The sequence below is a fragment of the Euleptes europaea genome, chromosome 19 (genome assembly GCF_029931775.1).
Source record: "Euleptes europaea isolate rEulEur1 chromosome 19, rEulEur1.hap1, whole genome shotgun sequence".
Classification (NCBI taxonomy): Eukaryota; Metazoa; Chordata; class Lepidosauria; order Squamata; family Sphaerodactylidae; genus Euleptes; species Euleptes europaea.
In genome coordinates this window covers 15691496-15749598 of record NC_079330.1, presented here as the reverse complement: position 1 = coordinate 15749598, position 58103 = coordinate 15691496, and the positions used below count along the sequence as shown (strand labels likewise).

Below are 58103 nucleotides of genomic sequence, written 5' to 3'. Positions count from 1 at the left end.
TCATTGGCGATGGGGTTCTGAATGTTTGTTCAAGAAGGGCGAGAGGAACAGCCTCAAGAAACACAAACAGACCCACTCTATTTCATATTTTATTTGTATGGTGGTTAAAAAGATAAGGGAAAGGTTTCTTTCGTCGCGAAAGCCACTGCCCCGCAAAACATTTCTATCCTTCCTTTCCTTTATTTGGCAAGGCTAGTCTGCTAAATCCCATAAATCCTATCCTGATCTATGCTGGGTGACCCAGTCGGAAGCCTTTCACTGGCTCCTGCTTTTACGCAGCTCATTGGAGCTCCGGGCGTTTTCGCAAAGTGATGGCAGCCCAGTTATTAAAGGAGATTGAGAGTGCGGATGATAAGGCACCTTCAGAAATGAGGACCCTGGTGATTAAATGGATAGAGAAGCTTTTCCCCAAAGTTCGGTCGGTCGGAACAGAGATCTTGCAACAGTGGATGGAAGAAAAACCGGAGGAGCTTCTGATTCTTGTGAGTGCGTCCCTTCTGCTATTTCATAGCCCAAAACAGGGCACACTACTTGGTCTCCCGTTCTTGTACCACGGATCACAGCACGGGATCCCTGTCATCCTAAGTCTCGGATGAAGGATCTCCTCCACCTGTGTGCAGTATTAATTTACTGTGCAGTCACCACTCATCCACTAATTTAAAATCCAGGAGTGTGTTTGTTCTTGTTAAAGATATACTAGAGAAATGTTTAAAGTCCCGTAATAGATGATCGATGGTTCAAAAGATACCTCAGCAGCTGCAGGGTGTCAAACTGCACACTATCTTTGCGTTCATGCACATGTGTTTGTACGCTCAGTGTTATAGGCAAGATGCAGCCTGCATCCCCACTCTGTGGTTTTAGCATCTAGAGACTCTGGGGGAGGATTTGTACCCTGAAGAATTGCAACTCTAGCAACTCACTTGTAACATTTTAACGAGCCCTCCCCATCCCCCGGACTGCAAGGATACTGATTCACCAGGGAGATACCAGAAAATAGGGTTTCTTCCTGATTAGTAGGGACTTGCTGACCAGGAATTCAACTTCCTCCTTTGCTGAGTCAAGTGGCATATCTACTAGGATTACCCAGCTCTCCTCTCTCCCCCATTAGTTACTACGATGAGCTAGAAATTAGGTTGCGTAAGAGAAGTTGATAACTCCTGGGCTACACACACACAAAAGGTCACTGTGACAAACCTTCAGCACAGTTTAAGCCAACATTCTTTTCCGGAAACCACCTCATCTCTTGGGAAATGTCCAGCATATGCCAAGCTCCAGCTGCCTCAGCCCACATGGTACTACAGTCATGTCTATCTGGATCCACAAGTGACATAACTTCTTGTGTGTCCCATAAGTGATATGCATGGTTTGAAGAGAGTGGACAGGGAGAAGTTTTTCTCCCTCTCCCATAATACTAGAACATGGGGTCATCTGCTGAAGCTGGAGGGTGAGAGATTCAAAACAGATAAAAGGAAGTATTTTTTTCACACAACGCCTAGTTAAATGGTGGGACACCCTGCCCCAAAATGTGGTGATGGCTGCCAACTTGGAAGGCTTTAAGAGGGGAGTGGACATGTTCATGTAGGAAAGGGGTATTCATGGCTACTAGTTAAAATGGATACTAGTCATGATGCATACCTATTCTCTCCAGGATCAGAGAAGCATGCCTATTATCTTAGGTGCTGTGGAGCACAGGCAGGACTGTGCTGCTGCAGTCGTCTTGTTTGGGGGCTTCTTAGAGGCCCCTGGTTGGCCACTGTGTGAACAGACTGCTGGACTTGATGGGCCTGGGTCTGATCCAGCAGGGCTTTTCTTATGTTCTTATGATGACATCATCATGTTGGCTCCTCTGCTGCCATTAAGTCCCTCTCCCTCAGCCAGCTGACTGGGGGCAAGGGATCCCCCGCTAGCATGGCATTGTGTACTCTGAGGTCCGATTCACACATTAAAATGTCCCTGTGTCCCCCATGTGGACTTTCAACAGAGGTATTCTTGGAGTACCCTTAATTCCCAGGAGCACATGCGTTTAATTTGGATCGGGACTACAGCACACAAGGAGACAGGGTATCAGGACCCGCCCCCCGCATTGTTTTCCCTGCTATTTTCCAATTGGGGAAACTTACATGTACTCATGGCTACTTGTAAGTTTCACCAGTGGGGCAAACAGCAGCTCCTCAGGGCCCATTTGATGTTGGGAATACAATGGGGGGAGTTTACGCCCCTTCTTCCGACACACCATAGTCCCAATCTAAATTGGGGCTCTGTGCACCTGGGAATTTAGTTTCCTTTTTTAAAAATTTAATGGGTATGAGTTAGGCTTGGTTCAGATAGAAATGGCTTCAGAATGCAGCCTTGTACATTCTACAAAATATTTTTTCAGCCAATCAGATTTCTTCTCTTGGACCTTCATGCCTTAGTCCAGGGGTGTCAAAACATATGGCCCTTGAGAGTTGTTGTTCATGTTGTTCTTGTTCTTGTCTTCGTCGTCTTCTTCTTCTTCTCCGGCCCGCGAGCCTGCCAATACAGCCAGCCGGCAGCCACCCAACCCCAGTCCCAATCTGGGCTGGTGAGGCATGGCCCAACTAGGGTTGCTAGGTCCCTCTTCGCCACCGGCGGGAGATTTTTGGGGCGGAGCCTGAGGAGGGCAGGGTTTGGGGAAGGGACTTCAATGCCATAGAGTTCTATTGCCAAAGGTGATCTGATATCTATCAGCTGGAGATCAGTTAAATTAGCAGGAGATCTCCTGCTACTACCTGGCAGTTGGCAACCCTAGGCCCAGCCCAACCAAGTGACATTTATGCCATATCCGGCCCTCGTAACAAATTATTTAGAGACCCCTACCTTAGTCAGTTGTACCAATCAGACATGCTTGGGTTCATTTTAATGAGATGTTATTCAAGCAGATTTCTCTTCTCACTTCTAGGACAGAAGCGGACTGGAGAGGGCAGTCAAGGCCTTAAAACAGAGCCATGGCAAGACAATGTGATGCGTTAAACTCTAGGGAGCAGAATTTTTTTCGTAGGCAGACCCCAAATCACTGCTGCCTCACTACCAGGATTCTCCTTGTAAACGGGGGGCCACAACCATCTCTGTGGTAAGCCACAGAGCCAAGTTGGCCAGGTTCTCCTGAGCATTCCTGAGTTGTATTATTTTTAAAACTGCCATCTATACAGTACCCTAGAAAAGGCTATGTAGCCTTTTTTTAGTCACGGTTTTGCTATTTTCAAACAGTGAAATATTGTAAGCGTCTGAGCAATGCTCTATAATCTTATCCATTCCAACTGAGCATAGGGTTGTTGTTTTTTTCTCCCTTAGGAAGTAAGTTCTAAAAACTTCTGAGAATGACTTATTCTTAACTTTTGTTAATATAAGAAAGTATCCCTTAGCCCAGAAGGTTTTTTTGTAAAGTGGTTAAGGAACTGTCATTATCACAGAAAACAGACCGAGATCCCTGCCCAGTAAACACAGCTCCTGGGCTAAAATAAGAGGCCTGACCAAACCACAAGCTCACTTTCTATGCTGGCGACTTTATGGGATGGGGCAAAACTAAACTGCAGGCTGGTTTGCCAAAATAAACACCAGCGTCTCTATTTCTGGTCGCCAAAAGGGGAGCAATTAAACCACAAGAACCAGGGAGACAAAATCAGGCCCAAAGGAGGCTTTAGGAAAAGTATGTTCTCTCACACTCGTTTGGCTGTACAGGCCTGAGAAAATCCTAACTGTGAACCAGGAGGCCTGGATGGACCGGGACTGAGGATATGTATTATAGCAATGACTTTTTAATATCAAAATATTCTGTAAAATTAGAGCTGCCAACTCTAGCTTGGGAAATTCCTGGAGATTTGGGGGCAGGGTTTGGGGATGTGATGCCATAGAGTCTACCTTCTGAAGCTATAATTTCCTCCAGGGAGACGGATCGTTGTGGTCTAGAGATCAGTTGTAATTCCAGGGGAACTCCAGGCCCCGCTTGGAGGCTGTATGTGTGTGTTAAGTGCCGTCAAGTCGCTTCCAACACGTGGCGACCCTATGAATCAAAGTCCTCCAAAACATCCTGTTTTCGACAGCCTTGGCTCAGATTTTGCAAATTGAGTGCTGCGGCTTCCTTTGCATAGAGTCCATCCATCTCTTGTTGGGTCTTCCTCTTTTCCTGCTGCCCTCAACTTTTCCTAGCATGACTGTCTTTTCCAGTGACTCTTGTCGTCTCATGACGTGACCAAAATACGATAGCCTCAGTTTAGTCATTTTAGCTTCTAGGGTCAGGTCAGGCTTGATTTGATCTATAACCCACTGATTTGTTTTTTCGGCAGTCCACGGAATCCGTAACACTCTCCTCCAACACCACATTTCAAAGGAATCTATTTTCTTCGTATCAGCTTTCTTCACTGTCCAGCTTTCACACCCATACATAGTAACAGGGAATACGATGGCATGAATTAATCTAGTCTTGGTGGCCAGTGACACATTCTTACACTTCAAAATCTTTTCTAGCTCCTTCATGGCTGCCCTTCCCAGTCTCAATCTCCTTCTGATTTCTTGGCTGCAGTCTCCCTTTTGGTTGATGGTGGAGCCAAGGAATAGAAAGTCTTGAACAATTTCAATTTCCTCATTGTCAACCTTAAAGTTGTGTAATTCTCCTGTAGTCATTACTTTTGTACTTGGAGGCTAGCAAGCCGAAAATGAAAATGTCGCAGATTAGGGTTGCCAACCTCCAGGTACTAGCTGGAGATCTCCTGCTGTTACAACTGATCTCCAGTCATAGAGATTAGTTCACCTGGAGAAAATGGCTGCTTTAGCCACTGGACTCTACGGCACTGAAGTCCCTCCCCAAACCCCGCCCTCCTCAGGCTCCACCCAAAAAACCTCCTGCCAGTGGTGAAAAATGACCTGGAAACCCTATGCCAAATCAAACTCTTTTGTGGCCTTAAATTAAAAATATTTTTTTCTACGTCTTGTTGCGTGTGGTAGGAGGTATGGGGAAAGAAAGGCAGGTTTCCTTCTGTTCCAGATTTGCAGCCCTTTTGTCCTGTTCCAAACAAAGGGGACTCGATTCACTTGTATGGGATGAAGGAAAGTGGCTGCAACTGCCAAGCAGAAGAACTGGAAGAAGAGGGCACAGTTTTCCCCATGTCTCAGGCCAGGGCCGTTCCAAGTATGTGGGGTGAGGAGAAATCACATTTCTCTGCGATTTTTCCCAACCCACCCGGAGTTTTCTGCCCTGAAGCAGCCTCCTGGATGGTCATCCCTCATATTATCGCTCACCAGCCAATCTGTTTTGGATATTATGAACAACGCAACAGTATCAGTGTACACACTGAACTGTGGTTTCCCCTTGGAGTCACAAAATGAGTTATAAATTAAATACGAAACATCCGTAAGGAAACAAATGTCTTCAAGGGCCATGTTTGCTGCTGGTCACTTTCTGTCATTTTACTTTGCTTGCCAAAGGGTTCTGTGAAACATAGAAGCTTGCAGGTTCAGTGAAAAGTGTCATTATGTTTTTCTTTGTTTTTTGGGACCAATAGGGCCACCACAGTCTACTAAAGTAAAAGTGTTGATGGAAAACAAGTGAGTTTGTTCTTTGGGGCTGCTCCTGTCCTTTTCAGACTCACGTGAGCAGGGAGACCAAGGCATGATGGAGATTCTTAGACAGTGAACGTCAGCTCTAACAAGGCCAAGCAATATATTTTAGGCTTAACCCTTGTAGCCGTACAGCTGTGGCCAGCTAAACTTTCCCTTTTTGGATGCTGACACAACCGCACTGTGGATATTTTAAGTCTCCGCTGCTTTAAATAACTTTGCCCAATTAGCAAGTCTGATTTGTACAGTGGACATTTCCAACAGCTGGCAGTGAAGTGAGCATTTGGGGGAGGCCTTCCCCTTTGAGGATCCATTGGGTCCAGTTCTCCAGCACCTACAGACCAAGGGTGTTTTCATGCATGAGGTTTAAAATGGCTCTTTTTCACATGAACACATGAACATATGAAGTTGCCTTCTACTGAATCAGACCCTTGGTCCATCCAAGTCAGTATTGTCTTCTCAGACCAGCAGCAACTCTCCAGGGTCTCAGGTAGAGGTCTTTCACATCACCTACTTGCCTAAGTCCCTTTAACTGGACATGCCGGGGATTGAACCAGGGACCTTCTGCATGCCAAGCAGATGCTCTACCACTGAGACATGGCCCTTCTCCATCAGTGTGTGATGCAACGGCAAAGCCCACCTTCACCAGATTGCTCATCTGCATTACAAACACACTTCCCCTTTCTGTTCCCATCTATCTGCCTTGAAAACATGACAAAATTCAGTCACGTGCATTGACTTCTTTTTCCTAAATTGAAAAGCCCAAGATGCATCATTCAGCCTTTCCTCAGAGGGTTTGGAAGTCAAGTTTGAAGGATCTTTAGGCACCACTGGCTTTTTCCAAATCAGCTGGAAGTTTTCAAAGCAGTTCCCCGGCAGTTCTGATGTCAGTCAGAATTTGTGCATGCTCAAGGATACCTTGCTCGCAATGGGGCTGGATCAAAAGGGTGTGCATTATATGTTATTTATAACAAGCCAGGGAAGCAGGCTACAATTTCCGAACTCTTGCTCTGTCATTAAAGTCCACGGGCAGCCAGATCATAGGCATCGCTGGCTGGAACAGAGGAGAGAATGTGCTTAATTAGAGGCTTGGGTTTTCACTCCTGTTCTGTTTTGGTGGTCAGGCAACCAGCAGGTGATACTCTACAATGTCTAGCAAAGTTGCCTTGTGAGAAAGTATTTGGCTGGTTCTTGATGTCTTTAAGGAGTTTGCAGGGTAACTGGTAGCCAGCGTGGTGTAGTGGTTAAGAGCAGTGGTTTAGAGCGGTGGACTCTGATCTGGAGAACTGGGTTTGATTCCCCACTCCTCCACATGAAGCCAGCTGGGTGACTTTGGTGAAGTTACAACTCTGTTAGAGCTCTCTCAGCCCCACCCTACCTCACAGGGTGTCTGTTGTGGGGAGGAAAAGGGAAGGTGATTGTAAGCCGGTTTGAGTCTCCCTTAACTGGTAGAGAAAGTTGGCATATAAAACCAACTCCTCCTTCTCCTTCTCCTCCTCCTCCTCCTCCTTCTCCTTCTTCTTCCAAGATTGGATCCATGTGACTTTGGGGCCATCAGCTTCTTACCCATCATCACGTCTATACCTCCTGTTTCCAGAGATGGCCATGAGCTTAGTGTGAGCCCTCGCCCTGGGATGATCCCATAAACTGAATTCAGCCGACAGCAGTCAAACGAAAGCAGATTTATTGAGACAAATCAACAGGTGAAAGAGGCTTACTCAGAGTGAAGGATACTAGTGAAAACCAAACTAACAGTACACAGTTTAAGTAGAGAAACAATGTCAGGGTAATTCCAGTCACCATGGCAATTTTCCTCCCTGGAGCACCTACCAGGATAGTTCAGAGGACTAGATTGGCACTTTTTTTTCTGCCGTCAAGTCACATCTGACTTACGGTGACCCCTGATGGGGTTTTCAAGGCAAGAGGTGTTCAGCGGTGGTTTGCCATTGCCTGCCTCTGTGTCATGACCCTGGTATTCCTTGGAGGTCTCCCATCCAAATACTTGCCGAGGTGACCCTGCTTAGCTTCTGAGACCAGGCTAGCCTGGGCTATCAAGGTCAGGATACATCTGTACTAGGTATCCTACAAATCCACAGGCCCAATTGCAGCGTCCTATTCCACAGTGACTTGGCATTTATCCTCCCTGCCCAATCATTCTTCATTTCTTTTCCATTTCAGAGCCCAACGGGGTTTGCAGGTGCATCATCTGCTATTGCACTGTAGGCTACCGGTCTTCTATTGCGGCCCAGCTTGTGAATGAGATCTTGCCTCAAGTGACTGTTCAGAGGTCAGCTGCTTCTTTAGATGTCTACAACGTCCAAGGAAGGCTGGTGAAGTGGGCCACAGAAAAGAGGCAGATGGCCAACCATCAGGAGACCCCTACGCAGGTGGTCCATTCCTACAGCCCCGTCTGGTCAAAGCTCTTGGAACCGGAGTTCAGGGCAGAGATCTGAGGATTATATATTGGCGAGTGCCATTCCAAGCCAGAAAGCGAGGTTTTCGATGTGTGTGTGTTAAGTTCCGTCAAGTCGCTTCCGACTCATGGCGACCCTATGAATGAAAGTCCTCCAAAATGTCCTATCTTTGACAGCCTTGCTCAGATCTTGCAAACTGAAGGCTGTGGCTTCCTTTATTGAGTCCATCCATCTCTTGTTGGGTCTTCCTCTTTTCCTGCTGCCCTCCACTTTTCCTAGCATGACTGTCTTTTCCAGTGACTCTTGTCGTCTCATGGCGTGACCAAAATATGATAGCCTCAGTTTAGTCATTTTAGCTTCTTGGGTCAGTTCAGGCTTGATTTGATCTATAACCCACTGATTTGTTTTTTCGGCAGTCCACGGAATCCGTAACACTCTCCTCCAACACCACATTTCAAAGGAATCTATTTTCTTCCTATCAGTTTTCTTCACTGTCCAGCTTTCACACCCATACATAGTAATAGGGAATACGATGGCATGAATTAATCTAGTCTTGGTGGCCAATGACACATCCTTACACTTCAAAATATTTTCTAGCTCCTTCATGGCTACCCTTCCCAGAGGTTTTCGATAACACGTCACATACTATCCTCCTGGTTTGAAAATAACTCTTGAAGGCTCCTCAGTCTTTGCAAAAGTGGTTCACAAAACACTCTTAGTTTCACACAGCTCGAAAACAAATATTCGAAGAGAGTCACAGTCCCTCTCTTTAGATGGCTTCCACCAAACCTGTCTGTGGAGCTCACTGTTTGCTTGGTGGCTGCGAAGTGTTCTCGACTGCCCTTCTGGAAACCTTTAGGAAGCATTTCTAAGTAAACAGGCTGCTGGGTGCTCTCCGAGAGGTGAAAATCACATGCTGTCATCGATACTGGGAATCTCTTCTCAAAGCACTTTTGTTTCATGGGGGAAAGCCTGGCTTTTTTTCCCTGTTCTTATAATAAGCGGGTTTTCATGTTAGAGAAACAGGAACCTGCAGTTAAGATGCCAGTCTCGTTTTGCAGCCTGGCCGATTATTTTTCACGCAGCAAGGCTGTGGTCGAGGGCAGGAAGCCAGAGAAGGACACAAAATATGTCTTCCTTTGAGGTGTGAATGACAAGACGTCAGTCTGAAGGCCTTTCTCTGAAAAGCCCTTTCCTGGAGAGGCAATGCAGTCTTCTCTTAGGAGCTAGCTAAGTAAAACAAACAGCCATAGTGGACCTCGTCATCTAATGCTTAGCCATTTGCCAGACCCTTGGTGCACAAGATCAAAAAGGAATCTGACTCGTCTCCTCTTAGCAGACCAAGACAGAAACCTCACGGCTTCAATAGCTTCCTTCCTAGCTTCATCCCTTACCGAGAGAAGCATCAAGCTCACCCGGTTTAATAGAACTTAAATAAAATTGTAATCGATAAATATTATTTTTAATGAACAATGGAAGATTTTAACCTATTTTCGCTGACATTTTGGCGTGTTATATCATGTTATGATGCCAATAAAGGTATTGTATTGTATTGTATTGTAAAACAAACGGGACGGGCCATCCCACATGAACGCATGAAACTGCCTTCTACTCAGTCAGACCATTGGTCTATCGAAGTCAGCAGGGCCAGATTTAGGTTTCATGAGGCCCTAAGCTATTGAAGGTAATGGGGCCCTTTATATGTCCAGCTGTCCTTTGTCAACAACAAATTGTCGCTGTTTTTTTGTGTTGAATATATAATTTATGGACCTAATAGGAATCTAAAGCCATTTGCACACTGTTGCTGTATGTAGGTTTTATTTTATTTGTTTTTTATCTTATATTTTGGAAATGTACATCCAGTTGTTTTTTTCCTTTAAAAATTTTTTTTTGGGGGGGGGCAAGAGAGTGGGGCCTTAAACTATAGCTTGTTTAGCTTATACGTAAATCCGGCACTGGAAGTCAGTGGGGGTTACCGCACTTGTATTCCCAGCGATGTATTAAGAGTTTGAAAATGTTATAAAAAATACTGTTCACACTTTGTTTGGCCCCTTTAGCTGTGAGGACGTCTTCCAACCATTTATAAGCCGTGGTATCCAAAAATCCTTTTAAAGCAATGTTTTTTATAACATTTTCAAACTGTTAATACATCACTGGGAATACAAAATGCGGTAACCCCCAGTATTGTCTACTCTGGTTGGTGGCAGCTCTCCAGAGCCCCGGGCTGATTGGAAACACACCGGGCCTGTCTGAGTGCCACTTGCTCAGCGTCCTGCTGGTGCCAAGCGGCCTTCTGCGAGGCACCGATGGGGCCGCCCTGCACAGAATCCTCTTTGTCTGAGCTCGGCCTTTCTTTGCTCAAGCAAAGGGCCTTTTGGAAGTACAAGAGAAGTCTGTTTGAGGACACCAGGGGCTGTCCCACTGAGGGGCTGGTCTTTGCATTTTAAACCTGCAACTGCCTCACTGGATCAATCATACCAAATAACCGATCTGAGGACACAGCCTCACTATCTAGCAGAGGAAATTCCCTAAGAAACTCAAACTGGGTCAAGTTCTCCTTGTTCTGATGCCATCGGAATGCAAACTGCAGCTGCTAACCTATCCAGCGCAAGCACCTTGGTTTGGGGCCACGTGGCAGCAGGGGGGGCACTTTCCCAAATGCCAGCAATGCCACACATGGGCAGCGCTGAATGAAACGCTCCGAGGAGCTGCCAAGGCTGGAAAAACTGAATGGGCATCTTGTCCTACGAGGACTTTGCTGAGCTGGCAGCTTCAAAATCCACTCACTTATTCTTTTTCCCGGAGAGGAATGTGGCCCAGGCCGGAACGAAGCCGGGATCTCTCTTCAGTCAGAGGATAACCAGCAGCATGAAAAGCAGGAGCACGCTGAATATTGCAAAGGAGATGGGGCCTATCCTGAGGTGGTCCTCTTTCAGCAACTGGAACCACGCTTCCTCTCTCTGCCTTTTCCCACTTCTGGCACCCCAGGTCTTCTTAAAACTAGAAAGAGAAAGGAAAGGCTGAGCCCGGCTTTGAAGAAGAAGAAGAGTTGGTTTTTATATACCGACTTTCTCTACCACTTAAGGTAGAGACTTCAGTGCCACAGAGTCCAATTGCCAAGGCGGCCATTTTCTCCAGGTGAACTGATCTCTATCGGCTGGAGATCAGTTGTAATAGCAGGAGATCTCCAGCTAGTCCCTGGTGGTTGGCAACCCTAGAACAGGGGCGTTCGGTGCACACGCGTGTCCCTCTTTGCACCTGTGACGTGCAGCAGGGCATGTTCACACCTCTGATTGTGTGCCATCAAAATGCATCTCCGCTCGACCACATTTAAAGCTCCCATAACCCACACTATTTGGAAGAAGATTGCATAAACACACCGGATTAAACTGTTGATGAGACATTTGGGTAGACTTTAATTCGTCAGGTCAATTTTCCTGCGGGGAGACACTATCAATTAACTGGTCGTAAATGGTGTGATGAGGATCTTTGGTGTGAAGGCTTCTCGAGTGATTTGCACCCCAAATGACTGTTTTTCAGGTCTCGCTCTGCAGAAACCAGTGGGTTCTCTCCCTTGCTCCTCCATCATCACTTTCTCCCAGAACAAAGTGAATGTGGTTGTGGTATTAACATTGAACTGCCAACTGAAAGGTGGTATTTACAGGGAGACTTTTTTTGGATGCTCATAGTCAGCAGAAAAAAAAGGATAACTTGCAAGCAATTCAAGTGGGTATAACAGCTTCCTGAGCTGGAGACACTGAGCAGATCCCAGATTCCCTTTGGTGTCTAGAACTGCACATTTCAATTCAAGACCGTGTGTCAGGTTTCACCATAGAACACCAGAGGGTTTTGTGGCACCCGTACTCCTGGCTCCCACATTAAATAGCCATGATCCCTCGCCCGAAAAGTATCCAGCTGTCCTCGACCAGGGCCAGAGCCTTCTCAGTTCTGGCCCCAGCCTGGTGGAACGCTATGCCCAGTGAGGTACGGGCCCTGCAGGATTTGAAAGAGTTACGCAGGGCCTGTAACATTGAGCTGTTCCGCCAGGCATATGGTTGAGGGCTGCGACCGTTTCCATCTGGCTGGTCTCCCCTCCTTCCCCTCCTACTCACCTGTGCTGTGCTTCCTGCTATTGTATTGTTTTGTTTGTTGTTATGCTATTACTTGTTAGTAAGTTATTATTGCTGCTAAATTGAAGTCGCCTAGTTTTATTGCTGTTGATAATTTTATTTTAATGAGAGCCAGCGTGGTATAGTGGCTAAGAGCGGTGTTGTGGGGAGGGGAAGGGAAGATGATTGTAAGCCGGTTTGATTCTTCCTTAAGTGGTAGAGAAAGTTGGCATATTAAAACCAACTCTTCTTCTTCTTATGGCTGTTATGTTTTAAATGGTTGTAATCTGCTCTGAGATGGACCTAGTCTGGAAGAGCGGCCTAAAAATCAAATAAATAAATAAAAATTAACTAGCCTGGTTTTGATTTGTTTTGGTTGTGCAAAATAGATACGATGTTCGCCCAAATCATACCTATGTCCTCCCCAGGTGGTCCCCTGCATCTGTCACTCAAAAGTAACTGAGGATCCATTTCGTTATCACCCATGTGCAAGCTACCGGCCATTGCAAAATCTTGTGACAGTGAGTTTCTTGCTGAGCCCCTTCTCGCTAGCTCCCCTCTCCTTTGAAATTATGCCCTGCTTTCCACCAAGATCCAAACTCTTGAGACCGGGTGCCCTAGTAGGGTTGTTGAGTGGCCCAGACAAAAATGTCCTTTGTCAGAAGCTTAAAGGGTGGAAATGAGCAGCTTTTCATAATATTAACTAACATAAACTGGTAAATAACATCCTTTGTTTTTGCCATCAAGTTGATGATGTAAACTAAGTCCATCCTCCGAAGCGGCCATTTTCTCCAGGTGAACCAATCTCTTTTGCCTAGAGATCAGTTGCAATAGTGGGAGCTCTTCAGCCATCACCTGGAGGTTGGCAACCGTGTGTGTGTGGGGGTGATCAGGATTGAGGCAGAGGCTTTGTGGGGAAGGTGGCTGTGCAGTTGTTCGCAGATCCTCTCTGTGCTTCCCCCTCCTCCTGAGTAGCAGTGAAGTCCCGTCTTTGCTCGAACACACACACACAGTTGAATCCAAAAGCCAAAGTCATGCAGTACATTTTTATTATAGACCCAACCAAAATAGCACAAAACAGTGCACAAGCTTTCAAGTTCTCCAGAACTCTTCATCAGACTGGTTATTAAGGGGGGATGCGCGAATGCCTCAGGGGCAGAGCCTTAAAGCCTCATTCAACTAAGCTGGAAATCTCATGTCCAAACGCATGTTGCTGATAAGTGGGCTTCGTGGTTCTCCAGAAAAGTGCCCACAAACGTCCCACAGTGGTCAACAAGAGGGCTTTATGTGGACATAAGCTTAGTGTCAGTGGTGCATGGCCATTAGGGTTGCCAACCTCCAGGTACTAGCTGGAGATCTCCTGCTATTACAACTGATCTCCAGCCGATAGAGATCAGTTCCCCTGGAGAAAATGGCCGCTTTCGCAATTGGACTCTATGGCATTGAAGTTCCTCCCCTCCCCAAACCCCACCCTCCTCAGGCTCCGTCCCAAAAGCCTCTCGCTGGTGGCAGAGGGGGACCTGGGATCTTCATACCAATCATAATAATAAGTCCTAATTTGAATAAAATGCCTCAAACACAAGGTGCTGTTCTTTAATTCAAAGCACAAACCATAGCCACAGGCCTATACTCTAAAAAGAGCTAATAGAAAAGGGGAAACCACAAAAGGAGATAACTTTTAGGGATTTTGGTAAACAAGCTCACCTGGTGCAGCCTCCAGAAATGGATGCCCTAGATAGTGTTGGTGCCAGGCACTAGTATCCCGCCCCTAAATGTCCCATTGATTTGGGGAGCAACTGTTGCTCAGTGGAAGAGCCTCTGCTTGGCATCTAGAAGTTCCCAAGTTCAACCCCCCAACATTTCCAGGTAAAAAAAACAACTCAGGTAGTAGTGATGTGAAAGACCTCTGCCTGAGACCCTGGGGCTGCTGCCAGTCTGAGTAGACAGAAATCATTTTGCTGGACCAAGGGTCTGATTCAGCATAAGTCAACTTCATGTGTTCATGGGTAAATGGATCAGATCTCAAATTTCAAAAACCTTTATTGGCATAGTACAATCTGCAAATCTCACATTTCCATTCCTTCTCGCCTGCCCACCCCCTGCCATGTCCCTCTCCCCCAGTGCTGGAATTTAGATCATCATTTCCTGCGGGTTGGATCCCGCCTCTCTTTGCTCATGCCCCACGTTTGCAGAATATAAAGAAAGAACACCTCTATGCTCAATGAATGTGTGTGTAAAGTGCCGTCAAGTCGCAGCCAGCTTATGGTGACCCCTTTATGGGGTTTTCAAGGCAAGAGACTAACAGAGGTGGTTTGCTAGTGACTTCCTCTGTATAGCAGCCCTGGACTTCCTTGGTGGTCTCCCATCCAAATACTAACCAGGGCTGACCCTGCTTAACTTCTGAGATCTGAGAGATCAGGCTAGCCTGGGCGATCCAGGTCAGGGCATGCTCAATGAATACAATCTACTTAAATCAGCATAGGAAACCAACAAGAAATTAACACAATGTAACTGACAAATTCACATTCAAGACAAAAACAATGTATTGCAGGTTAGAAAGACTGCAAGAATGCAATGTGCAATGTAACAGTTTGAATATACACCGTATTACACTCCGTATCATCAAGCACTGGGATGAAATTTACATGACAAGTCTCTCTAAATATATTCGTAGCTGCCTGTGGGCGATACAAATCTTGCAGACGGTCTTCTAGAATTTGTACCGTTTTGTAGTTCACTTCTTCAGTGTGTTGATCCTGAGTGTAATACAGTATATATTCAGACTGTTATATAGCACATTGCATTCTTGCAGTCTTTCTAACCTGCAACACATTTTGTCTTGAATGTGAATTTGTCAGTTACATTGTGTTAATATCTTGTTGGCTTCCTGGGCTGATTTAAGTGGATTGTACCACGTATGCAGAAGGCATTCCGTCATTAACTTCACCATGTGCTCAGGACTGGGGCATTGCCATCCAGGAAGGAGATAACTCAGACTTGGCAGCTTTTCCCTGCCATTGGCCCTCAATTATGTTGTTCAGGAGGTAGCCATCTTTTATTCCATGGCTGGGGGAGCTTCGATTCAAGGATCATGTGCGGAAGTAGATTTCCTGTTCACACAAGTGCAGTGCTCGATTTGGTTTCACTAAGCTTAGCCCGTCTGATCGACAACCTACGCGGCTCCCTCTTGACCTGTGACTCGATCCGAAAGACATTATTAATCTTGCTCGGCAGCAGCAAAGAAACAGAACACAGGGAAAAAATCCAGTTCGGCTGTGCTGGTAAAATTCAGCCATTCCCGCACAAAATTAATTCTTGCGCACTTCACCCACTGATCACATTTTTATTCCGTCCTTCCTCGGAAGATCTCAGGGTAGGGTTCCCTCTGTGTTATCCTCACAACAACCCTGTGAGGTGGGTTAGGCTGAGAGAGATAATGATTGGCCTAAGGTCACCTAGAGAGATTTATGGCTGAGTAAGGATTTGAACTCAGGTCACTACACACACATATATATATATATAGTGCCCTAAATGACCTCAGGCCAGTCATTGTATGTATATTTAAAATCTATTTCCCCCTGGAGTGTTGTTTGAGAAGGAAAGCTTTAAAAGCATGAATATCTGGAAACTCAAACTCAGGAACCCCCCAAAGGCCGGTCACCGTCAGGGGTAATCCCAGGCCCCCTTCATAAGAACATAAGAAAGGCTATGCTGGATCAGACCCAGGCCCATCAAGTCCAGCAGCTTGTTCACACAGTGGCCAACCAGGTGCCTCTGGGAAGCCCACAAACAAGATGACTGCAGCAGCATCCTGCCTGTGTCCCACAGCACCTAATATATTCAGCATGCTCCTCTTTTTCTGGAGAGAATAGGTATGCATCATGACTAGTATCCATTTTAACTAGTAGCCATGAATAGCCCTCTCCTCCGTGAACATGTCCACTCCCCTTTTAAAGCCTTCCAAGTTGGCAGCCATCACCACATCCTGGGGCAGGGAGTTTCACAATTTAATTATGTATTGTTTGAAGAAATGCTTCCTTTTATCAGTAATGAATGTCTTCATGAATGTCTAGCTCTCTATTCCTTCACTTGTTTATTGAAGAAATATACCTTCTACTGTCCTGGCCAATGAGTGCAAAGATGCATTATGTAATATTAATTTTGATGGCATTAAGACGTATACTTTAGGACAAATACCTTCAAACGTAACAGGATACTTGTTTTTAGGCGCTGAACCTAAGACCCTCAGAAGAACCCTTGCTGGACCAGACCAACGGTCCAGCTAGTCCAGCATCTTGTTTCCCACAGTGGCCAACCAGATGACCCGGAAGAAAGAGGCCAAAGAGGCCAAAATGTCCTACTGTTGCTTCCCCTCCCCCTCACAACTGGCATTTTATCTGTTTTGCATTTACTCCACTACCCATGTACCCATGGGACCCTCCGTTCCCAAGATTTCTGGCTGTGGGCCACCTGTAAAGGCTTATTTTTTAACATATTTCATGACTTTTAAATCCATTTCTGAAACCTGGCTTCCGTGTCCTAGGGAGTCTCCCAAACAGGTGTAATCTCAATTGGCGGCTTCCTGCAACTTTTGAATGGCCTTTACTTCCTGTAGAACGGGCTCCTCTTGGAATCCTGGTTAATGCCTGAGCTAACATGACCCACATCTAATGCGAAAGGAAACCAGATCCTCTTGCCAAATATTTGTTCCTTGCATTCGTAGAACAGTCTTTCTCAGCAGGTTGCCCTGCCACACCCTGCCTGGGATTAGTCCACGTAGACCGCAGAACCCATCTGTGCAATGGTTAACACGCCAGGCCAGAGGAGAAGTTAATCAGCTCCAGAATTCTACGGATGTTCTCTTAATGAGTTCGAGTTCCGTCACGTCGGTTACCGTTTATCCTTTTCCCCCCCCGAACACAGCCGTTTCTTTCTCCGCTGTTCCTCATGTTTAAAAAGATATCACCCGTATTAAAGATATCACCCGTATTCTTTTCCTGATTGGTTGGAAAACATGGCTGGGCTACTTCCGGTCCCAGGAGATGCCAACATGTTCCCCCAGAGGTGTGTCTACATGCAGCAAATGTGATTTAGGCACAGGTAGAATGACCTCCTGTGGGTTTGCCACGACGTGATACAACTGCCCACCACACAGGGTAGACTAAGGGCTTAAGAAAAGGCTCAGGGCAATAAGGCAATGGGGTGAGAAGATCCCCTGCCTGAGGTCGATCTGGGTCTTGGCCTTTGTTACCCCACTGTGGCGTTTGCCCAGGATGGAAACGTGTCCAGGTGGAACATGGCACGGCCCCAGCTGTTAATGGCCAGAGTTGCGCAAAGGACTCCAATAATGTTCATCACAATTCCAGTTTTTGCCTGGGGGGAAGAGAAAACAAGCAGCATGACAACTCTGTGGGTACCTGCTGGAGCCCAAGCTACTGAGAAAACCTTCGCAGGAAGGGAAGAAGAAGAGTTGGTTTTTACATGCCAACTTTCTCTACCACTTAAGAAAGAATCAAACCGGCTTACAATCACCTTCCCTTCCCCTCCCCACAACAGACACCCTGTGAGGTAGGGTGGGGCTGAGAGAACTGCGACTAGCTCAAGGTCACCCAGCTGGCTTCATGTGGAGGAGTGGGGAAACCAACCCAGTTAACCAGATTAGCCTCCGCCGCTCATGTGGAGGAGTGGGGAATCAAACCCGGTTCTCCAGATCAGTCCACTGCTCCAAACCATAGCTCTTAACCACCACACCACTCTGGCTGGGAGAATCAGCATGTCAGAACGCAACACCCGGGGAAAGAACACAGCTCAACATTGTTGAGCAAAACCTCCCTTCTGCTCTCTTCCTTATCTGAGAAGCTTCATGTCAGTTCATGTGTGATCTCTCGGCTGCTGCTCCTGCAGAACTGCAGCATCAGAACATGCCAAGAAGTCTCTCCTCCAGGATGGCTCCAATTCAAAAACCAAACCCTTCCCGTACAAAAATAAAGAAAATTCCAAATTCAGGTTTCCTTGTTTTTAAAAAAATGCTTGCAAATACTCTTTTTGGAAACTGCTATCTTGTGCAAATCACTGGATTGCAGCAGTAGAGACAATTCATTTTTTACAAGCATTACTTGTTGTTGTTGGTTTTTTTACAAGTATTGCTCACTGTCCTGGGAATGACCCTTTCAGCCAGTGCCCAGGATAAGAGGAAGGACTTTGCAAAAGCAAACCACTGGCTTACCATGTCTGAGACGCGGAGGTGGCCATATGAGAAGACAATGGCATTTGGAGGAGTGGCCACAGGAAGCATGAAGGCAAAGGAAGAACTGAGCGTGCAAGGGACCATGATGTAGAGGGGGTTGACTTCAATTGACTGGGACTGAAAGAGAGAGAAAGGAATTAAAACCCGAAACTATCACATAGATTACAACATTCCTCGCATTCTCCCTAGGCCAGCACAATCCAATGTGTGTTGAGAGTTCTGTGCTGGAAACTTACTTCCAAAGAATGCGTGGGCCAGATCCGGATCAGGACCACAGCACGCAGGGAGGAGGAGTTTATACCTCCACCACCACCACCCCATGCGGCTCTCATGCCCTGAAATGGGCCCACTGGAGTACGTGTAGCCCATCAATACACAGTTTCCCCAAGAGGGCAAATAGCATCTCCCTGGGGCTGTTTCAGGTCAAGAAAACAGCCCAGTAGGACTCCAGCTGGACTAATCTTTGTTGCGGTTGTAAACCATGAGCCTGTGCCTGAGACGAAAAAGAAAACAGAGGAGGAACTCAGGACAGCTTTCTCCAACAAAGTCTACAAAACAACTGAAAATTGACGATTTTATTTCCTCTAAGGACAAATTGACCATGGGGTTTTTAATGCAAGAGATGGGCAGAGTTGGTTTGCCATGACTGCCTGCCTCTGCACAGCAACCCTGGACTTCCTTAGCGGCAGGGCCGGATTTAGGTTTGATGAGGCCCTAAGCTATTGAAGGTAACAGGGCCCTTTATCTGTCCAGCTGTCCTTTGTCAACAACAAATTGTTGCTGTTTTTTGTGTTGAATATATGCTATATGGTAATTTATGGACCTAATAGGTATCTAAAGCCATTTACACATAACAAAATATGTATTTTATCAAATTGTTGAACTGAAATACAATTAAGAAGAAGTATATTAATAGTTAAATAATTATTAAGCTCTAACTTAAAATGATTTTTTATTCATAACAAACTTAATAATGCAAACACATTGGCATTTGGCAAAAACAAAAGTTCCTTTAGAAACACAATTTACAAAGACTCATAATGTAGGCACCCTATATATAGAAATGAGCAAACCAGTGATATTTTAGGAAGCAGGCTAGCAGGCGGGGCCCATGACTTACATCATGGGAGCCTACATTTTCCTTTAAATTTTTTGGGGGGGCCCAAGAGAGTGGGGCCCTAAGCTATAGCTTGTTTAGCTTATACGTAAATCTGGCACTGCTTGGCGGTCTCCCATCCGAGTGTTAACCGCGGCTGATCCTGCTTAGCTTCCGAGCTCTGATAAGATGGGCCTAAGCTAGTTGTTGTGAGGATAAAATTCAAGAGGAGGGATTCACAAAAGTCACTGTCAGAAGTTTGGTGGAAAGGTGGGTTAAATGGCTGGAGCAGCTGGGCTGTTCATATTCTCGTAGTTGCCATAGTAGAAACTTAGAAAGATCCTCCAGGTCTCCCAAAGAACTAGTCTCAGTAGGCTCTAACAGCAGCCTGTCCTTCCCTCCTGGTTCTTCTTCCCATAATCCCCCACAAGGCAGATAGCTTCCAAATTAACTGTATAATCCTTTCGTATAAGACTGTGCTTGTTGCCCCAACCGTGAGGTGCCGTGGGACCCCCAATGAAGAAGAAAAGTTGGTTTTTATATACCGACTTTCTCTACCACTTAAGGAAGAATCAAACTGGCTTACAATCACCTTCCCTTCCCCACAACAGACACCCTGTGGGGTAGGTGGGGCTGAGAGAGCTCGAAGAGAGCTGTGACTAGACCAAGGTCACCCAGCTGGCTTCATAGGAGGGGGAAACCAACCCGGTTCACCAGATTAGCCTCCGCCGCTCGTGTGGAGGAATGGGGAATCAAACTCGGTTCTCCATATTAGAGTCCACCGCTCCAAAGCACTGATCTTAACCACTACACCATGCTGGCACTGCCAACCAACACCTCCCCCAATTTTCATTGTAAAAACAGGGTTTTGTTCGTTTGTTTGCTTACCAAAGATGCAAAAACAGGCAAGAAGAGGGTTGCTGTGGCCACGTTGCTGGTGCATTCGGTGAAAACAGCAATGACGAGAGACAGAATGATGGAAATGGACCAGGGAGGGATTGTGTGCAGCGGGGTCATCTGGGCGCCCAGCCATTTGGACAGCCCTGAAGCCTGCAGAAAAAGAAAGAAAGTGAGATACCCCACCACTGGAGGCAATACTGGCCCTCTGAAGTCACCACCGCCATGTCAGAAACTGGTGAACAGACTGGTGATTTGGCCTGTCCCTCCGTGATCGGAGGTACTCAGTCCACCTTTATCTCAACAGTGTTCTCCCACCTTTCCTACATTGTTCTATCTTCTTCCATTTTATCCTCATTAGATGCCACCCTGTACTACATTACCCACACCATCAGCACAAGGGACAATCTTGATTCTTCTCCTGAACCTTTCTCTACCACTTGAGGGAGACTCAAACTGGCTTCCAATCCCCTTCCCTTCCCCACAACAGACACCCTGTGAGGTAGGTGAGGCTGAGGGAGCTCTAAGAGAGCTGTGACTAGCCCAAGGTCACCCAGATGGCTTCATGTGTAGGAGCAGGGAAACGAATCCAGTTCACCAGATTAGCCTTCGCCACTCATGTGGAGGAGTGGGGAATCAAACCCGGTTCTCCAGATTAGAGTCCAAAGGGGGAGGGATGCTATCTCCTGCTGTGCTTGCAGGCATCTGGATGGACAAGGGTTTCAGACTCAGGTGTCCATCCCTAGCATCCCATAAACAGACACGCTCAGGCAGGTGATCCTAAGCAATGCTAATTTATTTGGAGCAAAAAGACAGATTGAAAGAAGCTGACTGACTCTCACGCAGGAGAGGTTACTACTGGGGTCTATGCAGGTAGGTTACAGTATAAAAGCATTCTAGGCAAGAAAGTGAAACAAAGTGAAACCACAGTGCAGTAACTACAAGATAACGGTTCCCAGAGAATCGCAGTCATAACATCTGTGATAAACAGTACACAGGATTTGCAGCATAGGAACAAAACCTTAACTAGCAGCCAGAACCTGGCCTTGACAGGAAGCCAGCCTTTGGCCTGCAATTGCCAAACTCCTACTCCAAAGGTAGCAAAGACCTGACAACGGGATACTGAGCCGGATGGACCTTGGCCTGGTCCATCAGGGTTCTGCTTAATGGGTAATTGACAGAGGTTAGCGTTTCCTGCATTTCCTAGGCTTTTTCTAGACCAATACCTCTCTCCCTTTAACCTATTAACTATACACGTACGTGCCTGTAGGTTTTAAAGATTCCTTTTTAACTTTGTACACTGGGCACCCTATTTGGGAACAACCACAGGTAGTAAGTGCTCCGTTATAAGGGCTACTACTCATCATTCAGTATTCTTTTTGTTGGCTGGGCGGGTGAGGCCTGAATGAAGGCGATTGCCCAGGGAGATAATATTGACAAAAGAAAAACTACCACTTGGGATAGCCAAGTTTGCCAAGCTCAAAGGGCACAATCCAGCAGCAAGAAATACTCATCGCAGTTTCACGCAGCTCCCATTCATTCCAGGGGTGCTTGCACGGCAGAGCGATTTCCTTTCCTTCTTTGCTCCTATGACCCATAGGTCCTGAGGAGTTATTTCTTAAGAGGAAAATATGACGGAGAGATATTTGGCCACGGCCAATGTTATATTTGGATCTAACTCTGTGTGTTAAGTGCCGTCAAGTCGCTTCTGATTCATGGTGACCCTATGAATCAATGGCCTCCAAAATGTCCTATCTTTGACAGCCTTGCTCAGATCTTGCAAATTGAGCGCTGTGGCTTCCTTTATTGAGTCCATCCATCTCTTGCTGGGTCTTCCTCTTTTCCTGCTGCCCTCCACTTTTCCTAGCATGACTGCCTTTTCCAGTGACTCTGGTCTTCTCATGTTACCAAACTACGATAGCCTCAGTTTAGTCATTTTAGCTTCTATGGTCAGTTCAGGCTTGATTTGATCTATAACCCACTGATTTGTTTTTTTTGACAGTCCAAGGTTTTGGATCTCTATCCATCAGCAAAAAGGGGACTATTTTGTCTCTTGTTATGGGGGCAGGAATTCTCGCCAATACGGGGGTAATCCATTTATTTCGGTGATGTTTAAAGAGGGGGCATTTCCATCATCTTGTGAGATAATGGGTCAGTTTTCGTTGAAACTGCATGGGCAAAGCCTGTCAGAACAAGGTAGATTTCTATATCTTCCTTTTTAATACTGCTGAGGGCGCAGCATTTAAAAGGGAGGGTGAGCGATTTGCTGGATAGCACCCTGCCCACGTTGGATCGGGAAGTTCACTGGCAATTCCCGAGGCGACTGCAAGACACACATCCTGGCTCCCTTCTCCCCACCAGCAAGCATTCTCCGGCCTGATCTGAAGCACACCGGGCCTGTCTGTGTGCTGCTTGCTCAGCGTCCCACTGGTGCCAAGCAGCCTTTTGCGACAGGGCCGCCCTGCACAGAATCCTCTTTGTCTGAGCTCAGCCTTTCTTTGCTCAAGCAAAAGGCCTTTTGGAAGCACAAGAGGTGTCTGTTTGAGGACGCCAGGAGCTCTCCCAGCTGAATGGCTGGTCTTTGCATTTTAAACCCACAGTTTAAAAGCCTCCCTAGATCCATCGCACCAAATAACCAATCTGAGGGCACAGCCACACTATCCGGTAGAGGAGATTTCCTACCAAGCTCAAACTGGGTCAAGTTCTCCTTGTCCCGATGCCACCGGGATGCAAACTGCAGCTGCTTACGTATGGAGAACAAGCACCTCGGTTTGGTGCCAAGTGGCAGCGATGGGGGCACTTCTCCCAAAGCCAGCAATGCCATGCATGGGCAGCACTGAATGAATCGCTCCAAGGAGCTGCCAGGGCTGGAAAAGCTGAACGGGCATCTTGCCCTACAAGGACTTTGCTGGGCTCCCTCGATCGTCCACCATTTCCCTAACAAGGAACAGGCGACAGCTCTGATGTTTCGGTTTAGGTTGAGCATGGGGATTTGGCCTCACATTTGAAGAGCTCTTATGTGCCCTTCCAGGTTTCCAGAGAAGGTGGGTGGGGTCAAATCCAGTCCAGACATGAACCAGAAGAAGGTTGGTTTTTATATGCCGACTTTCTCTACCACAAAGAATCAAACTGGCTTACAATCACCTTCCCTTCCCCCCCCCCCCACACAGCAGACACCCTGTGAGGTAGGTGGGGCTGAGAGAGATCTAAGAGAGCTATGACTAGCCCAAGGTCACCCAGCTGGCTTCATGTGGAGGAGTGGGGAAACCAACCCGGTTCACCAGATCAGAGTCCACCGCTCCAAACCACTACACCACGCTGGCTCTCAAAGCCAGGATGCTAGAATGCTTGGTTCCAAAGCAAATCTGGCCTTTCTCAAGATTACCAAAAGTTGCTATTTCTTAACCATCATCCAAGTCCAAGAGAAAGGGTTGCCTCACAAAGACGTACCTCACTTCCGTGGGCCAGGGCAAAGCCTCCCCCCAGCAGAATCACGATGCTCCAGGGCATCTTGTTCTGGACCGTCTTCCAGTCCAGCAATGGGGGTGGGAGAAATGGTTCCTTCAGAGCTGTGGAGAGAAGTCAGAGATTACAAGACGGGTCTGCGGCAAGACGAGGGTAATAGTGGAAGATCCGAGAGCAGGTTTTATATTTTCGTAAGAAGTGCATAAGGAAGGTTTGAAAGAGAGAGAGCACAAAATGGTTAACCAGGAGCTGGAGTAGAAGATCTTGCAGGTAGCCGTGCTGATTCGCAGCACAATGCAAAACCCCAAATCTCTGTCCTAGCTTTTATTACGACCAACCAAAATGACCCCCCAAAAAGCGTGCAAACTTTCAGATTCTCCCACAACGGGCTGCCCTAGAATGAAATGAGAACAGGGACGGAACCCAAGATGTGGGATGTACACAGGCATTATCATGGACTGTCCCCAGGCAGGTACCCATTCTAGTCTTTGGGCTACCTAGAACAACTCTGGGGTGAAATTTGGGCTGGGACCTCAAATGGTCCAAAGCCCAGCCCTTTGAGAACTGCTTCCCTTCTGATAGTCCTCAGTTTAACCCCTGAGTGCTCCGTCTGCTGAGAACAGAAATGGATGAATCCCTATGAAGACTAGCCTGGAATGCTCAGAGCCTACTGTAACTGATTGGGGAAATCTCCACCCCATTACCTTCCTTTGCCTCTTCTAGATCAGAGTTTCTTTGGCAGCCGAAACCACATCTGGGCTTGGTGGAAGGAACGATAAACAGCAGCAGGGCAACAAAGATGGCCACTGTGGCATCCGTCACATACCTGGAAAGGGTTGGGGGATTTTTTGACAAAACAAAAGGAAAGAGGAATTAGCAAATTATGCTTTGTCCTCCCACAGCGCTCCACAGCCAGAAGAGTAATGGGCCAGTTCAAGTGGAAGGGCCAAGTGCGTTGAGCTGTGCTTTTTCTTTTGATTGACCATTTTGGTTTTCTGTAGCCCTGGGACAAAACGGTCTCTGTGTGAGAGGGGAGTCTTGCTCTCATGCGCACACATGAACACATGAAGCAGCCTTATACTGAATCAGACCCTTGGCCCATCAAAGTCAGTATTGTCTACTCAGACCGGCAGCGGCTCTCCAGGGTCACAGGCAGGGGGGGTCTTTCACATCACCTTCTTGCCTAGTCCCTTTAACTGGAGATGCTGGGGATTGAACCTGGGACCTTCTGCATGCCAAGCAGATGCTCTACCACTGAGCCATAGCCCCTCCCACTGCATGAGAGGAGATATCCTACATTTACACGCTGCATCTCTCTTTGGGTCCATCTGTAAGGCCATGGCTAATACATAAATAAATACACAGCAAAGCAGTGGACCAAGAAAATCTGCCTAATGTACATTGCTTCCATGTGGAGGATTTGCTGTGCTTTGGCATCCAAACAAGCAGGATTGGGAGGGGGGGCTAAGCATCCACACGACGTCATCCCCTAATCATCCGCTTTCCAGGTTTCCCCCTGCTCTGTTCCGGTCTTTCCTAAACCTGCTCTGATATGCTCTTTTTGGAAGAAGAAGAAGAGTTGGTTTTTATATGCCGACTTTCTCTACCACTTAAGGGAAACTCAAACCGGCTTACAATCCCCTTCCCCTCCCCACAGCAGACACCCTGTGAGGTAGGTGGGGCTGAGAGAGCTCTAAGAGAGCTGTGACTACCCCAAGGTTACCCAGCTGGCTTTGTGTGTAGGAGTGGGAAAACAAATCCAGTTCACCAGATTAGCCTCCACATCTCATGTGGAGGAGTGGGGAATCAAACCCGGTTCTCCACATCAGACTCCACCGCTCCAAACCACTGCTCTTAGGCACTACACCACGCTGGCTCTTGAAAGATTGTGGCCAAAACATGTTTGCATGCAGTGTGGCCAGTCAGGTGTGCATTTACTGAAGGTCCCAGCCACCTCAGCACCATTTCTCTTGCTTCACACACACCCGCAGCCACCCTTCTCCCCCCACAGACACAACTGGAGGTTTTTTCAGGCTACAGTGATATTGCCATGAGAGATATGTGATTCAGGGAGAATGGGCAGCTTGCGGGGGGGAGGCCAGAAGAGTGCCCAGAAAACTACCATGTGGCCAACCCACTGCTGCTATTCACAGCAGTCAGGAGACTTACCTGGAGAATCGTCACCCTGCAGAAGCGGCCTTTTATCTATGCTTAGATTTGGTTCTCCCTTTGAATCATTCAGATTTCTGGTTGGTTCCAGATTTCTGCAATCCAAAGCCTATTGCACTGTTTATTGGATGTCCCAGCCTGTTGATTGTATTAAATTACACTATGTAATCCGCCTTGAGTCCCAGTCAGAAAGACGGACTAGAATCATAGAATTGGAAGGGACCACCAGGGTTATCTAGTCCAACCCCCTGCCCAATGCAGGAAATTAACAACTACCTCCCCCCCACATCCCCAGTGACCCCAACCCTCCCTCCACTATGCAGGATCCCACAATCAAATAACATACATAAATAAGTTATCCCTGTGTTCTGTCCACTGAGAGAAATTATGTTTCAAGTTATGCCACGTATAAAATACCTGGGCCTGCTTACAAGGAGCTCATGATGACATACAACCATCTTGCGAGTTTCAAGTTGCCCCAGCTTGAATGGGGATTGGAACTCACCCCCTTCTGACTTGCTAACCACTGCACCATACCATCTAGCCATTCCAGCTGCTGGGGTCAGAGTCGGTCACTGCTGACTCATGCTGTGCTTCTGGTCAGCTGCTCTTCCCCAGCTGTTCTGCGGATTGCACCAGGCTTGTGGCAAGCAATTTGCTGGCAGTAGTCACCAGGAACGCAAAGCCACTAAATTTGGGTGACCCTTCCGTGCACCCCCAGAAGCAATCCAGGCAGGGATCAGCAACGTCCCAACATGGGCCTGGCGGTCGCCTGACTCAGGCAGGAGAAGCAGTCGCGAAATCCACTCACTCTTTGTCTTTATTGAAGGCGACGGTGGCCCAGCCTGGGATGAAGCCGGGATCTCTTGTAAACCAAAGGACGACCAGTAGTGTGAAAAGCAGGAGCAGGCTGATCTCTGCAAAGGAGATGGGGCCTAGCTTGTTATATTCCGCCTTCAACACATTGAGGGCAGCCTTCTCTTTCTCGGTCCTTTGGGTTCCACAGCCCCAAGTCTTCCTAAAACTGGAAAAAGAGGAAACAAAACTACTGGTCGGTGGCTGGCTGCTGTGAAGGTGACCAGCCAGAGGACTCAGGAACTAAAACACTGAGCCACGGAGGTTAGAGAAGGTCTTTGGAGGGCAGAGGATGAGCTTGATAGGGGAGCTGTATGCAAACAACCCCCAAGGACCTGTGGATTTTCACGCCACAGGATCCAGCTGGTCTGGTTGACCTAACTAAGAGGTAAAGCCAGAGTCATTATATAGCTGAAAGCAAGAGCAGGAGATCCCTGCCAGAAAAGGATGCCTCTCTAATGCATAGTAGGGCCTGAGCAGCAGCCAGGAGAAGAAGAAGAGCTGGATGAGAGGGCAAGGCAAGAAATGCTGGCTGGGGGGAAAACTGCCAATGTTACAGCACAGCAGCAAGGACTGGAGAAGACTAAAGCATTGGCCATGTGAGATTTAGCGCTAGCAGAATCTCAGCTGCAGAGCAAAGCAAATCGAGGGGGGTCTTCTGCAGTGGGGTCTCTCACCTGTCCTATTGCTATAGCCACCCAGGAGAAGTTTTATCCTCCAGATCCAGCATTACTAAGTCCAAGAAAATGCTAATTTTGAAAGCTGTCTTGCAATATGGGTATCTCTGAAGGCCAAATCACATGAACACATGAAGCTGCCTTATACTGTATCAGACCCTTGGTCCACCAAAGTCAGTATCGCCTACTCCAACTGGCAGCAGCTCTGCATTGTCTCAGGGAGAGGTCTTTTCCCACTAACTCCTACCTGTTTCAATTTCAATACCTTTATTGGCATACCATCAAGCAGCTGATCAAATAAAACCAACCCTCTAAACATCATTTAACCTCTGCCTCTTAACAATTTCATCAAAAAATTTAGCCGCAGATTCAATAGTCTCAGAATCTCGGGAGGATAACAACAATTTGATCTTACTATCATCAGCTTGATCTACATGATTTGAGAGAAAGGGATCTAAAAGGACTGCACAAATTTCACAATAAAATGGACAATACAAGAGCATATGGTCAATACTTTCAATCTCCCCAAGGGCACATTTACACACCCTGGCAGAGTATGGAATCCTACCTGTTTCTTTTCACAGGACATGCCAGGGATCGAACCTGGAACCTTCTGCGTGCCAAGCAGATGTTTTACCACTGAGCTGCAACCCCTCCCCCAAGTCTGTTTCAGATCAACAACCCACTGCATGAGACCCTTATCGTTTCCCAAATACAGCAAAACGTACAGATGGATCAAAAATGCTCCTACATCTAAGACCACTATCTGCTAGACTTTGCACCATCAATGGCTGCTCAGTCAATTACCCTTATCTTCTGATAAATTTGTATAATGGAAAATCAGAAGGACTCGAGGACTTTGTATGTCCAAAATTCCAGGCTTAGGCTTGGCTTTGTGTTAGAAATAGTATCGGCAAAGTCAGAATTTACGAAATGTGTTTTTCTTTCATTTGACGGCAGAATCTTACTTGAATCCCATGAAGGAAAACTGGAGCCAAAACCAAGCCAATATCAACATCAGGAGCATGTTGGGGAAAGCAAATCCAAACCAGGAGGCAAAGTTCAAGATGTCACCGTTATCAGGGAACAATCTGGTAATAAGAAGAACAAAGAAAGGTTTATGTGGTAAGCTGGTCAGCGAGGTCATTTCAGGATCTCATAAGGGAAAGGTCAAAGGTGGGGGTCTTACTGGTTCATCTGGCCTTTCAGCACCAGATTTGGCCCCGTCCCGGTCAGAGTAGCTGTCCCACCGATGCTCGCGGCGTAGCACACACAGAGCGTCATCCCTTTGTTGATCAGTTTCTTTGCTCGTTCATCTTCCTCTCTGGTGTGGTCAGGAAGGTACCCATTGCCTATGACTGAGAAACAAAACACTGCTGCAAAATCTTTTATCTGTACATAAAAGAAGAGAACAAGATCTGCATTTGCGGGGTTACGAGAGAGCCGTTTACAGTTCAGTCCTATTGCAGAGTTGCTCCAGTGGGCTTAGGCTGGAGGATAGGATAGGATTGCTCTGTGACCCCAACATGCTGCTTTCAGTGGCAGCCAACTGGTGTCAAACGAGATGCTGCCGCTATTCTGAAGACATTTAAAAATGGAGTGAGCAGCGCGTCACCCTTGTTTCCCCTCCGTGCCTTTTCAAATGCTGAAACTGCAGGAGTAGGGTATGGCCATTTTGGTCCTCGATAATGCACCGGGAGGGGACAAAAGCATCCTCTATTATTCTATGAAGGGTGTCAAAATCCTGCCAAAATGTCCCAAAGAAACTTTCATCGATGAAAGGAGGGAAGCAGCTTCATAAAAATAATCTGCTTTTCTCTGAACTTCACTGTCTGTTCAGAAGCAAATCTAGTTTAATTTAACAGGACTTGCTCCTCTCAAAAGGCACAGAAGGCATCTCAACACCCTTTGAACACATGAAGCTGCCTGCTACTGAATCAGACCCTTGGTCCATCAAAGTCAGTATTGTCTACTCAGACCAGCAGCGGCTCTCCAGGGTCTCAGGCGGGGGTCTTTCACATCACCTACCTGCCTAGTCCCTTTAACTGGAGATCCCGGGGATTGAGCTGGGGACCTTCTGCATGCCAAGCAGATGCTCTACAAACTGAGGCACAGCCTCTCCCCTTTCTTCTCTAAGGGAGAACCCAAGGGTTTAAATTGGACTCAACTGCGTTGCGGCAGTCAGATTGTATTTGTACAATTTTTCGTCTCATTCTTCTCTGGCTCTCCTTGGTCTAGCCTCAAGTTGACTACAGTTTTCCCCATGAGCATCCTTTGAGTGAATCCTCAACAAATTTTGAAATTGTCTTCTTTTTGGTGTGGGGAACGAGCTCATCCATCCTCAGGGGAGGGGGCTTCATTTACCTTGCATGGGCGACACTGCCACAGTGGTTTTATTTTCCTGTTCACCGCTTGGGTTGACGTGTCCAAGAGCGGACTCTGAGAACGTTGCATCCTGCTCAGAGCTGTTCATCTGGTCTAGGACCGCCTGGACGATGGGAACCATCATGGCGGTGGTGGCCGTGTTGCTGATCCACATTGACAGGAAGGCTGTGACCCCCATGAAGCCCAACATTAAGCTGCAAGGAGGACACACGGAGGCTATGAGAAAGCTAGTGGTGGTAGGGAAATGCCATTCAGTCGCAGCTGACTTAAGGCTAGCCCAAAGGATTTTCAAGGTGAGGAATGAGCAGAGGTGGTATGGCATTGCCTGCCTCTGGGTAGCAACCCTGGACTTCGTTGGTAGTCTCCTATCCAAGTGCCAACCAGGGCCAACCCTGCTTAGCTTCCAACAAGATCAGGCTTGGCTGGGCCATCTAGGTCAGAGCATGAGAAAGCAGGTAGACCAAAATATTCACTTGGTCATCCATGCTAAATGAGATGTGTCTCTCCAAAGGAACATGCATGATTTGTTGTTGGTTTTTTAAAAATCTTCTTATAGATCATAAATACCTAATTTAACAGGCTAGAGACTTTTGTGGACTTTGCAGAGGTGGCCTTTAGGTTTCCCTCCCCCACTGGACTGGGGAAGAAAAAGCTAGCTGGATGGGAGAGAGATGGTTGTGTGCAATGGATTTCCTGCAGGATGTTCAGGGGCTCGGGTGGAAAAGGACACAGAGGCTGATTCCTGGGACACACATGGTGGCAGAGCTGACTAGGAGCTAGGGTTGCCAGCTTCCAGGTGGGGCCTGGAGTTCTCCTGATATTTCCACCGATCTCCAGACTACAGAAATCAGCTCCCCTGGAGAAAATGACAGCTTCTGAGAACAGACTCGAAGGTATACCAAAAATTCTAGGTGAAACCCCTCCCCAAATTCCCCTGTCCCTAGGCACCACCCCCAAACCTCCAGGAATTTCCCAGGCCATAGTTGGGAACCGTACTCTATCCCCTCATCTCCAGGAATTTTCCAACCCAGAGGTGGCAACCCTACTATGAGCCAAGAGTTGCCAACAGGTCCTGAGGCCCAGGAGTGACTTTTATGCTTTTATGTGAAGCGTTAACAGAGGAAAGTATTTCTCAGAGTGTGTAAGAAATTCACTTTGTAGCATGCAACTGACCTTTTCCACACAGATTATTAGTCCCAGGTTCGACACTATTGGGAAGCAGGTTCCCCCCCGCCACTTCCTTATAGCACTGTGATGCATTTGTGCACCTCCCAGGCATTCCCTGTCTTTTCTTGGATCTTGTCCAAACCTGCTTTGCTGCGACGTTTTGGGAAAGATCACAGTAAAATCTTGAGGGCTGCCACGTAGGCGAGAAAGTCCAGATTGTCTTGGTCCCATCCACATGGCAGCCATTTTCCCTTCCTTGCTGAGCACTGCAGTCATCCCCCTTGGAAGGCTTTAAGAGGGGAGTGGACATGTTCATTGAGGAGAGGGGTTTTCATGGCTTCTAGTCAAAATGGATACTAGTCGTGATGCATGCCTATTCTCTCCAGGATCAGACGAGCATGCCTATTAGATTAGGTGCTGTGGAACACAGGCAGGATGGTGCTGCCGCAGTCGTCTTGCTTGTGGGCTTCCTAGAGGCGCCTGGTTGGCCACTGTGTGAACAGACTGCTGGACTTGATGGACCTTGGTCTGATCTAGCATGACCTTTCTTATGTTCTTATGAAGGGATTTAAAAAAAAATTGGTAGCAGAATGATATATATATAAAAAATGGCATATCCTATGTCAATTACCAGTAAAAAAAAATCCACGAAAAAGCCCCACCCTGGTGAGGGGAACAGAATGGCCACCATAGGCGGCCGTCCTGCACTGGCAGCCACAGCTTCCAAATGAAAGTGTCACTACGTGGAACAGCCCTCTCTCCCACTCTGAGTGACCACAACCAGCCCCTTCACCTCTAAGACACGACAGACGGGTCTGTCTGGGCCAGCAGACTTGGGTCTTTGACTGGCGGGATCCTGGCCCAACTGAAGGGGGGGGAGAGTCTCTTACAGAGCAGGCTTCACACCAACGGTCAGCAACACCCTCAACGCAATCCGTTTGTGAAGGTTCCAGTGTTCCACGGCCACGGCCATGATCAGGCCCCCAACAAAAAGCATGTTTGTGTCCTTCAGGTACTGCATACACACCTGTGGAGGGAGGAAGGTCAGGTTAGCATCTGAGGGGCTTTGTACTGCTTAGGGTTGGGAGCCTGAGGAGGGTAGGGTTTGGGGGAGGAGAGGGACCTCAGCAGGCTATAATTAGGGTTGCCAGGTCCCTCTTCACCACGGACGGGAGATTTTAGGGGTGGAGCCTGAGGAGGGCAGGGTTTGGGGAGGGGAGGGACTTCAATGCCATAGAGTCCAATGGCCAAAGCAGCCATTTTCTCCAGGTGGACTGATCTCTATCGACTGGAGATCAGTTGTAATAGCAGGACATCTCCAGCTAGTACCTGGAGGTTAGGGAGAAATCCAGCACCAGCTCTAAATAAACAATTGTGAATTACAAATAAACAGTAAGCAGTGGTTAGCACCACAATTAAACAGACCAGGTAAGTTTTCAACCATCAGACAATTTTATAAGAATGAAACCAAAACCAGCAATATTTAGCATCAATAAGTAAAGTAAAAATAAAAATAAAGTCCAGTGCCCGGTTGCTCCACTGGAGGCCCCAACAAGACTTTATTTTTATTTTTACTTTACTTATTGATGCTAAATATTGCTGGTTTTGGTTTCATTCTTATAAAATTGTCTGCTGGTTGAAAACTTAACCTCCGTCTGTTTAATTGTGGTGCTAACCACTGCTTATTGTTTATTTGTAATTCACAATTGTTTATTTAGAGCTGGTGCTGGATTTCTCCAACTAGTGTTATTCCAGCACACGTGTCAATTTATTCAGTACCTGGAGGTTGGCAACCCTAGCTATAATGGCATCGAACCTACATTCCAAAGCAGCCATTTTCTCCAGAGGAACTGATCTTTTTGGGCTGGAGATCAGTTGCAATTCCAGGATATGTCCCACCTGGAAGTTGGCAGGTCTAGCTACTGCTAAGCGGTTTGGGATTGTGGGGCCATTCCTCTCTGCTTCTCATTTGAATTCAGGATTCCCTCCCATCGCTGAGCCCTGTGATGCAGAGTAGTAAGCTGCAATACTGCAGTCCAAGCTCTGCTCACAACCTGAGTTCAATCCCGACGGAAGTTGGTTTCAGGTAGCCGGCTCAAGGTCGACTCATCCTTCCAAGGTCGGTAAAATGAGCACCCAGCTTGCTGGGGGTAAAGGGAAGACGACAGGGGAAGGCACTGGCAAACCACCCCGTAAACAAAGTCTGCCTAGTAAACGTTGAGATGTGACGTCACCCCATGGGTCAGGAATGACCCAGTGCTTTGAACAGGGGACCTTTACCTTTTACCCATCGCTGACCCCATCAATTGTCCCTTCCTCCCCACTCTCAGACAACTTCCCAGGCATACTTCTGGATGCTGTTTGCGTGGCCTAAATGGGACTGTTGTTTTCATTGGATACAAAAGGAGAAGGTAAAAATGCGACGGGGATTCTGGAGCCTGGCCCCGCTCCAGAGTATCTCCTGCTGCCCTTGTTCCTCACCTTTTTGGATTCCAGGATGCCGAACAGCGGAAACAAGACAGCAGGCAGCAGTGCCGTGACTGCCAAAGGCATCGCCTCTGTGCACCAATAGGCGGCCATGATAATGATTATGTAGCCGCACCGGGCCTCCTGCCAGACAAAAGAGAGACAGACAGGCATTTAGTCAGTGTGGTGTAACAGCTTGAGTACTGGGCCAGGATCTTGTAGAACCAGGTTCAAATCCCTCCCCATACTGCTTCAAACTTTGCTTGGTGACCTTTTTGCTGGTCACACACTCTCAGCCTAACCCACCTCACAGGGTTGCTGTGAGAATAAAATGAGGACAAAAATGTACTAGATCTGACTTTTTTTTAAAAAAGAGGCACAAACATCTGCAGAACTTGCAATTGTTTTTAAATCGGCGAATAAGGGTCTCAAGTCCACTTCGCCAGTGGCAGAGGTCAAAAACATGGTCTTCCATCCCTGGACAAACTTGAGGGTGATAAACTATTGCTCCACCTTTCCATTATATGTCCTGCGCTCAAATGTCCCTATTTACCAGGGACAATATCCTAGTTACAAAGAACCAGTTCCTAGTTCTTTGTCCTTTTCTTGCCTTGTTAAAGATACGAGGCTACCCTCCCTCCCATTCTCCCCCTGCACCACAGCTGCCATCACCATGGGTCCAAATTCTGTTGCTGGATTAGGTGGCGCTGAAATTATTCTGCAACTAAGTGCAAACAGATCCAATGTCTGGGGTTCCAAAGACGTTTAAACGGGAAAGTGTTACGGTCAGCTTGCCAGCACACTTTCTTCAGCAGCCAGTACAGGATAACAAAGCAAATGCATACAAAAAGCAGAGGGGAGAGAGAGAGAGAGGTCTCAGTAACATGCAACTGGGAAGTGGATGAGAACAGAGGAGAGTGCATGGCCTGGTCCTAAATATGAGGACAGGGGTGCTCAGTGCACCAGAGTGTCCCTCTTTGTGCCTGTGAAGTGCTGCAGGGGAGGGGCTGTGGCTCAGTGGTAGAACCTCTGCTTCGCATGCAGAAGGTCTCAGGTTCAATCCCCGGCATCTCCAGTTAAAGGGACTAGGCGAGTAGGTGATGGGAAAGACCCCTGCCTGAGACCCTGGAGAGCCGCTGCCGGTCAGAGTAGACAATACTGACTTGGATGGACCAAGGGTCTGATTCAGTAGAAGGCAGCTTCATGTGTTCAAGTCATACCTCTGATTGTGTGCAATCAGAATGCGTCTCTGCTCGACCACAATTAAAGCTCCCATAACCCGGACTTTTTGGAAGGTTGCATAAACACACCAAATTAAACTGAGACATTTCAATAGACTGGAATTCGTCAAGTCAATTTTCTTGCAGGCAGACACCGCCAATTAACCGGTTTAAATGGTGCATTGGGGCTCTTTGATATAAATGCTTCGTAATTGGCTGGTGCCCAAAATCATTATTTTTCAGGCCTCGCTGTACCGAAACCAGAGGGTTCTCGCCCTCTTCCATCATCACTTTCTCCAAGAACAAGTCACTTTCACAAAAGCAATAGTACTAACGCTGACCTGCCAGCTGGAATGTGGTATTTACAGGGAGATGTTTTTGGGATGCTCATAGTTATAACTTCCAATTATCCACTCCATAACTGAGCAAAATTCCGACTGTCAAAATCTTTAATTCCCTTTCCCCCCAGTTTTCAGCTGCAATTGATTGTTTCAGAGTACCATTTGCTGGGGTTCCTGTGTCACTGGGGGGGGGGTAATTTTTGCTCCTCTAACTGTTGCAAGATGCTTTTAGGAAGAAGCAAACGGGCAGCAGAGACACACGGGTGATCACCAAGGTGCCCACAGGCACTGTGTTGGGGATTGCTAGTCTAGAACTTCACAGTGCAATTCAGAACTGTGAAGGACACCATACAACGTCAGCTGAAGAGATTTCTTCATCTATACTCTGGCTTTCTCCCCAAAGGGAACCCAAAGTTACTTACATTCTTTTTTCCTCTCCTCCATTTTATCCTCACAACAATCCTATGAGGTAGGCAACGCTGAGAGTGTGTGACAGGCCCAAGATTGCTCAGGAAGCTTCCAAGTGGAGATTCAAACCTGGGTTTCCCAGATCCTAGTCTGACGCTCTAACCCAGGGGTGTCAAACACATTTGTTACAGGGGCCGGATACGACATAAATGTCACTTGGTCGGCCGGGCCTCGTCAGCCCAGATCGGGAGTGGGGAGGGATAGCTGCCTCAGCTGGTGAGCCTGCAGTGGGCCCGTGAGCCAGATCAGGACTGGGGGTGCCTTGGCTGGCTTGCGGGCCAGATAAGAGCTCTCGAGGGGCCGGATCCAGCCCATGGGCCGTATGTTTGACACCCCTGCTCTAACCACTATACCACACTGGCTCTCTATGATATCAGATATGGCCTCAGAGCTAGTGAAATGCCCAGGTCTTGATTTAGAATCATAGAGTTGGAAGAGACCACCAGGGTCATCTTGTCCAACCCCCTGCACAATGCAGGAAATTCACAACTACCTCCCCCACACACCCCCAGTGAACCCTACTCCATGCCCAGAAGATGGCCAAGATGCCCTTCCCCTCATCATCTGCTTAAGGTTATAGAATCAGCATTGCTGACAGATGGCCATCTAGCCTCTGCTTAAAAACGTCCAGGGAAGGAGAGCTTACCACCTCCCCAGGAATCCTGCTCCACTGAGGAACCGCTCTAACGGTTAGAAATTTCTTCCTAATGTCTAGATGGAAACTCTTTTGATTTAATTTCAACCCGTTGGTTCTGGCCCAACCCTCTGGGGCAACAGAAAACAACTCGGCACCCTCCTATATATGACAAAGACCTACAAGTTTATTTTGGTTGTGTCAAAAAGATATGATTTTGAGCATGTGTCATGGGGTATATCTTCGGATCTCCTGATGGCTTCCCTTAAAAGCAATTGAATTTGATCAGATCCATGCTGCAGCGGTGTCAAACTGTGTCTCCGGTGGCATTTTCCTGATCAAACCATTCCCTTTGAAGCTGCTGTATAACCTGCGTTCATTTCCCCCAGTGCCCCTTTCCTGACACTAGTTCAGATGTGGGGAATTTGCCCTCATTCACTGACCATTTTAATTTAAGGTCAACCTTTACTACCCTGACACAAACACTGATGACACAATATCTAGGGCTTTGCTTAACTTTCTCTTTCAACATCCCATTAAGACAGGCTGGGTTCTCTCCCCTCCCCCCCCCCCCGTTTGAGATTAAGCCCTGACTTCTACTGGGATGGCGGGAGGGGGAGAGACGACAACCCCAGAATGGATGCAGACAAGCTTTCTTGCTGTGAAGTATTGAAATGCCCACGGCAAAGCAGAGTGAGAACAGGGCAGGGGGCTTTTGGGGAGGGGAAACGGCCTCCATAATAGAGGGAGCTGCAGCCCAGTGAGGGAAGAATCATAGAGCTGGAAGGGACCACCAGGGTCATCTAGTCCAACCCCTGCACAATGCAGGAAATTCACAACTACCTCCTCCACACACACCCAGTGACCCCTACTCCATGCCCAGAAGATGGCCAAGATGCCCTCCCTCTCATGAACTGCCTAAGTTCATAGCATCAGCATTGCTGACAGATGGCCATCTAGCCATCAAGAGGATTTGGTTTTTATATGCCGACTTTCTCTACCCCTTACGGGAGAATCAAACTGGCTTACAATCACCTTCCCTTCCCCTCCCTACAACAGACACCCTGTGAGGTAGGTGGGGCTGAGAGAGCTGTGACTAGCCCAAAGTCACCCAGCTGGCCATATGTGTAGGAGTGGGGAATCAAACCCGGTTCTCCAGATCAGAGTCCATTGCTCCAAACCACCGCTCTTAACCACTACACCACATTGGCCAAGGCTGAAACCCAGGGAGCTAACCCAGGGGAGGGGGGTTGTATCTACTTCCTCACAGGCCAACCACAGCCTCTTGGAAAGCCCCCAGCAGGCCACCAAGACAATGGCCATCCCCTCATCCCCCTGGTAGCCCAAGAGGTAAAGGTAGTCCCCTGTGCAAGCACCGGGTCATTCCTGACCCATGGGGTGACGTCACATCCCGACCTTTACTAGACAGACTTTGTAGTTTATGGGGTGGTTTGCCAGTGCCTTCCCCAGTCATCTTCCCTTCCCCCCCCCCCACACTCCCCGCAAGCTGGGAACTCATTTTATGGACCTTGGAAGGATGGAAGGCTGAGTCGATCTTGAGCCGGCTACCTGAAACCGACTTCCCTCGGGATCAAACTCAGGTCCTGAACAGAGCTTTTGCCTGCAGCACTGCAGCTTACCATTCTGTGCGACGGGGCTCTTAGCCCAGGAGGTAGACTGCATATATATACGGAGGTTTGATTTAGCAACTACTGCCTTTGAGAGACCCACTGGGGAACATCAGGCAGCTGCCCCACTGCTCCCACCCTCTGCTAACTGGGACTTGTTGGTTCTTTATACAGAAGGGTCTTAGAGAAAAGGAGAGAACTTGACCTGAGAAGGGGAAAGCATAGCAATCCCCTGCTTAGAATCATAGAGTTGGAAGGGACCACCAGGGTCATCTAGTCCAACCTCCTAATCAATGCAGAAAATTCACAACTACTTCCCCCACACACGCTCCCCGTGACCCCTCCTTCATGCCCAGAAGATGCCCAAGATGCCCTCCCTCTCATGATCTGCCTAAGGTCGTAGAATCAGCCTTGCTGACAGGTGGCCATCTAGCCTGTGCTTAACACCCTCCAGGGAAGGAGCGCTCACCACCTCCCGAGGAAGCCTGTTCCACCAGGCTTCTTTTGCCCGGTGCTGAAAGCGGTGGAGTGCGGGTGGGGGGGCTTTCTCGCCTCTCCCCCTCCCTGGGCAAGGCTGGCATCGCTCCACCACCACCACCACCACCCCCGACGGGCACAAGAGCCTGTCGCTTGCTCCTGCCGCCGCGCGCTCAGTCGGACCCCGGCGCTGCAGCCCCTCCGCCCACTAGGCAGGGAAGCCCCGGAGGAGCCCGTCTGCCAAGGAGAACTCCCGGGGGCAGCCTTTCCCTCGGACCTACCGGCGTGGGCACCAGAAGCGGCAGCGGCATGAAGGCCAGGGGGGTGCCCACCAGGACCAGGCAGTCTTTGCAGCGGAGCAGCGGGCGGAGGGCCAGCGCCAGGGGAGCCATGGCCGGAGCGGCAGGCAGCCTGGACGGGGCGAGCGGCGCGCTGGCACAGGCAGGCAGGCGCCGGGAAGCTTTTAAATAGGGCCGCCTTTGCGCCGGCCCCGGCCCCTCCCCGTCGAGCGCAGCGCCGGCCGCTCTCCTCCTCCTCCTCCTCCCGGGTCCCGGCCCTCCCCAGCGCCTCTGCGCGCGTGCAGAGGGCCCTTCCCCAGCCCGCCGTAATCAGGGTCGGTAAAGTTTGGAGACTTGAAAGCCGAGAAATCAGAAGGAGATTGAGACTGGGAAGGGCAGCCATGAAGGAGCTAGAAAAGATTTGGAAGTGTAAGGGTGCGTCACCGGCCACCAAGACTGGATTAATTCATGCCATCCTATTCCCTATTACTATGTATGGGTGTGAGAGCTGGACAGTGAAGAAAGCTGATAGGAAGAAAATAGATTCCTTTTGAGATGTGGTGTTGGAGGAGAGGGTTACGGATTCCGTGGACTGCCAAAAAAACAAATCAGTGGGTTACAGATCAAATCAAGCCTGAACTGACCCTAGAAGCTCAAATGACTCAACTGAGGCTGTCGTATTTTGGTCACGTCATGAGACGACAAGAGTCACTGGAAAAGACAGTCGTGCTAGGAAAAGTGGAGGGCAGCAGGAAAAGAGAAAGACCCAACAAGAGATGGATGGACTCAATCAAGGAAGCCACAGCCTTCAATTTGCAAGATCTGAGCAAGGCTGTCAAAGATAGGACATTTTGGAGGACTTTCATTCATGGGGTCGCCATGAGTCGGAGGCGACTCGACAGCACTTAACACACACACACAAAGTTTGAAGGGACCTCCCCCCCCAGGGAGGGTTTGGCTGTTTGTGCCCTCAATGGCAACAGCTCTCCATCCGGGATCATAGAATCAGTTGGAAGGGACCACCAGGGTCATCCAGTCCAACCCCTGCAGGAAATTCACAATTACCTCCCCCACACACACCCCAGTGACCCCTACTCCATGCCGGGTAGATGGCAAGATGCCCTCCCTAGAATAATAGAATCATAGAATTGGAAGGGACCACCGGGGTGATCAACCCCCTGCACAATGCAGGAATTTCACAATTACCTCCCCCCACACACACAGTGACCCCCTCCATGCCCAGAAGATGGTCAAGATGCCCTCCCTCTCATCATCTGCCTAACATCATAGAATCAACATTGCTGACAGATGGCCATCTAACCTCTTCTTAAAAACCTCCAGGGAAGGAGAGCTTACCACTTCCCAAGGAAGCCTGTTCCACTAAGGAACTGCTCTGTTAGAAAATGCTTCCTAATGTCTAGATGGACATTCTTTTGATTTAATTTCAACCTGTTGGTTCTGGTCCGACCTTCTGGGGCAACAGAAAACAACTCGGCACCCTCCTCTATATGACAGCCCTTCAAGTACTTGAAGATGGTTATCATGTCCCCTCCCAGTCTTCTCCTCTTTGAGAGAGTCCATGCAAACTTGGAGAAGTCGAGACTAGGGAGTTTATTTTCTTTAAATGCCCTATTTATAATCAGCTTGGACTCACCCTATTATCCCCACTATTGGAAAATCTATCTGGTAACAAATATAAACTTGGAAAACTACTGGCGGACGAAAACCCTTCGGCCACAAGACAGGTTGCCAGATTTTGCGTTGTGGAGATTAACATACGTAGTAAATTAAAAAGCAAAGATGCAGATAAAGTTGAGCTTAAACTACTGGATTTCAAAAGTGGAGAAACCTGATGGCATCTTTGTTTTTAGGGAAGAGATAATTGTTAAATTACTCTTCGGTAATATGATTTTAAGTTTGATCAGTTTTTATATCCTATTTTATTTGAAATGCTGTAAGATTGTTATATATAGTGTGTATTTATTGGTCTTTGACCACAAATAAAATTCAGTTCAGCTCTCCATCCAGATATGTGCCTGGCAGGATGTTACATTAAGGGACTGCCCCCTCTCCTTTGCCCCGCCTGAGTTGGCCTGGGTACCACAGGGAAACGTGCCAGGCCAGAGGCTGGGGGTCTAGTCAGGGTTGCCAGGTCCCTCTTCACCATTGGGGGAGGCTTTTGGGGCGGAGCCTAAGGAGGACAGGGTTTGTGGAGAGGAGGGGCTTCAGTGCCATAGAGTCCAATTGCCAAAGTGGCCATTTCCTCCAGGTGAACTGATCTCTATCAGCTGGGGATCAGTTGCAATAGCGGGAGATCTCCAGCTGCTACTTGGAGGTTAAAAAAGCCCGCAAAATATGCGATTGTGCTGTAAGAGCAAGTATAACAAAAACAAACAGCATTATGACCCAAAAATATATTTAAAAAAAGAATCACACAAGGTGCATTCAGCACCTTTTATGTATTTTTGGGTCACAGTGCTGTTTCTTTTTGTTATACTACCTGGAGGTTGGCAACCCTAAGTCAGCTGCTGGGGGCGACGGAGATTCATCTTCCATTTTGCTTTGCCTATGCAGGGGCTTTGGGGGTCAGGCACTGGCCTAGGCATCTCTCTTTGACCCCCCCCCCCACGGGACAATCTCACTTGGTGGCTCTCTGAACGTGTGACTCCATACTTGGCAGGAGTCCATCGGAAGCTAGAGGTACCTTTCAAGGCTGCAGCCAACAAATAAATACCTCGTACATTCGATTAGAAGGGCAGGTACAAACACACACAGAGTGAGTTTCTGTGTCAAAATAAATACCCAAGCGTGTCAACAAGAATGGCACATGACATGTGACGAGCAGTGGCCACATGGGTTGAAAAACAGACCTAGGCCAAGGAACACTGCAGAAAAACAAAATGTGCCCGTAGGCTTGGAGCCCCAAATAAAGAGGAGGAGGAGGAGGAGGAGAAGAGTTGGTTTTTATATGCCGACTTTCTCTACCACTTAAAGGAGACTCGAACTGGCTTACAATCACCTTCCCTCCCCCTCCCCACAACAGACACCCTGTGAGGTAGGTGGGGCTGAGAGAGCTCTAACAGAGCTGTGACTAGCCCAAGGTCGCGCAGCAGGCTTCACATGGAGGAGTGGGGAAACAAATCCAGTTCACCAGATTAGCCTCCGCCGCTCATGTGGAGGAGCGGGGAATCAAACCTGGTTCTCCAGATCAGACTCCACCGCTCCAACCACCACTCTTAACCACTACGCCACGCTGGCTGAAGGGGGAAGGGACACTCTTCCTGAAGCTGAGTAGAGGGGCCAGTCCAGGCTATAAACCATGACACACCCTATTTGTGACATGATTCATGTGTATGATGGTTACATGTGCATGCAGGACCTGTGTTACTAGTTTTCAGTGGAAAAAGGATGCTTGCCTCTTGCCATAAACTGTTTTTGCGCAAACCCTGAGAAATGCAATCGCATGTTTGCCCGTACATCTGTCAAGAAGCAAATCCATTGGTTCCTGTAGGAGCTCACACTCAACATGAGCAATTTTGCCTCTTCTAGATAAGTACTCTTGAGCAATCAGTTTATGGGAATTGGTCTCAGGAAAAGTCCCTGGTTCAAATTTCGTTCCAGCCATGAACTACCTTAGGCAAGGCAGTTTCTCTGAGTCATCCACCCCCAGAATACGGGGATAATCGTGCTGACCACAAGACTGTTGTGACGACTGCTGAGAAAATGAACGCAAGAGGCTTTGGGTGTGTAAAGTGCTGTCAAGTCGCAGTTGACCTGGGTTTTCAGTGCGAGAGACGAACAGAGGTGGTTGGCCATTGCCTGCCTCTGCATAGCAACTCTGGACTTCCTTGATGGTCTCCCACCCAATTACTGACCAGGGCTGACCCTGCTTAGCTTAAAATCTGATGGGATCGGGCTAGCCTGGGCCATCCAGGTCAGGGCACCAGGAGGCTTTGGACCGCCGAAAACATGCAGGTGAACTGCTCAAGACAAAAACCTTTCATGGCTAACTTGGATAGAAATCATGAACAATTATTCAGCTATTTGATATGGGCAGCCAGATTAATACTGGCAGCATCCTGGAAACAGGATGACATCCCAGACTTGGAAAAATGGCATAAAAAAATGGATGAATTTACGGTGATGGCCAGACTGACCAGTCTGATAAGAGAAGACGACTGAAGACTTCCCAAAAAAATGGCAATGCTTTTTCGAATATGTTAAACAGAAAAGATAGATTGTTAGAGATAAAGATTAGTTTATAAAACTTACTATATAGGATAGAAGGAACTTATTTAAAAAACAAACGAACGTTGACTATAAGAATAATGTATAGGATATTTGAAATGAAGAGACAGACTCCCCGAAGGAGTATAAACTGTGTGAATGTGTGTATATGTAATTTGTGTGTTTTCTTTCTGAAAATGTTAATAAAATATCTTTTTTTAAAAAAACCTTTCATGGCTTGTGCTAAATCAGTGGTTCCTAAAGTGGGCAGTACCACCCCCTAGAGGACGGTGGGATTACCTAGGGGGGCACTAAGAGGCAAGGGGGCAGCAGAGGGTTGCTAGAGGTGGGCCCCTTCAACTGTGTTGTTGGATAGGGTAAGGGGGCGCTGGGGTTGAGCTTGTGGAACCAAGGGGGCGGTGGTCCAAAAGGTTTGGGAACCACTGTGCTAAACCAAACGCTACCAGTCACGAAGGCTTAAAAGGGACACCTCCCTTTCCTAGCACAGGACAAAAAAAAAGAGGCCCTCAGCCAGCCCCCTGGATTGTAGCCAGCTTGCGAGATGATCTGCCCTGATAGGCAGGGATGCAGTTGGGCTGTGCCCAAATGTTTGAGGTGAGGCAGCCAGTTGCTGGAGCAGTGGCTTGCCCTCATGCGCTGGTTTTCTCACCCTGGGAAACTGTTTTCTCGACGAGGGCGTGGTCACCTGTAGGGGTGTTAGGTGGCTACCAGAAAAACTGGCTTACCCAGATTGCTGGGGAGAAGCCTCTGTGACAACTGGGTACCCTTAGTCTTCTCTCTCGCCAAGGGTTTGCAAGCATGCCTCGTTTAACTGCGCTTTGCTTTAGTGCGCCTTGTAGATATTGTGTTTCCGAGCAAGTCTATCAGAGCCATTTCCCCAAAGCATGTGCTCATTTTGTGTCTCTGTGTCACGTTTTGGTCATTCTCGCAGCATTTCAAACTTTTTCATTATTCTGACAGTACATTTTAAAGACATAATGCAATTGCGCCCTTAATAGACTATGTTATAGTGCAAACGTAACTTTTATATGCACTGGGGTACTGAAAAAGGTGTGTGGCTCATTTTATTGCGATATTCGATTTATTGTGGTGGTCTGGAGCCGAGCCCGCAATATCTCCGAGGTATGCTTGTACTCTCAAACTCCCTTCCTTTCCCCCACCAAGGGGGCAGGTGATTTGTGGCTGGTGTGTGTGTGTGTGAAGGCACAACTTCTGTCTTTTTATTTGAGTTATTTACTTACTTCATTTATACCCCATTTTTCTCCTCAATGGGGACTCAAATTGCCAGTCTCCAGGTGGGGACCTTGAGTTCCTGGAAGAAGACCTTATTGGCACACTTGGAAGGGTAGCCTCAGGAAGGGCATTTATACCCCACTTTTCTCCTCAATAAGAGCCCCGTGGCGCAGAGTGGTAAGCTGCAGTACCGAAGTCAAAAAGCTCTGCTCACGACCTGAGTTCGATCCCGACGGAAGTCAGTTTCAGGTAACCGGCTCAAGGTTGACTCAGCCTTCCATCCTTCCGAGGTCGGTAAAATGAGTACCCAGTTTGCTGGGGGTAAAGGGAAGATGACTGGGGAAGGCACTGGCAAACCACCCCGTAAACAAAGTCTGCCTAGTAAACATTGGGATGTGATGTCACCCCATGGGTCAGGAATGACCCAGTGCTTGCACAGGGGACCTTTACCTTTCCTCCCCTCCTCTCTCCTGGGGTCTCTCCTGAATGCCAACCTCCAGGTGGGACATTGAGTTCTCCCAAAATTATAACTGATTTCCAGATGACAGAGATCAGTTCCCCTTGGAGAACATGGTTGCTTTGGAGGGTGGAATCTATGGCATTATACCCTGTTGAGGTCCCTCCTCTCCCCAAACGCTGTCCTCCCTAGGTCTTACCCCCAAATCTCCAGGAATTCTGCACCCCAGAGCTGGCAGCTCTAATGGGCCCCCAAAGCGGCTTACATCCATCTCTTCTCTTCCATTTGATCCTCACAAGAACCCTGTGAAGTAGGTTAAGCTGAGAGTGTGTGACTGGCCCAAGGTCACCCGGCAAGCTTCCGTGGCAGAATGGGGATTCGAATCTGGGTCTCCCAGATCCTAATCTGGCACTTGAACCACTACACTGCTCCCACCGACTTGAGCTCAGGTGCCTTCCCATAACTGAGTTACAGATCATTTTTATGTCGCTTATACACTTCCAACTGGTGAGATTTCCCCCCTCCCACCTTGCTGTTAGGGTGTGGAAAGTAATCAACCAGCGGTTCTTGTAGGTTATCCGGGCTGTGTAACCGTGGTCTTGGTACTTTCTTTCCTGACGTTTCGCCAGCAGTTGTGGCAGGCATCTTCAGAGGAGTAACACTGAAGGACAGTGTCTCTCAGTGTCAAGTGTGTAAGAAGAGTAACATATAGTCAGAAGGGGGTTGGGTTTGAGCTGAGTCATTGTCCTGCAAAGTATTAAAGGTAATTACCTTTAATGCTTTGCAGGACAATGACTCAGCTCAAACCCAACCCCCTTCTGACTATATGTTACTCTTCCTACACACTTGACACTGAGAGACACTGTCCTTCAGTGTTACTCCTCTGAAGATGCCTGCCACAGCTGCTGGCGAAACGTCAGGAAAGAAAGTACAAAGACCACGGTTACACAGCCCGGATAACCTCCAAGAACCAATGAACTCTGACCATGAAAGCCTTCGACAATATTTTAATCAACCAGCCTTGAGCAGTTTGCAAACCCTGAACCTGCCTCCTCCAGCCCCGGTTCGGAAGAGGTTTCTTCAGGGCCAAGCTAGCCTTAGCCAGAAAGGAAGCTGAGCCAGGCAGGGAGGGACTTTGCAGCAACCCAAGGAGAAAATGGCGGGGTATGGTAGTACCTGTGCATAACGTCCCTGTAGTACGTCCTCAGAGTTTCTTTGGAGAAGGAGCAATTGTGTTAGCCTGCTGAACTGCGACAAAGCCCTTGGTGATACTGGACCACATGCAAAGAACACCAGGAGGTTCTTGGAGTGCTCCCAGACCAGGGAGAAGAGAGTATGAGGGCCCCTCTGAGCATGTACATCTGCAGCAGGAGAATCCAGATGCCAAACTCCAGGTACTGCTATGAAATAAAAAAGCAACTCAGGCTACATATAACTCTACACAGACTCTATTCCAAAAGTTACCAATACTCTACACAAATTACATTCCAGAAGTTTCCAATTTCAAAATGTTGTTCACAGTGTTAACAACTGAGAGTCACATTGAACAAAACAATATAGTTACATGTAATAATACACTTTAGAGGAGCCCCGTGGCGCAAAGTGGTAAGCTGCAGTACTGCAGTCCAAGCTCTGCTCACAACCTGAGTTCGATCCCGACAGAAGTCGGTTTCAGGTAGCTGGCTCAAGGTTGATTCAGTTTTCCATCCTTCCGAGGTCGGTAAAATGGGTACCCAGCTTGCTGGGGGTAAAGGGAAGATGACTGGGAAAGGCACTGGCAAACCACCCAGTAAAAGAAAGTCTGCCTAGTAAACGTCAGGATGTGACGTCACCCATGGGTCAGGAATGACCTGGTGCTTACACAGGGGACTACCTTTACCTTTTAGAGAATGTCCTCATGATACTACGAATGTGCTCTTGTTCTTAATATCTTTTCTTTTGTTCTCTTAACAGGTTTCCGGTATATTGATTCCTGTTTCAACACATTGTCTTCCTCAGAAGATCAGCCTGGACGGTCTAGCTATCAATAAATATAATTCAACATCAATAAACTACTTTTTAAATCCAAAACATTTCCATAAAATTATTTTCCATACTTACAATGCATTCTCTCATTGAGTGACACTATCCCTTGCTGGTTTTACCATGGAATCTTCTATGTGGGATACATGTGGAATCTTTAACAGCATACAGCTGCCTAGTAATAAATCTATCTCTGATAACAACCAAGGAAAATTAAAGGGACTGCATGGTTTTAAAGATAACTCCCCAATTCCAATGCGGTATTTATGCCCTTAGGTTGAACTGTATCAAACAAAAATATGAACTTGGCTTACTGCCTTAGCGGAATACGATCCAAATCAGTCTTATTATACAAACCTGGTTGTGCTTGCCAAATAGCAAAAAAAGACTAAATCATTGTCAGAATGTCCTTTGGAAATGAAACGCTGTAGCATGGGGTGCCTCAGTAACTTTATTGTGAATCCTTGATCTGTGCTTGCTGATCCTTTATTTTAATAATCTTGAGTTTTTACCCACATATAAATAATTTTCCTTGGTTGTTATCAGAGATATATTGATTACTAGGCAGGTGTATGCTGTTAAAGATTCCACATGTACCCCACATAGAAGATTCCATGGTAAAACCAGGAAGGGATAGTGTCCCTCAATGAGAGAATGCATTGTAAGTATGGAAAATAATTTTATAGAAATGTTTTGGATTTTAAAAAGTAGTTTATTGATGTTGAATTATATTTATTGATAGCTAGAACATCCAGGCTGATCTTCTGAGGAAGACTATGTGTTGAAACAGGAATCAATATACCTGTTAAGAGAACAAAAGAAAAGATATTAAGAACAAGAGCTCATTCATAGTATCATGAGGACATTCTCTGAAAAGTAAATGTCCCCTGTGCAAGCACTGGGTCATTCCTGACCCATGGGGTGATGTCACATTCCGGCGTTTACTAGGCAGACTTTGTTTGTGGGGTGGTTTGCCATTGCCTTCCTCAGTCATCTTCCCTTTACCCCCAGCAAGCTGGGTACTCATTTCACCGACCTCGGAAAGATGGAAGGCTGAGTCAACCTTGAGCCGGCTACCTGAAACCAATTTCTGTTGGGACTGAACTCAGATTGTGAGCAGAGCTTGGACTGCAGTACTGCAGCTTAACACTCTGCGCCACAGGGCTCTTTGGGGAGGGGAGGGACTTCAATACCATAGAGTTCAATTGCCAAAGGCGGCCATTTTATCCAGGTGAACCTATCTCTATTGGCTGGAAATTAGGACATTCTCTAGGGATATTAATTTGAATGTGTATTGATTGTGGATAATACAAATGGGATCACCCTCAATGACGATGTGTTAAGACCACTTCCAGGGGTAATATGCATTGCTTACATGCATTGAAAGGAAATATTTCCATGAGTGTATTATTACATGTAACTATATTGTTTTGTTCAATGTGACTCTCAGTTGTTAACACTGCGAACACCATTGTGAAATTGGAAACTTTTGGAATGTAATTTGTGTATTCGTAACTTTTGGAATAGAGTCTGTGTAGTTATATGTAGCCTGAGTTACTTTTTTGTTTCATAGCAACTACAGTTCCACCCTTATTTTTGTGAATAACCTCCAGGTACTAGCTGGAGATCTGCTATTACAACTGATCTCCAGCCAATAGAGATCAGTTCACCTGGAGAAAACGGCCGCCTTTGGCAATTGGACTCTATGGCATTGAAGTCCCTCCCCTCCCCAAACCCTGCCCTCCTCAGGCTCCTCCTCAAAAACCTCCTGCCGCTGATGAAGAGGGACCTGGAAACCCTACAGATACCAGGTTTGGGTGGGAGGGCGTCAGCCTGGTCTCTATCCTTTGCACCCCACAGCATTATTTTGCCCAACTAGTAGACGTCTGCATGGTGTAGTGATTAAGAACGGTGGACTCTGATCTGGAGAACCGGGTTTTATTCCCAACTTCTCCACATCAATGGTGGAGGCTAATCTGGTGAACTGGATTTGTTTCCCCACTCTTTCACATGAAGCCAGATGGGTGGCGTTGGGCTAGTCACACACTCTCAGCTCCACCCACCTCACAGGGTGGGAAGGGGAAGGGAAGGTGATCGTAAGCCAGTTTGAGTCTTCCTTAAGTGGTAGAGAAAGTAGGCATATAAAAACTAACTCTTCTTCTTTGTTTTCACTGCCATGTGGAATGAGCCGCCTAGAAACAACCTGCCAACTTAAAGCCACCCTCTGCTCGCCCTGCACAGCCTGTCCTGTTCTGTTCTGCCTCAGGAAGCCCACACAAGCCACCCAGAGAGGAAGTGGACGGCACCGCTACCATGGCTCCTATCCTCTAGTCTCTCCGGCAAGCTCTCCAGCACCTTCCTCTGCCAGGCAGGCTGCTGTGACCCTGAAGGACTTCCTCCAGCCCGGGCTTTGCCAAGCAACCCTCCACAGCTTTGTGGACTCAATGCTCTCAGGGCACTGTTCGTGTTGCCCAACCCCTAGCTAGACAAAAGGCCTCTTTGACCCTCAGATCAGGGGGTTCTTCTCAGCCCCTCTGGTCTGTTCGGAGCCTCTGTATACAAGCCCCTGCTATGGTTTACTGACTGAGCAGCCCGTAAAAGGCCAAGGCTGGGAGGAGAAGGGGGTTTAAGCACCTCTCCAGTAGCACCACCAAGAGTGCATTGGCACCCCCCCTCACACACACACCAGAATTAAGGCCTCTGACTCATTTACATATTTCCCCAAAGGCCTTTTTTTTCTCCCTCTGTTGTTACACAACTTGTGGCCCGAAGCCAAAGAAAAAGCTCCTTTGCTTCTGCAAAGGCAACTGGGTTCCTTGCTGGGAGAAGCAGAGAATGAAGTCAGGCAACTTAGACATTAGGAAGAATTTTCAAACAGAGCGGTTCCTCAGTGGAACAGGATTCCTTGGAAGGTGGTGAGCTCTCCTTCCCTGGAGGTTTTTAAGAAGAGGCTAGATGGCCACCTGTCAGCAATGCTGATTCTATGACCTTAGGCAGATAATGAGAGGGAGGGCATCTTGGCCATCTTCTGGGCATGTAGTGGGGGTCACTGGGGGTGTGGGGGGAGTTAGTTTGGAATTTCCTGCATTGTGCAAGGGGTTGGACTAGATGACCCTGGTGGTCCCTTCCAGCTCTATGATTCTATTATTCTAACCTGGAAGTAGAGAAGCAGTGAGGAGGCACAGAGGAAGCAGGTCTCTTCGCAGCCGAGTTGCCAGCTTTTAAGCTGGCACCTGCTCCTCTGCACCTTTTATGAGGAATTTTTGCTACTAATTGCACAGTAGGAAGCCTGGTGCCCCCCCCCCCCATCAGTTGGCATTTAGCAGAGCTCAGGTGCGTGTGGGGGGTGGGTGGGTAGAGCTTTGTTTCAGCCCTGGAAATGACAGAAGAGTTTCAATGGGCAGGCAGAAATCTTTATGTAGCCCCCACCCCAAAGTCTAGCTACCCTAATCTCCCTGCGCCCTTATCCATTTTCAGCTAATATGTGGTCAAAGGATTGTCAATAGGTTCACTTGTAACAAAAATAAAATGGGGGAGAGCAAATCTGTGTGGCAAGACATGGGAGTCACCTGTGGCCCTGACCTGAGCATCATAAGGAGGCTTCACAAGAACCTCATGAGGTAAGTTAGGGTGAAAGTGACTGGCCCAAGATTGCTTTGAACCCCTGGGAGTGAGAGCAAGAGAGAAATGGGTTGGCCGGAAAAGGAAGAGAAGCAGAAACAGCACACGAGAGGGGATGAAGGCCAACACAGAAGCTGTCCGCAGGACTGTGAAGTCCAAGGGTTGAGGAGGCTGGCTTGGGAAATTCTATCTGTCCTCCAAAAGGTTTGTGGGGTTTCCCCCCTTGTACTGTGGTTTCAGGACTGGCTGATCGGGCTTCCTCTGTTCCTCATTTCCCCCAAACAGTAGCACCATCTGCAGGACTCCTGTGAAAAGCCAGACGTTCTGCTGTCCGATACCCATTCATGCTGGGGAATGGAGGCCTCATATCTCCACCGGCTCCTATTGTAATGCCTGAGATCATCATATGCTATGGGAAATGTATTGGAAATGTATGCTTTATGCTCAGTCTGCATACTCGCACTTATAAAGATGCTAAGCCCAGGATATAAGGGTTAGCATCTAGCACAATACCATGTGAGAGCACATGTATGTAATTGACATGCAGCCCCAGGTATAAGGGGTAAAGTATTGATCCTTGAAACAGATGCCCTAATGTGTAATCATTTAAGTTAGCATGAGTCTGGCAGACGCCATTATGAGCTGCCAGAATGAAAGACTACATTGCTTGCCTGGTACGGCCTTTCACCAGTAGAGAAAAACAGTATCTTATCTTCATCCTTAAGAATGTGGTCACAAGACCTAATGCTTGCTTCGAGACAGCTTTGACCAATATCTAATACGCTATGCTAATTAAATGAAGTAGACAACCAATGTGCAGTAAATCAACGTAATGGTAACACCCCTGACCCAAAGTTATAAACGTTGTTGCAATCCTTTGTTCTGGTGTGTGAATTGTCCTGCGCCTTGGGGCCATTGCACCCGGCTGCTTTATTTTGGCCACAATAAACAGATGGTTTAATCTTTCAACCTCCTGCTGTGTTATTGTCATTGGGAATTGATACAATAATACAGGCTTTACACTATTGTCAATTGTAAAATGCCTGGGCAAAAGCAAGCAAGATGTTAGTTGACAGCTGTTGGAGAAGGAAGAGAATCCGAAGCGGGACCTCAGAGGTGGGCAAAGACGCCAACGGACCTCAGCGTTCCTCGAGAGAAGATAAAGCTGACCCGTGGCAGGAAAATCAATAGGAGGTGGTTGACAGGAATTTTGAAGTCCACCATTTCACAGCTGCCATTTTATTTATTTATCTGTTTGTTTGGAAAGAGAAACTGCTGAATTACAGTTGATATTCAAACTAAAGTCAATGCATTTACCTGGGCTGAATAAAGACCTTGCATTCATGGCTCATTACCAATGCTGATTTCTCCACACCCATCTCTCCCCTGGACATCACAGACTCTTCTGCATACCACACCTAATCCCATCACGCCTGCTATTCACATTTACATACTGTTAACAATGGGCGAAAACGCATGGTCACTTTATCCTCCTTTAATCCCTGTTTCAGCCAGGATTCAGCCAGGATCGAACACATGCGTTTCGCTTAATGTGCGTTCGATCCTGGTTAAAACAGGGATTAAAGGAGGATTAAAGTGACCATGCGTTTTCACCCATTTACATACTAATGCTTGTCTGAATTCACTCTCCTCTGCTTAAAGACAGATGGATTCACATTCTAGCTGTATCTGAAGAAGTGAGCTGTGGCTCAAGAAAGCTCATACCCTGCCAGAAAATATTTTTGTTAGTCTTTAAGGTGCTACTGGACTCTTGCCCTTTTCTGCTATCTGTTTGTTTGTTTGATTGTTTGATTGTTAGATTTTTAGACCGCCCTTTCCTGAACAGGTCAGGCTCAGAGCGGCTTACAACTATATAAAACAGTCTCAAAGTCAGCCCATAAAAACAATTTCTATACCCTCACTAAAATCCCAGTGCCCTCAAACCCTAGCAGCAACAAAATTAAAAAGTAATAGCAACAAACATTGTGATGAGGAGCGGTTTGGGGTGGGGTGAATTTGCGTTTCTGTTTAATTATCGCTAGGACCGTTTGTCGATAAGTAGGGTTGCCAGGTCCCTCTTTGCCACCAGCGGCAGGTTTTTGGGGCGGAGCCTAAGGAAGGCGGGGTTTGGGGAGGGGAGGGACTTCAGTGCCATAGAGTCCAATTGCCAAAGTAGCCATTTTCTCCAGGTGAACTGATCTCTATCGGCTGGAGATCAGTTGTAATAGCAGAAGATTTTCTGCTATTACCTGGAGGTTCGGTAACCAGTAAAAATCGGTATATAGTTATTGCTGTGTTCAGTATGGAAAAATACCGAAAATATAAACAAAATTACAAACAAACCTTATTTGCTTTTACTGTATGTTGTATATACTTCATACAAACTTACAATCATTTAGCTTCTCACATACATATACATGCAGTTTTACACATCTGAATACATGGGCATGATATGCCCTTGCAGTTTTTTCAAATCTGGTATAATTGCCAATTTTTCTATGAGCATTACTTGCCCTTACAATCTATGCTGTGCCATATGCCATGCCAACGTTATTTCCCGGGATTGGGTAAAGTTTCAGTAACCTTTATCAAGGCATCAACCTAAAAAATAATAATGAAAACATTTATAATCAAATACAAGTACCATCAATTAATTTCTTTTACCTTTACCATACTTACTGAAATTGAGGGAACAGCCTTCCCTTGCCGGTCACAATTGAAAAGTGCCGGACCTAACATGAAGTCCCTATACTTTTTATTCGTTTTAATGCATTGAACTTTTATTTAAAGGGACAGATCCTTTCAATACTTAAAGAAAAGCTGATAAGCCCAGTGCACTGTTTAATCCCACTGGCTCAAGAGTGTTGTATTTTAAAAATGCCACTTTGCCTCTCCTCAAGGGCGATCAGTTAAGAACCTTCACAACTGCCAGCATCTTTTTTTAAAAATAATTTTTATTATTTTTTCAATTATATCATCATATATAGCAATATCCAATACTATAAAATTAATTCACAGTGGGTAGCCGTGTTAGTCTGTTTTTTGACTGCTTTTTGACTACTATAAAATTAATAACAGTAATAATAATAAAGAAAACATATATTAATACAATTCAACAATAATATGACTTCCCCCTCACCCTTACAACTGCCAGCATCTTAATGCGATCTCTGAAACGATGGCCCAGGCCTGTGTTGAGCACCAGGGCTCAGGCCTGGAGCATGCGAGACAATAACACTGAATGAAGTGCCTCTGAACATGTGCGGAATCCCTTCTCCCGCACACAAGGTGGGAAAGGCTTCCGGTGGCACGTCTCCTTTCTCCTTTCCCTTATTGGTCGAGCCCCATCCTAAGGGGAGTGACTGGGCCATGATTGGCTGGCTTGACAAGGGGCCATTGTTACATGGCCACAAAGCAAAGGTGATGAGCTGGCCAGGTGTTTAGTTTCCTTCAGGAAGGGTCCAGACATCATGACAGTGACCCAAGGAAAAGGTAGGTCTCTCCGCCTGGCTGCCTTCCTCAGGCTGTCTGCTGACTCCAAATCATTCAGAGCTCATGGGCGAGCCTCCTGGGTTATCAATCCCTAGGATGGCATGAAAAGAGAAGCCATGCTGCCTAACTAAAGACAAAAGATGTATGGGGTTACACATGATAACTGCTGCTGGAACGACTTTTGCCAGACCCTGGAAACAAAAAACAAAAAAAACGACTCCAAAGATAGAGGAATGGTTGGTTAAAGTTAAAGAAATAGACGTTTTAATTGAGTTAACGACGCATCAGAAAAATGGTGGTACAATGAGTCTAGATGAGCTATGGTTACGAGTTGTAAATCAAATGGAAAATCTTATAATCAAGGGTAAGAAAGGACAAAGTGCAGCGATGATAGTCTAGCTATTTTACAGAGGACTAAACCGTGTATTCGGTGTGGTAGTATGAGTAAGGATATTGGAATAAGTTGTAATATAGAAATTCTGTTAAATTTTTAAGTTTACACATATTTTAAATTATGAAGATTGTTGTATGTTTTTTGTTGTTGTTGTTTATTTTATGGAATAAATATTTTTTTTAAAGAAAAAAAGAGAAGCCATGCTGGGCAGGATTCTCCCTCCTCGGGACGTTTAGCCAGCAGAGGAGACGACTGAGAGGTGATAATGATAACCATCTTCAAGTACTTGACGGGCTGTCATATAGAGGATGGTGCCAAGTTGTTTTCTGTTGCCCCAGAAGGTTGGACCAGAACCAATGGGTTGAAATTAAATCAAAAGGGTTTCCGGCTAAACATTAAGAAAAACTTTCTGACAGAGCGGTTCCTCAGTGGAACATGCTTCCTCGGGAGGTGTTGGTCTCTCCTTCTTTGGAGGTTTTTAAGAAGAGGCTAGATGTCCATCTGTCAGTAATGCTGATTCGGTGAACTTGGGCAGAGCATGAAAGGGAGGGCAGGAAGGGTTGTGTCAATGTTTGGCTCTCGTGGCCCTTTCTTACATGCCCAGGGAAATGCCTATCACCACTTTGGGGTCAGGAAGCAATTTTCCTCCAGCCCAGATTGGCCAGGGATCCTGGAGGAATTTATTTGGCCTCTTCTGGGCATAGAGTAGGGGTCACTCTGTGTGTGTGTGTGTGGGGGGGGGTTTCCAAACCAAGCATATTCCTACAATGGATAAACTTTGGGGGGTTCCAAACCAAGCATATTCCTACAATGGAGGAAGAAATGGGTGCTTCCTACAGACGCAAACGTGTTTCCTTGAAAGCATCTCCTTCACCACATATTCTCATCTCTCTGGCCAACCACGGACACTAGTTATCCCTCCACTGTATGGATTGCTCACCTTCAGGAAGCTGCTTTCCTAAGAAGTAAAATGCTTATTATGGGAGAAGGCTGGTCACATTTTCCCAATGAAGAAGAAATCCCGGCGGGCAACAGCCGACATGCTGTGAATGGCAAGTCAGACGATACGTTCCCCACTTTGGATTAAGTACCATATCAAAATTGCCACCAAGCCTGTTTATCTTCTGGGCCAGATTAGGAGATTCAAACACAAATGTGTGAAATTTTCACACAGGGATTTTCCAGGGAACTGTAGCTGAGAAAACGTGTCCCTTTCCCTGGCCTCTGCTCCTGGCCCCAGGATAGGGATCTTTCGCATGGTTTCTGTTCAGCATAACCCAGTGAGGTAAATCTCTCATCTGCTAGCCCATGGACTCTTGATGAGAATCAATGGCTGACCCATCCAGAATTGAGGTATCAGGGGGGCCCAAGTGATATCTCAGGTCCAAGCCCACCCTTTGCCTGGGGGGTGGAGGTCATGCCTGAAACCCAGCCAGGCACATGAATATTGTCCGATTCCAAAGGCTTGACAGCAGGGGTTTGCAGATCCAGTATGAACAGTCCTTTGGGTCCAGTTCTGCTTTTGCCCTGCACCAGGTATCTTCTGTGGGGTTTAACAGGTGTCTTGTGGAAGCAAAGGGGTCAAAGGAAGTCTTCTGCTGCCCTCTAGCGGACTCCAAACACCAAAGTGTCTCCAGCAGTGGCTATGCTTCAAACTAAGTTCTTTCCTGCAAACTGTGTTATTGGAGCAGGGTCGGATCGAGGGGGGCTGGGGGGAACGGCTGCCCTGGGCACTGGAAGTGAGGGGGCAGCGGCAGAGAGGGGGTGGCGTGGGCTGCAGCGGCAGTCCCTGATCAGGGGCTGCCGCTGCTTCCTGCGCCAGCCTGGCCCAGGGCTGGATCTAGGGGGGCCCAGGAGGACACATAGATGGGGCGGTGGCTGTGGCCAGGCCTGCGCATAGATTACTTCATGGCCATTCTGGACTCCAAACTATTCCGTTTTGGCTTTTACACCCCTATTTCAACTCTTGATATATTGGCCTTTTATGCATGGGTAATTCACGTCGCAGCCACCTCCGGACTACATTGGGGCTTCGTTGGAATTATGCATTTCTTTCGAACTTCAGTAGTCATTTCACTCTCCCCCCGCCTTTCCCCTGTGTTTTCAGGATGCTGTTTTGCCACGAATTTAACGTCTTCCTCAATCCTTAATTGAAAGCCAGTCCTGTGGATAGTTTTGCTTTGGGTTTGTCTCCCCACACCCATTCTCTGATTTCCTGCCCTCCCCTCATACGCCTCCTCAAATCAGTTTCACAGCGAGACCTGGGGATTGAACAGAGCCAGGCTGATTTCCTGCCCTGCCACTATACCCCTCCTCTTATAGGCATGAAAGCCTTTTTTTCCCCATTTGCGAGTGCAAGATTACCAATGGAACGATGAAATGGATATGACCGTGCGAGTGTTATTATGTTCTTCTGATCCCTGCATTGAGAAAGCCAGAAACAAATTGGTTGGGGGGTGGTTTGGTCCCTTCTCTCCTTTGGCTGTAAAATGGCTACTTGGTTCAGTTAAAATGAAAGAATCCCACTGCAGGGCTGGTGGGGGCTGGTGACGTAGTTCAAAAAAAAAATACACTACAGCCAATTACAAAGCAGCATTTTCAGGGGGAAGGGCCTCAAAGGCTTTGCCTTTTCTCTGAGGATGCACAAAGTACTTCTGGGATTTCTTCAGGGGGGAAAGCCCCTGGGCATAATGTTTTGAAAAGTCGACTTTTGTCTATTGGGTATTTTGTATTTTGGGTATTTCGTCTATTGGGTATCTAAAAAGAATTTAGATAAAGGTGATAGAGTCATATGCCAATATAGTTTTGCTGCAGCTAGAATTATAATTGCTAAGAATTGGAAGCAAATAAATAAACCTTCAATTAAAGATTGGAGCGAAAAGCTATGGATGTATATGTGGATGGTCAAACTTACAGTTTCTTTACATGGTAAAGATATGGATGAATTTAAAAACATATGGCTAAAGGCCGCTGCATATTGGGATAAATTGGCAAAAATGGATTTTACAGTTATAATTAATGAATTATAGATTAATGTGTTTTTAATAAATGACTATTATAATAGATTTTTAAATACTGTCATAACACCACTCCGGAAGTCCAAGGGTGGAGGGCACAAAGGTGGGTGGCGGCGATTTGGGCACAATATATTTTACGAAGGATAATATACATTGTATTTGTACTGGATGTAATAGTGCTCTTTGTGTGATGTTGTATTTTTTATGTGCTTTGTTTGTTTGTATTGAATTATGATTTGTATTGAATTATGATTTGGGCACTATATATTTTACGAAGGATAATATACATTGTATTTGTACTGGATGTAATAGTGCTCTTTGTGTGATGCTGTATTTTTTATGTGCTTTGTTTGTTTGTTTGTATTGAATTATGGTTTGTATTGAATTATGATTTGGGCACTATATATTTTACGAAGGATAATATACATTGTATTTGTACTGGATGTAATAGTGCTCTTTGTGTGATGTTGTATTTTTTATGTGCTTTGTTTGTTTGTATTGAATTATGGTTTGTATTGAATTATGATTTGGGCACTATATATTTTACGAAGGATAATATACATTGTATTTGTACTGGATGTAATAGTGCTCTTTGTGTGATGCTGTATTTTTTATGTGCTTTGTTTGTTTGTTTGTATTGAATTATGGTTTGTATTGAATTATGATTTGGGCACTATATATTTTACGAAGGATAATATACATTGTATTTGTACTGGATGTAATAGTGCTCTTTGTGTGATGTTGTATTTTTTATGTGCTTTGTTTGTTTGTATTGAATTATGGTTTGTATTGAATTATGATTTGGGCACTATATATTTTACGAAGGATAATATACATTGTATTTGTACTGGATGTAATAGTGCTCTTTGTGTGATGCTGTATTTTTTATGTGCTTTGTTTGTTTGTTTGTATTGAATTATGGTTTGTATTGAATTATGATTTGGGCACTATATATTTTACGAAGGATAATATACATTGTATTTGTACTGGATGTAATAGTGCTCTTTGTGTGATGTTGTATTTTTTATGTGCTTTGTTTGTTTGTATTGAAT

At 46.9% G+C, this 58103-nt stretch overlaps 1 protein-coding gene across 1 annotated transcript; it reads right to left on the bottom strand.

Moving 5' to 3' along the window:
• Positions 1-17332: 17332 nt before the first annotated feature.
• On the bottom strand, positions 17333-38681 carry SLC13A5 (solute carrier family 13 member 5). The gene is made up of 12 exons (XM_056864878.1): positions 38571-38681; positions 33537-33665; positions 31946-32082; positions 29868-30082; positions 28693-28861; positions 28472-28594; positions 26783-26995; positions 24507-24628; positions 23788-23906; positions 20329-20490; positions 18324-18461; positions 17333-17470 (listed from the first exon to the last, which is right to left on the bottom strand). Exons 1-12 carry the CDS (start codon positions 38679-38681, stop codon positions 17345-17347), a joined length of 1764 nt encoding a protein of 587 aa, XP_056720856.1. The 3' UTR covers positions 17333-17344.
• Between the last annotated feature and the right edge of the window lie 19422 nt (positions 38682-58103).

Bases quoted from the DNA above. Each gene is read 5' to 3' on its own strand.
- SLC13A5 (XM_056864878.1), bottom strand. From the start codon at position 38,681: ATGGCTCCCCTGGCGCTGGCCCTCCGCCCGCTGCTCCGCTGCAAAGAC. The intron at 28,595-28,692 runs GTAAGACCCCCA...TCTTATTACCAG, and splicing joins CTGAAAGGCCAGATGAACCA to ATTGTTCCCTGATAACGGTG. The intron at 23,907-24,506 runs GTAATGGGGTGG...TTCTCTCCACAG, and splicing joins TCTAGAAGAGGCAAAGGAAG to CTCTGAAGGAACCATTTCTC.